This window comes from Sciurus carolinensis, chromosome 10 (assembly GCF_902686445.1).
Source record: "Sciurus carolinensis chromosome 10, mSciCar1.2, whole genome shotgun sequence".
Classification (NCBI taxonomy): Eukaryota; Metazoa; Chordata; class Mammalia; order Rodentia; family Sciuridae; genus Sciurus; species Sciurus carolinensis.
The window spans coordinates 44,712,298-44,784,386 of record NC_062222.1 but is presented as its reverse complement, the minus strand read 5'-3'; positions in this window follow the sequence as shown (position 1 = coordinate 44,784,386).

Below are 72,089 nucleotides of genomic sequence, written 5' to 3'. Positions count from 1 at the left end.
CAAAGCCAGTGCTACAGAATATTCTCAGCAATATATTCCATGAGGAAGCGATGAAAAACAACGATGTAATCAGCAAAAGGAGGAACTATCCTAAAGGAACAGCCAAATAAAGGAGAAACCAAGTCGTGTCAAAAAAACAAAAATGAGCCAAATGACTGGGAATACAAATCATATCTCAATAATAACCCTGAATGTTAATGGCCTGAACTCATCAATCAAAAGACATACACTGGCAGATTGGATTACAAAGAAATATCCAACAATATGCTGCCTGCAAGAGACTCAACTCATAGGAAGAGATACCCACAGACTAAAGGTGAAAGGATAGGAAAAAACATACCATACACATGGACTCAGCAAAAAAGCTGGAGTATCCATCCTCATATCAGATAATGTTAAGACTTAAGCCAAAGTTAGTCAGAAGGGATAAAGAAGGACATTTCATACTGCTTCAAGGAAGCATAAATCAGCGAGACATAACAATCATAAATATCTATGCCCCAAACAGTGGCTCATCCATGTACATCAAATAAATCCTTCTCAATTCCAGAAATCAAATAGACCACGACACAATAATACTAGGTGATTATAACACACCTCTCTCACTACTGGACAGATCCTCCAAACAAAAATTGAACAAAGAAACCATAGATCTCATTAACACAATCAATATTTTACACTTAACGGACATATATCGAATACACCATCCAACAAAGAGCAAATACACTTTCTTCTCAGCAATACATGAATCCTTCTCTAAAATAGGCCATGTTTTATGCCACAAAGCTAATGTTAGCAAATACAAAAAGATAGAGATACTACCCTGTATTCTATCAGATCATAATAGATTGAAATTAGAAATAAATGACAGAGTAAAAAACAGAAACTTCTCCAACACCTGGAGATTAAATAATAGGCTATTATATGATGAATGGATAACAGAAGACATCAGGAGGGAAATAAAAAGATTCTAAGAGGTAAACAAGAACAAAGATACATCATATCAAAATCTCTGGGACACTATGAAAGCAGTACTTAGAGGAAAATTTATTTCATGGAGCACATTCAATAAAAGAAGAAAAAATCAACAAATAAATGACCTAAAACTACAGTTCAAAGCCCTAGAAAAAGAAGAACAGAGCAATACTAAATTTAGTAGAAGACAGGAAATAGTTAAAATCAGAGATGAAATCAATGAAATTGAAACAAAAGAAAAAATAGAAAAAATTGACAAAATAAATAGTTGATTCTTTGTGAAAAAATAAACAAAATTGATAAACCCTTAGCCACACTAACAAAGAGAAGGAGAGAGAAAACTCACATTACTAAAATTCAGAATGAACAAGGAAATATCACAACAGACACGACTGAAATACAAAACATAATTAGAAACTATTTTGAAAATCTATACTCCAACAAAATAGAAAATCTCAACGACATCAACAGTTTTCTAGAGATATATGAATTACCTAAACTGAATCAGGAGGACATACAAAATTTAAATAGATCAATGTCAAGTAATGAAATAGAAGAAGTCATCAAAAGCCTACCAACAAAGAAAAGTCCAGGACCAGATGGGTTCTCAGCCGAGTTCTACAAAACCTTTAAAGAAGAGCTCATTCCAATACTTCTCAAAGTATTCCATGAAATAGAAGAGGAGGGAACCCTCCCAAACTCATTCTATGAAGCCAATATCACCCTGATACCAAACCAGACAGAGACACATCAAGGAAAGAAAATTTCAGACCAATATCCTTAATGAACATCGACGCAAAAATTTTCAACAAAATTTTAGCAAATCGCATACAAAAATATATTAAAAAGATAATGCACCACAATCAAGTGGGTTTTATTCCAGGGATGCAAGGTTGGTTCAACATCCAGAAATCAATAAATGTAATTCGCCATATCAATAGACTTAAAGTCTAGAATCACATGATTATTTCAATAGATAATCACATGATTATTTCAGCACTTGATAAAATACAGCATCCCTTCATGCTGAAAACACTAGAAAAAAAATAGGGATAGTAGGAACATTCCTTAACATTGTAAAGGCCACCTATGCTAAGCCCATGGCCAATATCATTCTAAATTGTGAAAAACTGAAAGCATTCCCCCTAAAAACTGGAACAAGGCAGGGATGCCCCCTTTCACCACTTCTATTCAACATTGTCCTTGAAACTCTAGTCAGAGCAATTAGACAGACCAAGGAAATTAAAGGGATACAAATAGGAAAAGAAGAACTCCAACTATCCCTATTTGCTGATGACATCATTATATATTTAGAGGAACCTGGAAATTCCACCAGAAAACTTTTAGAATTCATAAGTGAATTCAGTAAAGTAGCAGGATATAAGATCAATGCTCATAAATCTAATGCATTTTTATACATAATTGATGAATTCTCAGAAAGAGAAATAAGGAAAACTACCCCATTCACAATTGCCTCGAAAAAGATAAAATACTTGGGAATCAATGTAACAAATGAGGTGAAAGACCTCTACAATGAGAACTACAGAACACTAAAGAAAGAAATTAAGAAAACCTTAGAGGATGGAAAGATCTCCCATGTTCTTGGATAGGCAGAATTAATATTGTCAAAATGGCCATACTACCAAAAGTGCTATACAGATTCAATGCAATTCCAATTAAAATCCCAATGACATACCTCACAGAAATAGAGCAAGCAAACATGAAATTAATCTGGAAACCCAGAATAGCTAAAGCAATTCTTAGCTGGAAGAGTGAAGTAGGGGTTATCACAATACCAGACCTTCAACTATACTACAAAGCAATAGTAACAAAAACGGCATGGTATTGGCACCAAAATAGACAGGTAGATCAATGGTACAGGAAATAGGACAGAGACACAAACCCAAATAAATTCAATTTTCTCATACTAGACAAAGGTGCCAAAAATATGCAATGGAGAAAAGATAGCCTGTTCAACAAATGGTGCTGGGAAAACTGGAAATCCATATACAACAGAATGAAACTAAACCCCTATCTCTCACCCTGCACAAAACTCAACTCAAAATGGATCAAGGACCTTGGAATCAGACCAGAGACCCTTCATCTTATAGAAGAAAAAGTAGGTCCAAATCTTCAACATGTCAGCTTAGGATCAGACTTCCTTAAAAGGACTCCCACAGAACAAGAAATCAATAACTGGGATAGATTCAAATGAAAAAGTTTTTTTCTCAGCAAAGGAAACTATCAGCAATCTGAAGAGAGAGTTTACAGAGTGGGAGAAAATCTTTGCCACTCATACTTCAGATAGAGTACTAATCTCCAGAATATATAAAGAACTCAAAAAACTCAATACCAAGAATACAAATGATCTAATCAACAAATGGGCTAAGGAAACTTGACAGAAGAAGATCTACAAGCCATCAAAAGCTATATGAAAAAATGTTCAACATCTCTAGTAATAAGAGAAATGCAAATCAAAACTACCCTAAGATTCCATCTCACCCCAATTAGAATACAAGTAACAATAGGTGTTGGCGAGGATGTGGGGAAAAAGGTATGCTCATACATTGCTGGTGAGGTTGCAAATTAGGGCAGCCACTCTGGAAAGCAGTGTGGAGTATCCTTAGAAAACTTGGAATGGAACCACCATTTGACCCAGATGTCCTACTCCTTGGCCTATACCCAAAGGACTTAAAATCAGCATACTACAGAGATACAGCCACATCAATGTTCATTGCTGCTCAATTCACCATAGCCAGATTGTGGAACCAACCTAGATGCCCTTCAATTGATGAATGGATAAAGAAACTGTGGTATATATATACAATGGAATATTACTCAGCCATAAAGAATAATAAAATTATGGCATTTGCAGGCAAATGGATGAAACTGGAGAATATCATGCTAAGTGAGATAAGCCAATCTCAAGAAACCAAAGGTCAAATGATCTCGCTGGTAAGCGGAGGATGACACAAAATGGGGGATAGGAAGGGGGCAAGAATTGAGGAAGGAGGGATTGTATAGAGGGAAAAGAGGGGTGGGAGGGGTGGGGGAAGGAAAAAATTAACAGACTGAATCAAAAACTATTACCCTATTTAAATGTATGATTACAGAAATGGTATGCCTCTACTTCATGTACAAACAGAGAAACAAGATGTATCCCATTTGTTTACAATAAAAATAAATTTTAAAAAAAGAACACATCTCATAAAGGGATATTATCTAAGACATACAAATAACTTTTAAAAGTTAACAATAAGGAAACAAACAGCACAATTTAAAAATGGGGGCAATCCAAGATGGCGGCCTAGAGGGAGACTGCACCCCCAGTCGCTCCAGAACCCAGGAGTTAAGAAGGGGAGGCACTGAGAGACTCGGACTGAAGTGGAGCCACGGGTGAGTCTGTCCACTGGGTAAAGCTCGGCCCGGGTGGCAGGCCCAGATAGAGGTGGCTTATCGGAGCCGGGCAGGGCAGCTAGAGTCATCCACAGGCAGTCCTGCGCACTCCGGCGGTGGGCCCCGCCCACACAGCCAGCTTCTCCAGGTTCTCGGAACGGAACTGGCCCGCTAGTGAGAGCCTGTCTGAACAGAGCAGGCTCCGAGTCCCAGAGCCGCTGCAGTGCAGTGTACTCCTGCAAAGAACCAGCGGAGAGTCTCGATCTGCAATCAGCCTCAGGGATAAGGGCAGGGCAGCCGGAGACCTCTTCAGGCGGCTCTGCCCACTCCGGCTGCGGGCTCTCTCCACGGGGCGATCCAAGATGGCGGCCTAGAGGGAGACTGCACCCCCAGTCGCTCCAGAACCCAGGAGTTAAGAAGGGGAGGCACCGAGAGACTCGGACTGAAGTGGAGCCACAGGTGAGTCTGCCCACTGGGTAAAGCTCGGCCCGGGTGGCAGGCCCAGATAGAGGTGGCTTATCGGAGCCGGGCAGGGCAGCTAGAGTCATCCACAGGCAGTCCTGCGCACTCCAGCGGTGGGCCCTGCCCACACAGCCAGCTTCTCCAGGTTCTCGGAACGGAACTGGCCCGCTAGTGAGAGCCTGTCTGAACAGAGCAGGCTCCGAGTCCCGGAGCCGCTGCAGTGCAGTGTACTCCTGCAAAGAACCAGCGGAGTGCTTCGATCTGCAATCAGCCTCAGGGATAAGGGCTCTGCCCACTCCGGCTGCGGGCTCTCTTCACGGGGCGATCCAAGATGGCGGCCTAGAGGGAGACTGCACTTCCAGTCGCTCCACAACCCAGGAGTTAAGAAGGGGAGGCATTGAGAGACTCGGACTGAAGTGGAGCCACGGGTGAGTCTGCCCACTGGGTAAAGCTCAGCCCGGGTGGCAGGCCCAGATAGAGGTGGCTTAGCAGAGCCGGGCAGGGCAGCTTGAGTCTTCCCAAGGTAGTCTTCCACACTCCGGCAGTGGGCTCTTCCCACACGGCCAGCTGCACGGTGCAGGCCCACAGTGAGAGCATTTCCGCACAGAGCCAGTTCCAAAACGTGGAACCAGTAGGGGGCTAGGGGCACTATTCTTCGAATGAGCTGCTTTATCAGATTCCTCCAAGACATCAGGCTACTGAAGGCTGGGAGGTGATACACTGGAAATCTACTGGGACACTATAAGCCAATAGTGGAAAACTGCAATATCTCAGGGTCCCACTGACAACTGACCATTATGAGAAAACAAGGGAAGAAAATGTCCCAAACAAACCTAGATACTACATCAATAAAACCCAATGACAGCAGAGCAGAAGAAATGTCAGAAAGGGAGTTCAGAATGTACGTAATTAAAACGATCAGGGAAGCTAATGAGGAGATGAAAGAGCAAATGCAGGCATTGAAGGAGGAGATGAAAGAGCAAATGCAGGCATTAAATGATCGCACCAATCAACAGTTAAAAGACCAAATACGGGAAGCAAGAGATCATTTCAATAAAGAGTTAGAGATACTGAAAAAAAACCAAACTGAAATCCTTGAAATGAAGGAAACAATAAACCAAGTTAAAAACTCCATAGAAAGCATAACCAATAGGATAGAACACCTGGAAGACAGAACCTCAGACATTGAAGACAAAATATTTAACCTTGAAAACAAAGTTGAACAAACAGAGAAGATGGTAAGAAATCATGAACAGAATCTCCAAGAACTATGGGATATCATGAAAAGGCCAAATTTGAGAATTATTGGGATTGAGGAAGGCTTAGAGAAACAAACCAAAGGAATGAACAATCTATTCAATGAAATAATAACAGAAAATTTCCCAAATCTGAAGAACGAAATGGAAAATCAAGTACAAGAGGCTTATAGAACTCCAAACATACAAAATTACAACAGACCCACACCAAGGCACATTATTATGAAAATACCTAACATACAAAATAAAGACAGAATTTTAAAGGCCGCGAGAGAAAAGAATCAAATTACATTCAGAGGGAAACCAATAAGAATATCAGCAGATTTTTCAATCCAGACCCTAAAAGCTAGAAGGGCCTGGAACAACATATACCAAGCCCTGAAAGAAAATGGATGCCAACCAAGAATCTTATACCCAGCAAAACTTACCTTCAAATTTGACAATGAAATAAGATCCTTCCAAGATAAACAAAAGCTAAAGGAATTTACAAAAAGAAAGCCAGCATTATAGAACATTCTCAGCAAAATATTCCATGAGGAAGAGATGAAAAACAACGATGCAAATCAGCAACAGGAGGCGCTAGCCTAAAGGAATAGCCAAATAAAGGAGAAACCAAATCATGTCAAAAACAAATATGAGTCAATTGACTGGGAATACAAATCATATCACAATAATAACCCTGAATGTTAATGGCCTGAATTCATCAATCAAAAGACACAGACTGGCAGATTGGATTAAAAAGAAAAATCCAACAATATGCTGCCTGCAAGAGACTCATCTCATAGAAAGAGACACCCATAGACTAAAGGTGAAAGGATGGGGACAAACATACCATGCACACGGACACAGCAAAAAAGCTGGAGTATCCATCCTCATCTCAGATAATGTGGACTTCAAACCAAAACTAGTCAGAAGGGATAAAGAAGGACATTACATGCTGCTTAAGGGAAGCATAAATCAGCAAGACATAACAATCATAAATATCTATGCCCCGAACATTGGCTCATCCACGTACGTCAAACAAATCCTTCTCAATTCCAGAAATCAAATAGACCACAACACAATAATACTAGGCGATTTTAACACACCTCTCTCACCACTGGATAGATCGTCCAAACAAAAATTGAATAAAGAAACTATAGATCTCAACAACACAATCAGCAATTTAGACTTAACGGACATATATAGAATATACCATCCAACAAAGAATGAATACACTTTCTTCTCAGCAGCACATGGATCCTTCTCTAAAATAGACCATATTTTATGCCACAAAGCTACTGTTAGTAAATACAAGAAGATAGAGATACTACCTTGTACTCTATCAGATCATAATGGATTGAAACTAGAAATAAATGACAGAATAAAAAACAGAAACTTCTCCAATACCTGGAGACTAAATAATACACTATTATATGATGAATGGATAACAGAAGACATCAGGAGGGAAATAAAAAAATTCTTAGAAGTAAACGAGAACAAAGACACATCATATCAAAATCTCTGGGACACTATGAAAGCAGTACTTAGAGGAAGATTTATTTCATGGGGTGCATTCAAAAAAAGAAGTAGAAATCAACAAATAAACGAGTTAACACTACAGCTCAAAGCACTAGAAAAAGAAGAGCAGACCAATACCAAAAGTAGTAGAAGACAGGAAATAGTTAAAATCAGAGCCGAAATCAACGAAATCGAAACAAAAGAAACAATCGGAAAAATTAATAAAATAAATAGTTGGTTCTTTGAAAAAATAAATAAAATTGATAAACCCTTAGCCACACTAACAAAGAGAAAGAGGGAGAAAACTCAAATTACTAAAATTCGGAATGAACAAGGAAACATCACAACAGACACGAGTGAAATACAAAACATAATTAGAAGCTATTTCGAAAATCTATACTCCAACAAAACAGAAAACCTTGAAGACATCAACAAATTTCTAGAGACATATGAACTACCTAAACTGAACGAGGAGGACATACACAACTTAAATAAACCAATTTCAAGCAATGAAATAGAAGAGGTCATCAAAAGCCTACCAACAAAGAAAAGTCCAGGACCAGATGGGTTCTCAGCCGAGTTCTACAAAACCTTTAAAGAAGAGCTCATTCCAATACTCCTCAAACTATTCCATGAAATAGAAGAGGAGGGAACCCTACCAAACTCGTTCTATGAAGCCAATATCACCCTGATACCTAAACCAGACAGAGACACATCAAGGAAAGAAAATTTCAGACCAATATCCTTAATGAACATCGATGCAAAAATTCTCAACAAAATTTTAGCAAATCGCATACAAATATATATTAAAAAGATAGTGCACCACGATCAAGTGGGTTTTATCCCAGGGATGCAAGGTTGGTTCAACATTCGGAAATCAATAAATGTCATTCACCATATCAACAGACTTAAAGTTAAGAATCACATGATTATTTCAATAGATGCAGAAAAAGCATTTGATAAAATACAGCATCCCTTCATGCTCAAAACACTAGAAAAAATTGGGGTAATGGGAACATTCCTAAACATTATAAAGGCCATCTACGCTAAGCCCATGGCTAATATCATTCTAAATGGTGAAAAACTGAAAGCGTTCCCCCTAAAAACTGGAACAAGGCAGGGATGCCCTCTTTCACCGCTTCTATTCAACATCGTCCTTGAGACTCTAGCCAGAGCAATCAGACAAACCAAAGAAATTAAAGGGATACGAATAGGAAAAGAAGAACTCAAACTATCCCTGTTCGCTGATGACATGATTATATATTTAGAGGAACCTGGAAATTCCACCAGAAAACTTTTAGAACTCATAAGTGAATTCAGTAAAGTAGCAGGTTACAAGATCAATGCTCATAAATCCAATGCATTTTTATACATAAGTGATGAATCTTCAGAAAGAGAAATTAGGAAAACTACCCCATTCACAATAGCATCGAAAAAAATAAAATACTTGGGAATCAATCTCACAAAAGAGGTGAAAGACCTCTACAATGAGAACTACAGAACACTAAAGAAAGAAATTCAAGAAAACCTTAGAAGATGGAAAGATCTCCCATGTTCCTGGATAGGCAGAATTAATATCATCAAAATGGCTATACTACCTAAAGTTCTATACAGATTCAATGCAATTCCAATTAAAATCCCAATGATGTACCTCGCAGAAATAGAGCAAGCAATTATGAAATTCATCTGGAAGAATAAAAAACCTAGAATAGCTAAAGCAATCCTCAGTAGCAAGAGTGAAGCAGGGGGTATTGCAATACCAGATCTTCAACTCTACTACAAAGCAATAGTAACAAAAACGGCATGGTATTGGTACCAAAATAGACAGGTAGATCAATGGTACAGAATAGAGGACATGGACACAAACCCAAATAAATACAATTTTCTCATACTAGACAAAGGTTCCAACAATATGCAATGGAGAAAAGATAGCCTCTTCAACAAATGGTGCTGGGAAAACTGGAAAACTATATGCAATAGAATGAAACTAAACCCCTATCTCTCACCCTACACAAAACTCAACTCAAAATGGATCAAGGACCTCGGAATCAGACCAGAGACCCTGCATCTTATAGAAGAAAAAGTAGGTCCAAATCTTCAACTTGTTGGCTCAGGATCAGATTTCCTTAACAGGACTCCCATAGCACAAGAAATAAAAGCAAGAATAAACAACTGGGATAGATTCAAACTAAAAAGCTTTCTGTCAGCAAAGGAAACTATCAGAAATGTGAAGAGAGAGCCTACAGAGTGGAAGAATATCTTTGCCAACCATACCTCAGATAGAGCGCTAATTTCCAGAATCTATAAAGAACTCAAAAAACTCTACACGAAGAATACAAATAATCCAATCAACAAATGGGCTAAGGAAATGAACAGACACTTCACAGAAGAAGATATACAAGTAATCACCAGATATATGAAAAAATGTTCAACATCCCTAGTAATAAGGGAAATGCAAATCAAAACTACCCTAAGATTTCATCTCACCCCAATTAGAATGGCGATTACCAAGAATACAAGCAACAATAGGTGTTGGCGAGGATGTGGTGAAAAAGGAACACTCATACATTGCTGGTGGGGTTGCAAATTAGTGCAACCACTCTGGAAAGCAGTGTGGAGATTCCTCAGAAAGCTTGGAATGGAAACACCATTTGACCCAGCTATCCCACTCCTTGGTCTATACCCAAAGGACTTAAAATCAGCATACTACAGAGATACAGCCACATCAATGTTCATTGCTGCTCAATTCACCATAGCCAGATTGTGGAACCAACCTAGATGCCCTTCAGTTGATGAATGGATAAAGAAACTGTGGCATATTTATACAATGGAATATTACTCCGCAATGAAGAATGATAAAATTATGGCATTTGTAGGCAAATGGTCGAAATTGGAGAATATCATGCTAAGTGAGATAAGCCAATCTCAAAAAACTAAAGGACGAATGATCTCGCTGATAAGCGGATGAGGACATATAATGGGGGGTGGGACGGGCTAGCATTAGGTTTAGGGTTAGGTTTAGAGTTAGGCTAAGGAGAGCAGTAAGAATGAAGGAAAGAAGGACTGTGTAGAGGGAAAAGAGGGGTGGGAGGGGTGGGGGGGAGGGGAAAAAATATAATAAACATCATTACCCTATGTAAACGTAAAAAAAATAAATAAATTAAAAAAAATATTAATAATAGCAAAAAAAAAAAAAAAAAAAAAAAATGGGCCAAAGATCTTAACTGATACTTCACCTCAGAAAATTCAGAGAAAGAAATAAAGCATAGATGCTTCATATCACATGTCAGCAGATTAAAAAAAACAATGCAAATTAAAACAAGATACCGCTACACATTGTTTATAAAAATCAAAATCCAAAAATTTGACACATCCAAATGCCGTTAAGTATGTAGATCAGTGGGAACTCTCATTCCTTGCTGGTGGGGATTCAAAATAGCACAGCCACTTAGGAAGACCATTTGGTGAAGTTTTTCAAAACTAAACATAATCTTATCATATGATCCAGCAATCCCACTCCATGGTATCAACCCAAAGGGAATGAAAACTGATTTGCACACAAAAACTTGCACACAGATGTTTATAGCAGTTTTATTTGCAATTGCCCAATCTTGGAAGAAATCTAGTAGACATCCATTAGTAGGTGAATGGACAAACTATGGCATATACAGACAATGTGGAATATTATTCATTGATAAAAAGAAATGACCTATTAGCATGAGAAAACATGAAGTAGCATTAAATGCATATAATTCAGTTAAAGAAGCCAATCTGAAAAGGCTGCTAACTATATGATTTTATGGCATTCTATAAAAGGCAAAACTATGGAAAGAGTAAAAAATCTGTGGTTACCAGGTGTAGAAGGTAGGGGGAAAGGTGAATAGGCAGAGCACAGAAGATTTTTAGGGCAGTGAAAATTGTATGATGCTTTATTGGTGGATACATGTCATTGTACATTTGTTCAAGTGCATAAAATACATAGCACCAAGAATGAACCCAAGGTAAGTTATGGACTTTGGGTGATTTTGATGTGTCAATGTAGATTCATTGATTGTAACAAATGTTCCACTCTGATGGGGGATGTTGTCCATGGTAGACATGCCACCAAATGAAAAATACAGCTGAAAATATTGCTTAAAATATAAATTTATAATGTTAAAAAAGAACAATGCATAGGTATGACAAATTTATAAATTAATTTTTAAAACCTACTTTTAAAAATGTTAAAAAATGATTGCCTTTTGGAGAAAAATTTACTGTGAAGAGGCAGGTAAGATTCATTTTCAAATCTATGTAAGTCTTTTTGTTTGAACTTGTGTAATGAAATTACATTCATATTTTACATCCTAGAAAAACAGTAATCTTCAGAACCATTCACCCTATTCTCATATAGGACCTCAGAGTCCTGTAAATGTGTCTTTTCACTGTGGCAAGATGGCCTCATGCAAACGCATCCACAAATCCTACAGCACCAATAAAGTGACAATCTTATTAGTCTTAAAATTCTGTCATTAGCCTTTGGGACCACTCCAGCACCCTCCATGTCAGTCAGCTGTGCTGTTGTTTGCATAACCACAGTATCCCTTCTACCCACTACTCTGCCCTTTCTCATTCTACCTGCACATTCCTCCATCTCTGCTGGTCCCATAAAGCCAATGGACTTGCATTTGAATCTCAGGTCTGCTACCATGTACTTGACATTGACAAATTACTTAAATGCTCCGAAGTCCAGTTTCTTCAACTGCAAAACTACGAAGCTCACACCTGCCTTCCAGTGTTATTGAGAGGGCACTGCATGTGAAGCCTGGTGTGAAACTATATGTAAAGCTCAAGAAATAATAGCTACTATTATAATCTTTATTTCTCTGATTAAGCCAGTGTTTTCCCGTATTCAGGGACCCTGTGATCTGTCAATTGCAGAGTTCCTAAGCACTTCATGCCCACTCCTTAGGAATTCTACAGGCCCCATCCATGGGAAATAATGATGATGACTTTCTACAGGGTCTACATTTCTCAGCCTTAACTACCACCTTCTGGGACAGCAATATCATTCCACCCAACGTGTTTCAGAAAGTGAAAGATAAAAAATTTATATCCTTATAATCGAAATCACCTTGGATGGTAAGTGTGTCTTGTTTTCATCCTGAATAACAGGAGACAGCCCTGCAGAGGAGAGAGCGATAGGTAAACAACGCCTCTCTTATAAGCATAAAGAAATGACTTTAGGGTAAAGTATTAAGAAAAGATTTGCGAGGATAAAACAAGTTTTCTCTGGATCACTTCATATAAAGACTTACACCATTCTTCTTTTTAAAAGACTATTGACTTAAAACCATACTACATGTATGATTACCACTTTCCATGACAGTTCTTATGACCCACAGAAGCACTTTGAATTTGATTCTGTAAAGCATGTAATTTATACTCTGGCACAACATTCTGAGTGGGCCCATAAAATCGATGCTGTGGAGTCTAATGTGCAGGTGAAATCATGTTATGGTGAAATTCTTTGAATTATTCAGGTAGTTTTACTCCAAACCATGCTATGCTTACTATAATATTAAAGTGCTATTATGTAGTGAAATGCTGATTCTTACTGCTTTTTGTTGTTTTCCTTGTAAATAAATTCAAGGAATATATAAATGATATGAACCAGTACATTTTAAGGCTTTATTTATTTAAAATAATTTATTTTAAAATGTATGTTTAAAGTCAAATTGACTTGGTTGCTGCCACCGTAAAATTTTTAAAAACGACAGAAGAGATCACATCTTCTAATGAGAACAGCATGATTCATAAACATCTTAAAGACATATCAGTAGCATCGAACCAAACATGAATCCTGGGGACCAAGTGCAAGGGTCCCCAGTTGAGGCAGATGCCACCCCTCACATGTCTGCTCTCTGTGCTGGCATCCTTTACAGCGCTCCTGTGGGAGTTCTTATCAGTCAGACACATCCTTTGAAGCTTCCTTCCAGAAACCATATCCTATTTAATCAACTGATATAAAACTCTTTATTCAGTTAACCACATTGGATTTTATTTATCCTGAATAAGTTTCTCATAGAAATCTGAATCAGAAGTATTTCACCCTGGTAAGGATATATAAAAATGAAATGATCTTTTATTTTATTCCTTTGCATTTCCCCTTACCCCTCGTAGGTATAATAACCTATTTCTGAAGTAATACGTATAATTCTGTGACAAATCCACTTCAGCCTTGGTAATGCCCTTCGTTTTGACTTCAAAACATTCACTGGCTCTCGTGGATTTGTACTATTTAACACCCAGATAAAGGTAAGCTGCCTTTTTTAATAACGATGGATTACATTTTCTCGTTACACGTTCTTATTCAATTGGATTTTTCAATTTAAGCACATCTATTCTAGGAGAAAAATGTAATGTCAGTCTGAGAATAATTGTAGTTATTAGAAAAGTAAACATGACGAAACACAAGTAACATAAACTAAAATTATCTGACTAAATTACTATAAAAGACTAATGGTTTTCATGGAAAAGGAATTATCTTTGTACTCTATATTTTATCTCTCCTATTTTTGTTATAGGACAATGTTATAATTTGCAGTCTCTCATGAAAAAATACATATGGAGTATATGGGGATATTTGAAGTAAAAATGTAAGTTTGAACCATATCAAATTAAAGAGATATGATGGCACTTTATGTGTAGAATGTTTGAAACAGTCCCTAGGCTAGTGAATGTAATCCATTTTTACAGATGTTCTTCCTGAATACCAGATCCAGATTAAGCCTTATTTATTATATATTTTATAAAGAACCAAAAGATAAGAGTTCAAAGTATCTGATACAAAGAAATAATAAACATTTAAGAAGGAAATGCTAATTGCCTTGATTCAATTAACACATTGTTTACTCAAATCAAGTTGCACTCCATACATATGTACAATTATCATGTCATTAATTTTTTTAATTGTAAAAAGTCCTAAGATTCTCAAATGCTCTAGTCTTAATTTTATGATAAATGGCTAAATCCATTAAATTTATTGTGATCATGTAAAACTATAGGAATGCAAATAAAATAAAATGACCTCTCCTATTCAGTTTGAAACCATGGAAAATGTGTGCCCGTATTACTGAGACAGAAACGTGTTGAATTGCTCACTTAAAAATAATTGTATTATTGGCCAGGAGTGGTGGTGCATGACTATAATCCCAGCAACTTGGGAGACTGAGGCAGAAAGATCACAAGTTCAAAGTCAGCTTCAACAACTTAGCTAGGCCCTAAGCAACTTAGCAAAACCCTGTCTCAAAATTAAAAAATAAAAATAAAAAGGGCTGGGGAGGTGGCTCAGTGGGTAAGCACTCCTGGGTTCAATCCCTGGTACCAAAAGAATATAAACCATTTTTAAAAATTCTATTGTTCAGTTTCTTAAAAATGGAATAGATCAGTACCATTCATAATAGTAAAATTAGCTGTGTTGTTTTCAGCATCAATATGTCATACACAGAAATCATTTTTTCTAGTTTTTCCTAGACCTCCTAAGCATTCTACAAGGTAAATATACTGACCCCTTTTCCAGATGGGGTCACCAAGTCTCAGAGATATAAAGGGTCTTACCCCAGACTGCTGAACTAACTAGTGTTAAGCAGTACTTGAACTGTGGTAAACCTGATTCAAAAGTGTATGAGCATTCCAGAGCACTACTGAACCTCTCACATTCCTGGCACCCAATCTGAGACTTGAACCCAGTCTTTACTCCTGTTCACAACTTAGCAGCATCTGATAGCTAGCATGTGCTTAGTACATGTTCAATGAATGAAATATTAGATTTGGTAATGGGCAGGACATACGGCACAAATTTGAAATGTATATCAGCTTCATAAAGTCCACATACAGAAATCATAAAAAGTAATCATGAAATGGTATAATTTCATTAAAGTCACATTCATAACAGCTTATTTCTATTTGAAAATTGATGTGAATTACCTACACTGTAACATAGCCGAGCATGAGTCTCTGAAGAATTAAGCATATTGATGCCTTCCACTGTTATCACTCAAGTTCAAACTTCATTATGAGTTATGAATGGAACATTCTCTTTTGCTTTGTCCAAATTAAAACTGTATTTCACATACATCATTTTTCCAGAGATTCCAATGTTTGAATCTGGTATTTGGGTTTTAAATCCTGTTTTTTGGCAGAAACTCCTTTGGAGGTAAGAATACAATATTCAACATTTCCAGACATGATGCACTCTTGTTGAACAGATCCTGCAGCAATGTTAGACAGGATGGCAAAGTCAGAATTCAGAAGAGACAAAAGCCAAAACAGAGTACAGAAGGAAACAGAGAGAGAGAGAGAAAGAGAGAGAGAGAGAGAGAGAGAGAGAGAGAGAGAGAGAGAGAGAGAGAGAGAGAGAGAGAAAGGAGGAGGAGGAGACAGAGGGTGGGAGGGAAAAAAGAGAGAGATCTATTTGTTTTACTACCTAATAACAGCAATATAGAATGGCATAATCCTGTTTTTGTAGGACTATTTTGTTAAAATAAGAATATTATGTTTTTCTTCCTTAAAACATTTCATAAGAGTCCACCAAAAGAAAGATATAGACGCCCTCCTGTTTCATTTCCTGCCTCCGTAGAATGTTGTGTTACTAAAATATTTTTATTACAGCAGAACCTGAAGCAATATAAAATGTTTGCTTGAGGATTATTTTTAGTCCCTTTAAGCTGAACTTCTGTAATGAAATCTATTTACAGACATTCCACAGTGCCCTATGGTTACTAGCTTATGCAAATGAAGTATGACCCTGGGAATAAACCTCTTGCCCCCTCATCATCCTCCCTAGCTTCAAAGGTCTCCAGGCAATCACTTTTTTAAGTGAAAAGATTTTTAAGCTGAATTGAAATAGAAAGACAGGGAGCATAACTTGATACCCAATACTCATATGGCCCACCCATTTGTTGTCTTCTGTTTTCCCATAAATATTTAGACACTAATTTATAAATCCATTTGGGATAAATGTGTTAGTACATAACGATTTTTTTTCAACCTCTACTTTTACTTTGAATCCTAGAAACTAGAGTCCAATATTAATCAATAGTCATTTACTCTAACTTCATTTCTTACTTCTTTCTTAAAGTAAGGGTCACTAAATGGGGACAGAATTGGTTCAGTGATAATAAAAGCTTCTCTGCTGATTATATTCTCACTGAAAATATGTTTGTGCTGAGCACCAGAATAATCGAAGTGATCAGGAAGATTTATATAATTCCACGAGAAGGATAACTAGATATATGTTCAATATATTACTTGAATCTATTAGTATTAGTATTGGAATATAGTATTTATAAGCAATTGAAGAGAAAATGTGGATCTAATTTTTAAGAGAAGAATAATGATGTTGAATTACTGACTGCATTTTCAGAAGTATTAGTAAGAAAAAGCTGTTTAAAAATGTTTGAATGACAGGCATCTTATAAACTCCATAATTTTAGTATGTATGTTCTTACGCGATGATACTATGAAAAATTGAAACTTTTTGTTTGTTTGTTTTGCTGGACAAATTATTTAAAAGTGAACCAGTTTCAAATAACCAGAAGTTTAACATCACTCATAGAGACCCCAGGGATCTGAAGGTTAAAGTACCATCTCAGGATATGGCTAAAATTAGAAAATAATGCAGGATGATTCTGGAAGCCAAAAGCTTTTTTATACAATATTTTCAAAGGTTGGGAAACCACAGATGAGTGACTTTTTAACCAGACCAAGTAGCATGATGTCAGAGTGCAAGAGGATGTTGGCACTTCCCTGTAAATACTAATTTTTTTTTAATTCCCTAGTTGAGGCTGCTGAAGTTACAATTTTCATTCAAACACAGAGCTTTATTAAAATTAAAGTAAGGATTATCATTTAAACTTTTATATACATTCATCTTTTTGTAAATGATCATCAAATTTATGGCATGGGTTTATTTTAAGTGATTTATGTCGAATAGTCGGTATCTGCATAGGTGACTGCTTAAGTTTGAAATGCATAAGGCTCTGACAAACCCTTACCTTCAAAGGAGTAGAACTTCAGCGCACAATCACCTGCCCAGAAAAATCTATATAGGCTTCAGAATGTGGTAAACAGTCCTGAACATGTGGTCAGTAAGAAGTGACCAAAAGGCAGAGCACTAACAAATAATGTAGCCCAAATACAAGACAGAATTAGTCGCTAAAATGATAAATCAGAGCAAGAAATAACCCAAAATAAGTTGTTGCTTTTGTGAATGCTGCAGAGTTAAGTAGAAAACATGCATGGAACCATTAAAAGAAAAAGAAAGAAAAGAAAAGAAAACATGCAACAGAATCAGTAATTTCAAAGAAACTTCAGCATAATAAGCCAAATTATAGCTGAAGTGCACTTAAGAATTGTAATGCTACAGAAACCAAGAGCCCAATAAAAAGAAATCAAAGAACCCAAACCTGTGAAAAATAGGAAATCCAGAGGAAAATATTTAGTAATTGAAAGAAATTCTTCTGAAAAAAAAAAATAATTCCAGCTTAGTATCCATGCAAACCCAAGAGGATTTCTTTCAGAAACATTTCTCCAAAATGATACTTAACTGGCAAGTTTGTAAACCTCAACTACTAAGAAATATTTGAGAATAGTTTCAGTTACAGATGCTGCTCCTCAGACTAAGGAAATGGAAGGAAGCCCAAAGATAAAGAGCTAGTTCTATAATCACAGCATGCGTGTAAATTGACCTTCAAACATTGATACCAATTATTCATTGTTCATTCATTCCATCAACAAAAATTAAATGGCATTTTTCTATGACAATCACTGCATTTACCTGCCACATATGAGGTAGTGAGCAAGAGGAAATCCATCTCTGCTCTTCAGCACATATGCAAGGGTAGAAGGCAAATACTACAAATAAAACACACAAAAAAGCAATTGTGGACTTTGAAAAATGATAAAGGAGCAAGAAAGGGGCAGAGTGAGAGAATAATTGGGGGAAACTCTAATCTAGATGGGAGTTCATAGAATACCTTTGTGAGAAGAGTTCTTTAGAAAAACCTACCACCTAAAGAGTAAGGAGAAGTTGGCCAGATAACCAGGAGGGGAAAGAATCTGATAGACAGAAGGATCAACATTATAGGAAAACTTGAGTTAAGAATGAACTGAATATATTTGAGGAACTGAAAGAAGGTCTGAAAAAAAGCTGTCCTCAGATAAATCTGCAGCACCCCACTTATGCAAGGAACAGACATCCATGGGAAGAAATTTAGAGGGCTTTATATAAGCCACTAGAGGGTCTAAGGCAGATTTACCAAGAAGCTCATGGAACTTCAACTTCAGCCCACTCAGAGCCTTTCCAAAATCTGAGAAGGGGCCCTAGCAAAGTATTCACAGGGTCATGTGTAAAATTATGTATACATGTTGGCTCCCTTCACCTTAAGTATGTGCCCTATGAGAGGAGACACAGACCCATTTGTACACTGTGATGCAGCAAAGACAAGAATACCTGGTATATAATAGATGGTCAATTAATATTTGTTTAGTGAATGATTTATCATCAGCGTTCATGATATCTTTCCTTGACAATGGTATAAGCCTCCAAATTGACTCTCCACTCCTCTGGTACTTCCTAACATAACTTATATGTAAAAATGAATCATATATAAACCTGATCATATCAGTATCCTTCTAGCCTAATACTTTTCAGTGCCTCCCCACTACCTATAAGGATAAAGCCTTGGCAAATTTGAAGAGCATAATCAATAGAATTAGTCAGATAGATCTAGGTTTAAGTTCCAGATCCTCAACCTGTTAGAGCACGTGGATAAATTACTTAATATCCTAGGCTTCTCACTTTTTCCATGAGGTCATATTTTATATTAGACGAGACAATGTTACTATTTCTTGCAAATATAAAAGGCAATAACATCTCATATTCTCAATAAAAAATGCATAAGCACAAAGATCTGTAAATGTGAGTTTTCTTTCTTCTTTTTCTCTATTTTTTATTCTCTCACATTGACTTTGGCTAATTCCTCTCTCTTTCCATCACTACTACCACTATAACAATGGTGCTTAGCCTTTAGAATAAGTGCCGGTCACACAGATCACAAAGAAACCAAGAAAGTGGAGAACAGAATAAGGAATGATAATATCCTTTGGGAAAAAAAAGTCCAAGTCCCGGTTCCTGGAATGGTCATGGTCTCAAGACCACTGAGGAGAAACACAATCCTAGAAGCAAAGGAGAGGGAGGCAAAGAGCCCCTCTGGGGTCTTGTTAGTCATGAGGCACATGTGTCTATGGCACATCCTATGCTGGGGAGAAGATGACATTTTATAGGATTCGAACATTCTTTTTTTTTAAAAGTTCCTTTTCCTTTAACAGAGAATTTGAAAAGAAATCATATTTTCTAAATTTTTACAAGATATTGAATTACAACATAAGGTTTTGCATATATGAACTTGAAGCTGTTCTGATGCCTACTTATGGAATTGGCTTGCTCCTTCACTAAAGAAAATTGTCACAGATATACAGTTCCTTGAACTAGGTAGGATTTGCATGCCAGGTCATGAGCTTCACTCCATTAAGTGATAAATAACTGTATCACCCGCATTTGACATCTGACTCCTCTCTCCCACCAAGAGCATGTGCCTCCTCTGTACTTATGCTTCCCACCAAGATCAGACTTGTCCGTAACTTATGAAGTAACCTGAGCTGTTCATATTTTTAAAGACCAGACCAGTAGAGGAGACAGCAATGATTGTGTCTTTAAAATTATGCCCAGTGGTCTGACATCATAGATATTTCCTCAGGCTCATTTCAACTTTTAACCAATTCTTCCCATTGAGGCATGCTGAAACAAAATACATTATCTCAATAATTACTATCTTCCACAACCTAAAATTAAACGTATTATCACAACTCTATGGTACAATGGGAAAGAAATACATTCCTTTGAAGAAATTGAAGAGATACTACCACTAGGAGAGTTATAACATGCAAGCAGAAGTAAGTTTTAGAAAAAAGAATTTGTAAATTGCAGAAAAAAAGTTCCATCATACCTCATGAAAAAATAAAATCCCTTTTTATGCCTTTTCTAACAAAATAAAAGCCAAACAAAGCCTAACTTTAAATACCATCACTAAAAGTTATGTTTAAATGTTAATTTCTGCCTATTTAGCATTGCATCCATGTTGAAAATGTACCATCATTACTGTCACAAATATGGCATCTCCCTAGAGAGTGACTTTAACAATAAATAGCTTGTTAGAAGTAGCCAATGTTGCTTCATAAACCTAAAACCTTTTAGCAAGTTTACATAAAAACTCTGATAAGGTCTATAAAACATCTGTGATGAAGATCACACAATAGAGTAATACCCAAGGAGAATTGTTGACAGTAGCTTCCACTGGCTGCCAAGTTGATGACTCTTTTTTGAGATTATGGAAGGCTATTCATTTTTGTTTTCATGAACTTAAAGATGACTTAACCAAATCCCCTAACAGTAGTTAATGGTTCTTAATTATATGATGTGACAGAATAGAAGAAAGTCTTATTCATTGAAAGGCAGTAGCATTATTACTAAAATTGTCTAATTTTATCTAACAATAAAATTAAAAGATGACACAGCAGAGAAAGAAAAATACCCCCATGCAGTGGTTAAACAACACCCACATTTTCACTTCTCTGTGCCAAGTTTTACTTCAGAGAATAAGACTTAGTTGCACAAAATTTCAAGGAAGCATAAAATTAAGTTTCTGAAGTCGATTTTAAGGCTGAAGAATTGATCTAAAAATGGTTCTTTTATTAATTTATGAATAACATTTTTCATCATTGCTTGAATCTGCTAGTACTTCTATGATGAAAATTTTGACTTCAAAGTTGAATAGCAGTATTCTCTATTTTGAGCCAGCTCCATTGTTATCGTATAATATTTTGAACAAGAATAAAGAACAAACACCCAACCTTTGTGGATGCTATAGGACTTAGAACATGAATATCATAAGCACACCTGATATTGTCTACACCACTAATTTGTGAACAAGAACTCTATTTCCTTCAAACTCACGTAAACACACTGGATATCAAGAGTTTCCAACCCTCTTTGGTCTTTGAAACTTATGTACTTGGGACTAAGTATATATCTCACCTATTTTTTTATTTGATATAAGAGACATTGTATGAAATTGATGTTCTAACACCCACACTACATACATGAAGAATCTGAGCCAGAGAGAGATAAAATTGTATGCTAAAACCACATAGATTTTGAAGAATAGAGAAACTGAAATCCCTGATGTGTTCAACAGGGATGCATTCAAATGCAGGTCTAATTCCAAAACTTAGGTGCTACCCACTACACAATGCTGTTTTCCTTAGATCCAGCTCTCCATTTAGCTGTTCCATGTAAAGCTAAGGTGGCCATATATTCCACATAATTTTCATATTGCTTAATTATTCATAGTATACTTCATTCACAAAAGTTTCCCAAAAGAATACCAATTTATATGCTTGCCCCACCCTGAAGCCATTCATATAAAACTGAATATCTTTCCTACAAACTCTCAAATTCATCCTAATTTATGATATCCACTACTACTGTGAATGGTACCACATGCCCATTCAACTTCAAAAGTCCAAAAACAGGGACAGTTCCCATATCCAATAAGTCATTATGTGTTATTCTTTATCCACTTTATATCTTTCAGATTCAGCCTTTCTCCAGCTACATTTCCACTACCTTAGTTCTTTCTTTCATAACTTCTTTCCTAGAATGTTGTAAAAGTTGTCAACTGATGTTTGTACTTCCAGTCATACCTATCTCTAATCAAGCGTCCATATCGCAATCTGAATGAGCTTTCAAAAGGACACAGTTGATCACACAAGTCAACATTTAAAAGCTTAATGGGTTTCTTAGATTCTTCTGGCTAAAATCCAAAGCCTTCTCAAGACCCTGAGTTCCCTTCACTGTCTCTTGCTTCTTCTCCATCCTTACCTCTTACTACCCCACACAGACTATATCCCACTTGATCTGGTTAATTGTCTCATTCATCTTTTAATTGTAACATCAAAACTAGATCTATAACAAGGTGCATATAAAAGAGATTCATAGTGCTAATAATAATATATTTATTGAGTAGGAATAAATGATAGATAAAGGTGATGTTGCTGATCATAGGTAATATGTAAGGTTTAATGTACTTCAGATTTTTAACACACACTTGAAAAACTCTGAGAACCACAGACAACCTATGTAATACTACAGGTTTCCTTTCTCTTTTAAACTATGATATGCAACCTCGATTTATAATAATATCCATTAAAATTATAGAGCCAGAATTTCAGAGCAAGAAGGAACCATAGAAGCTAGTCTAGGAATTTTCAATCCATTATTTAGCAATAGATCAAAATCATATTAACAGTACATATAATATTTTATTCTCCAGCTATTCCCTGAGAGTTAAAGAGGATAGGAACTGCCAGGGTATGCAGGGCCCTGGCCCTTCTGTTTATCTATGCTCCTCTTATTGGGCTTCAGGAGAGTCTAAGTTTCTGAATAGTACACTGGAACAAACTCAAACCTAATCCAAATCTGTAACTAATAAAGAAAAGAAACTTAAGTCTCCAGGATATTGTGATTTTCCCAAAAGCATCAAGTGACAAAAGATGGGGCCTGAATCTCTTGACTCCTAGGCCTGTGTTCTAAATACTGCTTCTAACAGGAAAAGAGCTTAGCTCTGGGATCCCTAGAAAAATGGTCCTATTCCTAAATAAGAAGGATAATAGCAATACTTGGTTCAGAGAGTTGATAAAAAAAAATAATAGTAATAATTTGATAGAATCCTATGAATGTATATCTTCTCCTAATTAGCAGCACTTGGGGAAAGAAGTCAGGAGCAGTGGGAAACATCTTCTTTTAAACTGGAAATAACTTGTATTGGATCTTGTTAGGGGTTGTATTCTATTCTTCAAAAATTGATATACTGAAGTCCTAACTCCTGGTACCTCAGAATATGACCTTATTTGGAAACAGGGCCACTGCAGATATAGTTAAGATGAGCTCATACAGAGTAGGATGGGCCCCCAGAGAGATATGGCTGGTGTCCTCATAGAAGGGGGAAATTTGGAGAAAAGCACACACAGGGAGAATGCTCTGTAGAAAAGGGAGTATGTTGCCACAAGTCATGGAACTACCAGAGCTAGGAGAGATTTCTGGAAAAGATCCTCTCTACTGCCTTCAGAGGGAGCATTCTTTGATTGACACCTTGATCTCAGACTCCCAGTCTCCACAACTGTAAGGCAAGACATGTTTATTGTTTAAGCCACTCAGTTTGTGGCACTTTGTTATGGCAGCCCAAATGCACTGAGACAATTCTAGATCTTCAATTGCTCTTGGAGGGAAGTTTTCTTCAATCATCTCCAAAATTAGGTATCTTTACTTAAATCTTTCAGTACCTACAACTTAACCCACAACAAACAAATAAAGCAGCATTACAAACAGGTAATATCTGCATATAGAGAATAAAACAAATACAGAATCACAAAAATATTGACAATTCAAGGTGCTACAAAAACCAGTTATATCTATCACCTTGGCATGTTTTTTTCTATAATGATAAACTTTGTATTCCTGGGTACAGATCCCTATGGCTATCACATGCTTCTTTTGCCTCATTTTATCATTGTCAGATTGCAACATTTTAAAACTCTATTTCCATATAGGGGAATGAACTACATTATCATACACGAATATAGAAATGTTCCAACATAAGTTTTCCATCATCTTCACTCCTGTTTATATATACCAGTTTATACATTCTTAGGTAAAATTTCATATAAAAAATGGGGGACCACAATAAGCCTTACCAAAAAATTACTAATATAAACATGTTCAATATTTTTGAAGGTTTATTTTAAGTAGCGATTTCAAAGGTAAACTAATTTCTACAAATTTGGCTGTTCTTCAATAGGTTACTGCCAACTAAATGTTGAAACACAATCAAACTCACATTTTATGATTTAGCAGGTCATAAAACTATGCAATAGAATTCTATCAATGTTAAATCAGTTTTCTGAAAACTATTAAATACACTTTAACCAGCAATTTCTACCTTCTTTCAAAATAAACATTGCTTATTTTATAAACTCATATATACTCTCTAGAAATATTTGTTTTAATTAAACAATAAAATTGGCTCTTGCATAAACACAAACAGCATTTGAGTGTTACCTTTTCTTTCTCATACAAATATAAGAACCAAGAAAAAGGACTAGCGTATTTCTAAATATTGTATGGAAGCTGACTGCCTTTTTTTCCAAGAGATGTATTCCTTCCCTTTTTGACTTCTGTCTTGTGTTATAAAGGGAGTCAGTGTCATTGCCTTCATTTGTACCAGGAGAAGATGCCCAACATGGTAGCCAGTCAGGTGACTACCCTGCCAATTCTTTCACACAGGAGTCCACCTCAGCCACACAGGGATTCAGAAGTCACCCAATTATTATACCATCCATTCACAATGGGAACTGCGTGAGTATTGGCAAATCATTTCATTTAGTCCAGTCCAACAAATGTGTATTTTTGAGTGCCTACCATACACCACCACTGGGCTAAATGTAGAGTAACAGAAATGGAAGAAAACTTTTAAGTAATTTACAATCTAGTGATGGAGAGAGATAAGAAGAAGATATTAACCTAATGTGGTACCAGAATGCTAGGAAACCCCTTGATCTGTCCAAGAGCTGTTCACAAATTTCCTGGGAGTGCAGACTTGATATAATTTTAGGAAAGATGGATAGGTCTGATTAGTGGGGAGGATGAAAAGATTCTCCCAGGCAATGAAGTAAAGTGAGATAAAATAAAGAAGTGTCGTCACAATTTGACAGAAGTGTCATCATGATTTGGAGCCTCTGAAGTGGACACTAAGTGGGAGATATTTATGAGGATCAATGCCTGGGGCAGGAAGTGGGAGGGGGAGGTCTGGGCAGAGAAGAAGTTGAGCTGTAATACTGGTGGTCCCAGCATCTGCCAGCACCATGGGAAGTATAGAAACCAGGAATTATTTCCCTTCCTGGCTCTTTCACTAGATTCAGGAACCTGAGAAAGTGTGACACTGGGAGAGAAACACTCTGAAACTGAGGCGATCTGAAGAGAACACACTAAGAGCTGGAGGCAGTTAGGCAACAGGTCCTTCCTTGAAGGGGTCCAGGTTGGTGCAGGTCTGTGTCCAACACAAGTGTAAATCTATCTCCAGTGTTGAGACTTTAAATTTCTACCTATAGAATGATAGGAAAAGAAGCCAAAAACATCATTTTCAAAGACATGATCTCATGATGATTTTGGGGCTCTGCTGGAGAGAGCCAACTGCATGAATTGCTTCCCAATTCCATGTCTGTGACATCACTGTGTGTCTTCAAATCATCCTGGGTGGAAGTATTTGCAACACAGAAATTGGAAAAAGTTAAAAATCAAGGTTTGACTTTTCTAAGAGCCAAAACAGCACAAAACTTCATCCTTCTCCTGCCTACATCTATAAACTCAGATTTGAATCATGATGAATAAGAGATCCTGGCAAGAAACCACCCTACAACCTGCTGGCCATAGACCAGTAAGGCCCATTTCTTTATGCTGAGAGAAACAAGGACTCTTCCATCTCCTAATCCTTCCACTAACATCACTTTTGCCTTAGCAAATTAGAGTCTAAAACAAAAATTCATTAATTGCAAGCATTATTTTTGCAGGTAATTCAAGAATACGTATTATAGTCCTACTGTGTGCCAGGAACTTAACTGGGTGCTGCGAATGTAATGATGAGCAAACAGACTTCATTTCTGTACTTGGAATTTATAGTTGAGTGGGAGATATAAATATTACTTAAATCATAAAATGATTTATAATCACAAAGTGTGATAAATACTCTGAAGAAAAGATAAAGAATGAATGAAAAATAATTACATTAAATAATATCTTTAATATTTTAAGCTTCTGGATCACTTACAGTAACAAAAAATAAGACATCATTGTCACTAGATGCAATAAATTGAAGCTTGTGATGATATATAGTTTCATAGAAAGCCCATTATAACTATTTTAAGATATACTCTACTGGTTTTGGGGCTATAACTCAGTTGGTAGAGTGTTGATTTGCAAGCACAAGGCCCTGGGTTCAATCCCCAGACCTGGAAAAAAAAAAAAGATATATATATATATATATATATATATATATATATATATATATATACATACTCTTATCGATTGCCAGAAAACCCCAATTAAATATTGATGTATTTTTTGAAGAATGTCTCTGTATGCACTTTGGCAATCACAGGACCTCAGTTTTTCATTTATTATGTCATTATTGTATCTCTTACCATATCACTGCATTCCTCTACTATACATTACAATGGTACGTAGGAAAATTGGAATAGTATAAAATTGTAATTTTTCTCATCAGTTTGCCATGTGACAATGTGAAGAATATCTCATGTAAGAATCATGAAATTGTATTAAAATAGACTCTCAGCTACCGTATTCCATTAATTCTAAATAATTATCTTGAAGATTGTCAGCTAAAATCCTCTGGTTAGGACAAAATATTTGACAAAGAGAATATAGCATGTCACCATCAAATTCACATTCCTAACCTGATTATGAGACAATAAAATAAGGCTGAATTTCATTTATTAACATTATATTAGGAAAAAATAATACTTCTTCCTTGGAAAAGGTTGAGACTCATGCCAGACCTAGAGCTAACAATACATGAAAAAAGAAATTTGACCTTATTCCTGATATCACATTCCTATGACAGATGATAAGCATATAGTTGAAGCACATAACAAATCCTCAGTTTTCTCTGTTTGAGAGGATTTGAAAAGCAACAGTTTCTATTTGTGACATGACAATTTTCAGTTTGTGAATTCCTATCAGATCAAAATTAATTAATCCAGGGCAATTAGCCTCCACTTCTTATGGTCAAGTTTTTGATTAACAAGATTCTGCCAGTATTAATATCTATGATCTTTGCCACAAAGTCATTACAAAATACATCTGTAGAATGATATAAAAATGTAAAAGGGTTTCCACTGTGGATTGCACCAAAGAGTTAACCTTCAACACATTATACATATATTCATACATGGGGCCAAAGGGATACCTTTCTCATTTTTCATCATCAAGGCATTCATAAGACTTCTATCTTCTTTTGCTTTTGTGACCTCTAGCCAGAAAGGCCAAAGTAAATAAAGGTCAAGATAGATGTCAAATCAAGCAATTACTAAACAGGGAACTTGACTGTGACCCTCAGATTAGAAATGGTGACCTGTCACAGCAACAGGGGAAAACCTTCCTGTAACTCCTCTCCCATCTCATGAAATACAATCGAGATTTGCAGCCCAGACTGGAAAAAATTGATATCTATCATTTGCCTTTTAATCTTTTCTACCCTTCATATTGGGGTTGTCCTCCCATTTTCTCCTTCGCCATAGACTCTGAATTGTAGATATTTGAGAGTAAAAATTAGTGGGAACTAGAATTGGGGAGGCAAAGCACAACTATCATGAGAAATGAGAATGAGCCAGCTCATCACAAAATGCTGTATTATTAGTTTTGCTCACATAACTATGTGAACTCCATAAAAATTAGACAATTTGTGTAATGGTATAATCTCAATCAATAAGGTCCCTTTTCTTCTTCTGCAGTTGACTACATACAGGAAAATTTTTAAAAACTATTCTTCATAGAAAGTGACAAAAATTCAAAAATTCATTTACATACATCATTCCTGGGACTGTTCTTATAGAATTTCTAGAATCTCATTTTTCCTCTTTGCCCCCAGAAAATTGCCACTCTTCACCCCAGATGCTATTGAAAATATTGAATTTATTACTCATGTCTAATACCACTCCCCAAATTTTCACTCCTTAATTCTTCCACCTCCTTAAGCCTTTTATCATTTAAAAGACATGTAGTCTTTTTATAGAAAGCAAGAAAGATTGAAAGATTTAATTATGAATTTTGAGTTGGTACAGAAACAAAAAAGTGAATTTTGTCACACTTATAGTTTGATAGTGGAGTCTTGCAAATAAGTTGTTTGTTTTTACTTTTCCTATTTGTTATAATTCATAAGGGAATATTAGCAACTATGTCATTAAATTCAGTTGAATTAATGGTTTTGACTATTTAACATAATTATTTCTGGTAAAATCAATTAAGTTAAAAAAATTACATATGGAAATCTGATTTTTGAAATAGCTGATAGAACAACTATGAGGTGGGGGGGCAAAAATTAATTAAAAAATAAACCAGAAAATGACGACTATCTGTCAATTATTGTACCATACACCTGGAAATCCACTGAAGAATTACCGAGTGGGGGATTTTGAAAATTTAATTGTTACTTTTAAAAAATTCTCACATTACAAAACTTTAAATGTCTTTGTTATTTGTTGTTTTTAAGTATATAAGACAGTACAGTGTATTTTGACATATTATGCATACATGGAGTATAACTTATTCTAATTAAGATCCTATTCTTGTTGTACATAACAAAACTTGAAATATTGATCCTAAAGAAGGAAGATAAACTGGGCACAGAGGCACAGGCCTGTAATCCCAGCTACTCAGGAGGCTGAGGGGCAGGAGGATTACAAGTTTGCAGTTAGGTTGGGCAACTTAGTGAGACCCTGTCTCAAAATGAAAAATGGAAAGGGCTGGGGATGTAATTCAGTGGTAGAGCATCCTGGGTTCAATCCTCAGTACCACAAATTAAAAAATATATACATACATGTATGTATATGTATATGTGTATATATATATATATACATACATATCAATACACATTACTATAATGTCATTTTCATTTCAAATTCCATTCCAGCCCAAGTCTTCATTGAAAAAAAAAAAGAAATAATTTGAAGACTCTCTTAGCTATTCACTTCACAGAAATGAAATAAAAGGAAAATTACCCATATTGAGATCACAACCCATGTGCTTTAACTTCTGGGTAGACCACATCTTTTAAGCCAAATTGTTTTCTCCTGCCATGCTCACTGTTCCCCCTTCTTCGTTCAAGGATTGTACCAGAGATCCTAGTGGTAAGTTTAACTTACTGTTATAATTATTATAATTAGTTCTTCTAGTTACCAGAGACACTGACATTGCCCTTGGACTTTGAATGGTCAGCTTGAAAAGCTTCATAGTTCCCGAGAGTTCCTTCACACATTACATTAATTTTGGAAAATTATTTCTTCCAAAAACATCAACACAGAGAGATGGCTGCAGGGTGAACTCTTGGAAATCCCAAGCTGTTTCTTTGGGGGGAAAAAAATCATCTTGGTCTTGACAACACACATTCTTATTTACGAAATTCCCAGAGCTGAGGCTACACAGAAGGACTCAACTAACAACAACCTTGATTACTACATCTTATTTCTTCATTGTGTCTGCGGCTAACGAAACTGTGAATGAATAAGATTTGAAAATACAACCTGTGATGGCTTGACGCATTTTGTGTTTTCCCAAGAGGTGTGGCCAGATTTTTTTAAAATAACCCTGTGTACTAAAAAATAATTGTCTAGAGGTGTGAACCTGACATTTAAATAGGAGTGGATTCCCTCTAAATTTCACCCCAGTGGTTCCATCTCTGATTCACAGCAAATGGGCAACTCCCTCTGGCCACTATTCCTATTCCTTCTGCTTCCTTTCAATAATGCCTGTTAGCCTGGGTGGGGCCAGGTGGAGGTAACCTTACATACCAGACCATTTTAGTAATAGCTTTTCCCTGTAGACAGGGGTCTGTGGGCTTCAGGGAACTAAAAATAGAATAAGACAGTTTAAGGATGGGAATAGTTAAACTTCAAAATAAGAAAAATATTTACATTTTACTAATTAGTGTTCACTCTTGAGATTTTCTTTATTCTTTTTGACTACTTGGAAATAACTCAAGAAGGCCTAAAAAGTTTCTCTGGAATTATCACTAAGCACCAGGAATGCCACAAGTTTGTTAACATGTTTGCTATAAATTGTAATCCTTTCCTTAAGTGTAATTTTCCAGGAACCAAAGAAAGGACAAATGCATTACCTATGGAAATGAGTCAACAAGACTGAATTTCTTCATAATCATTCATTTTAGTGTTGTATTAAGGAAATGAATTTATTAAATAAAACCTGTAATCAAAAACTTTTTATATATCATTACTTGTCCAAAAATCTATAAGCACCCCACAAATCAATGGCTATCCTTTGCCAAAATATTCTAACAATCAATCATTAAATATGCACTGAAGATATGTACTTGTAGCTAAATATACAATGAAAATTTATCCTGAACCATTTCTAAGGTACATTCCATTTGATCCTCCAACAACCTCAAGAAGAAGAAAAGGTTGGTAATTTCCCCATTTTCAAAACAAGAAAATTGAGATTTAGAATGATCATGTCCATGTTCTCATTCTAATTATTGGAAGAGTGGGTTAGAGTTTAAAGCCTCCCGGATTCCCAGATAACACTTCACTTTCACCTTCTCAACATGCACTTCAGAGTCTCAATTTTTTATTATCACTTTTTTCTTTAGGAATTCAGAGAAAGCACAAGTAAGTGGGCTAAGGCTCCATGGAAGAAGTGAATGCCAGGAGAAGAAAGACAATACTTAGAGTAAAACTACTGATGACATTTATGAAGCATGTGATATTGTCAGACACTGTACTGAGAACATAACCTGCACCATCTCTTTCACTTGTCACAACACACAATAAGTTTAACACTTCCTATTAGGAAACTAAGGCTTAGGAAGCTAAGTAATTTGCTCTGGATCACAGAGCTCGCAACGGACCAAAGCAAGAGCTAGATTCCATTCCTTTATTTTCTACTGCTTCCAGAGCAAAAAAAAAAAAAAAAAAAGAACAACCAGGTCACATGTTAAGATAGCCTGACAGAAGAAGAGTTCCTGTTGAAAGTGGAGAAAAACAAAGTTGGATAGACAAATCTGGACCAAGTTACAGAGTGGCTGAAAACTCAAGAAAATTAGATTTGATGTAAAAAATGGAAATTCTTTGTAGATTTCTGAATGGGAAGAAAGATGATAAAAGGAAGTATTCAAAGGATGTTTTCTTTATAAACAGGAAGACATGGAAGTAGTCAAAGATGACAATAGGGGAACTGGTTAAGAAACTAACCTAATAGTTCACATAAGAAATGAAGGAGACTTAATCCAGAGTGGTCAACATGATCATGAATCAGAAGAAAAGGATACAGAAAATAAATAGAAGGAAGAAGCAAGATAATTTCATGACTAATTAGATGCCAGGGCTCAAGCAGAGGATGAGTCAAAGATGACTGGATAGTTTCAAGCTTAAGAAACTGAGGAGACGGCGCCATGAAGAGATAAAATGAGGGCAGAACGTGTGCTGAGAGCATGAGTTTGTGCTTAGACATGTAAGAGTTCAGTGGTTGCTGAGGAAGGACCTGGGCAGGGGGACTGGTTTTCAGGTATCAGAGTAGAATGCACAGTCATTACCAACAGGGTGCTGTGAGTTATGAAAGTTGCAAATATATCTGAATTTGCCACTAAAGAACATGGGAAGAGAAAGTAGAGTTGAGAATATAGGTTGAACAGTTTCCATAAATAAGGAGGCTTGAGAAGAATGAGGAGGTATTCTGAACATAAAGACCAGTCAGTGTTTTCTATTTATGGGATCATCAGCATGCACAAAGTAACATTATCACCTCCACCCCCACCATCATTATCATTTAATATAATATATAATCACATATTATCATATATTATATAGTCATATAATATATATTATCCTATTTATATATTATGTGATATATATAGCCCTAAGGAAATGCATTTGTTAAATAACAAAATAAGTAAATTTTTATACACAGTTACTTTATAGATAATCCATGCCTAACCTTTACCAAAATATCCTAACCTTTACCAAAATATCCTAACAGTCAATCATTAAATATGCACCGAAAATATATACTACATACATTTAGTTAAATATGCAATGAAAATCTATCTTGAACAATTTCTGAGATAAATTAATTTGCTCTTCCAACAACCTTATGAAGTAGAAAAAGCATTTATATATATTAAATATATATAAACTATTGTATATATTTAATATATATAATTCCTTTTATGTAGAGGAATATATTTATATATATATTTATATATATATATTTAATTATATATATATATATGCTCTCTATGCATGTAATTTATGTATATAATTCCTCCACTGAATATAAACTCCATAACAAAAACCATTACCTAAAACAGAACTTAGCATATTTTATGATTTTGATCTATATCTATTAAATAAATGTATCCATTATTGACCCCCATGTCTCAGCAACTAGCACAGGGCCAGGCAAATAGCTGGTGCTCAACAGAGCTTACTGAACAGAATGGAACTGATAATTCCATCTTTATTCCTAAAGAGACCCCATCTTTAACATTATTGATTATTATAATCCAAACAAGTTAATTAAAAATTCTAAAGAGAAACGATTTTTAGCTTATAGAGAAAAAAATTCTGGAAAAAATATTTTTAAAAATTCTGGAAAAAATATTTAAACTGAACTATATGAAATGAAAATAATAATCTAAATTTTTTTAGATAGGGAAGGGGCCAAGAAAAGCAATAGTTACTAAGGCACAGAGGAAGAAAGAAATTTGATATATCTGTTTATCAGTTAATTTCTTTCTTTACATGAATGAAGGATATGAATCAGGGAACTACCAGTGTGGATAGGTGGTCTCCAAATGTCCATATGCCAAAGCCTTGGTTCTCAGGATTATGCTATCAGGACGTGCTATATACATTTAAGAGGTGGGACCTTAGATTATTAGGCCCATACCCTCAGGAAGGATTACAAAATCTCGTCTCCTCCTCTTTCTCTCACTTTTGCTTCTTGGCTAATGAGGTGAGAAGTTTTCTGTACCACATACTCCTACTATGCTGTGTGCTGCTTTGCCAAAGTCTCAGAGATGAAGCCACTCAATTACGACCTTAAACCCTCAAAATCATGAGCAGAAATAAACCTTTTCTCTTTGTAAGTTATTTGTCTCAGATATTTTATCACAGTGATGGAAAGCGAACTATAATAGGACCCATGGGAAACCTCATTGCTTATGTTGTCATGCTTAGTATCCAAGAAGCATGCCACACACCTTCATTATTGGCTACAGGTAGTAAGAGTAAGAAATGAGTTAATGACCATGCCAAGGTTTGTGACCTGAGCAATTATAAGAATGAAGAAACTGGGAGCACAAGTGGAATAGAAGATGTGTTTGATTTTAAATATTTATGACTCAAAGTCTCAGGCATCATTTGGATGAAATTTATTCACACCACTGGGAATGGTGGCATATACCTGTAATCCCAGCTACTTGGGAGGCTGATGCAGGACTGCCAGTTTCAGCCCAGCCTCAGTAACTTAGTGAGACCCTGTCACAAAATAAAAAACAAAAAAGCTAAAACAAAAGTTTTTAAAAAGAGATAAATTCACTCGAACCAACTCAAATGAAAATGGGACTGATTAAAGGTACTATACAAAATTTTGTAGACCTCCCAGAAAAGGAAAAAAGTATAGGTTGACCAAATGGAGGGTTCCACCTGTAAAGTAAGGGGAAAAACTAATGATAAGTTCCTCTGTCAGTCATTATAGCATGGCATTTCAGTTCTGAGTCTCTGGGTCTCTGGCCCATTTTCCAGTTTCTCCCTGTAGACCAGCTTCCTCCACTTTTTCACTGTATTTCTAGTCCTTTAGAACTTGAGCGTGGACATGACTTTGGTTTGCTAAGATGCCAAATCTATGTGAATGTTCAATTTTTATGCTTTCGTTCTAAAAACCATATGAAATAAAAAATTAGCCAGGTAAGAAAATTCATTTTTTGTTTACTACCAACTTTAAGCATATATATATCGGTTAATAAGTCCTTCACTTTTATATTGATTCATTTATTGTCTAAGACCAACTACTTATGTTACATATTAACTAATATCAGAACCAACAGGTATCATTGTCTTATTAATAGTAATAACTTAAAATTTATTAGAATAATATATAATCATTGAAATCCATTCAAAAGAAATGAGGGAAAATGATCAAACTGATTATGTCCAATATCAGAACATCAGATATAAAATAACCCAGAATTTGGTTAAGTAAGAATAGCACAATAGTACTGAAGACTAAATAATCTCCTCCCTTTTATTTTAGGTGGATTTATTTTATATCTGTCTAATAAATGAATCTAAATATTCTCCCAAGGTGGTTAAGATCCAATGGACTCTGAAAAAACCTGAGTGAATATTTCTAAACCTACCCAACAGCAACTAGAATTTAATATCCCATGATGCATGGCTGACCTTAGCTGATGTCTACATTTGCTTTTTTGTATTTGGTTAGCTGTTAGAATATTTCACAAAGACCCAAAAGATTGGAATATCCCTCAGATTTGAAATGAGCTCATTTTATAATGTAACAAGTACTATACTAAAAGATTGGTTAAGAGGAAAAGAAAGAAAGGGGGTATGTTAATGCAGAACTGTCTGGAGTGAATCACCTGTTCCTGATATCTCTCTTCTTCATTAACTTTAATAATGCTTGAAATATGTTAGTAGATGTTCTACTGAATATAAAGCAACAACCTAATCTGAGTCACATCAAGGCATGAGTGGGTAACTCAGAGACTATATAAAAAGTATACATATGAAGCACTTGTATCATTGGAAATGGGTTTTCTCACATGTACTACAATTTTCTGACCCTAGGTATAAAGATCATTTTTTAAGATCTAGCTTTATTTTATAAAAGGTAAATATGATGGCCCTCTTTTGTACAGTACACAGCACCACACAGATGAGAAGGATAGTACAATTTCTATCAAATGAAGAGCTAAGAAAATATCCATAAAAGCTCTACCCAACTAGGCAGAGCTACTCAATCCTTTCTTGATGGGATTCCATGGCTCCAGGAAAGAGGCGAGGCCTCCACCCACACACATTCTCTCCCTTGTGAGCCAATTGTCTGAAACCATTATCAGAGTTTTATCCTTTTGGTTGACAACTTTGATCCTTAAGAAAGCATTTATTCTTCTGTTGGAGATAATTCTCCTTGTTCCCAGAGACAAATACTGACTATTTCTGCATTTTACTATGTCCTGCTTTGCCCATGTACTAAATCTGACATGGTCGGGTCCAGCAAATACTTCAAGATAAAGGTCAAAAATATCAGTCAACTGTACACTAGAAAAACAAAATATATTAAATATTAATCTGAAATAATTTCTTGCAATTTATATTTATAAATACTTCACAAAGACTAGTCCAGAAAATTTTAGATTTATTAAGCCACAAACTGTGAAATAGTGTTTTGTGTTATTCTGTAATTTGGTGTACACAGGCCATTGAACCAAATTTTAGACTAAAAGAAAAAAATAAGAGCTCCCTCTAAAATGTAATACTAATAAAATTTTGTTAAAAGGTAGAAGATACTACAAATGTCTAATCTTCCTTCAAATAACAATCTTTTTTCATTCTTCAAATGGGTACAATGACCTATAAAGGGGAAATGACACAAAGTCACACTGATGTCTCTTGGACATGGAAAAAATAAAGTAAAATTGAAATCAGCATATCTATCATCATCCACAGTCTGAATATATATAAAATAGGCATATCCAGGTTAGACATGTTTTGTTTTCTTGCAAGAAGTTCAAGTTCATAAAGATTATCAATGCCTAGATGACTTGTATCTTCTAGTTAATTCACTGATCCTCCTATTTACCCCTCAACAATTTTAAGAACCCATCTTTAAAGTGTTAAAAGTTTTTCTAAAGATAAATTTTTTTCTGGTTCAATTTAATCTTTTAGAATAGAAACTATTTTGTTCATTGTTTCTTCCAATTTCAACAGTAAGAAGTCCAGGTATGCATTCCTATTTCTGTATAGATAAGTGTTCAAATAAGTATTTAGAAGATCTTTGATATAAAACAGTGAAGTGTAAAAACAGAGATTAGATCTCCATTCTCCACCAATATTCAGGTATCATTGATGGTTTTAAGGTACCTACTCAATGTAAAAATCAATTACATTGTCTGAAATTATTTGAATTTTGAAGGATCCTTGAGTAAAGTAGCTCCAGAAGGCAAATGTGTATTGGTTTGATGAATTCATTCTGTTTTGAATAAAATTTGACCATGTTTGTAGGATATGAATTATAGTCTATTCTATGTCTTCAATTCCATAAGTATGGCTATGAAAATTTTTATAAAATCCTTGCATTTCTAGGTTGCAGAACCTGGAAAAGTCATAGGGTTTTTCTGACCTTCACTTTTTTCATCTGTTCATTGCAGAAAATAAATCACAGAATTTTTATGAGGGTTCAATTAAATCAGATATTAAAGTGCTTGGTTTGTAATAGGATTTTAGTAAATGTCTCCCTTTATTATTAACTAGAATTTCAGGGGAAGAAGAAAAGTAGTACTTTTGAATCCATGCCCTGAAATCATAAGTGTTCTTGTACTGTCTTCTTTTTCCTTCCTTTGCACCACCAGGGATCCTTGTAAATCTAACAATTTTACTTATACTCACATCTCCATAAGCTTAGGATATGGACCAGGGGATCCATTGGATTTCTGGCTTTTTAATTATGAATTTGATTCCACAGACAGATAACAAACTAGAAGATATCAGGATTAAACACATGAGCAAAGTTTATAACTTTTCTTCATTTCAATTTGGAGAATGTAATTACTAAATTTATTAGTTGTGCTAAGCTATTAAACCTTAGATAGATGGTGATTATTTTCCTTTGACTCTAGGATTGCTAGGAAGAATTACTGATTCTATTTCAATATTCTTTCCCAGTTTATTCCCCATTTATATGGAAAAATAAATAACTATTTTCTTCTCCCTCTTCTCTTTCTGATATAATGCTGGATGCACCCTACTCATATACTCTCTCCTGCATTCACACCCTACCAATGAAATTCAAGCACTTACTACAAAACTTGCTGTATTTAAGTAAATTGAAGACTTCACTTTGAGGGATCCTCCTCTTCCCACTCCTTCCCCTGGGCATCCTCATTGATGTGTTCCATTATCCAAGTCAGGACCTGAATGGTACCCAGAATGGCGATACTGACCAGTATGATTCTGTATTTATGGACAACCATATGAGAACCATGTAGGCCAGTATTAACCTTCATAATCAAAAAACACCCCCCCAAAAAAAATCTGTAATCATAATACAGAGAATCTTAATAAAACTCAAATAAGTTGAAGATGAGAATAATTCGCACCCCTTGATATTTACTATGAGTACTAAGCTCTAACAGAAAATGTTTCTTATTGTATATCTTGGACAAACTTAGAATAAATAAAAGGAAATGTTAAATTCAATGTCCCCACAAGACTTAATTACCATCAATGGATTTTTGGTAGGCCAGAGTCTTAACGTAATTAACCCATCTTTCATGAACTTGTTGCACAAATGGGACCTGGCCAACCACCTCTGCATGTGTTCAGTTGCCTGGACATGCTTGCTTTTGTGGTTGAAACTCAGATCCTTCCTCCCACACAGTGAAATAGAAAATACTTTCATTTCCTTGAAAAAGTAAAATCTTTGCAAAATTTCAAGTTTGGCATTATGTTTTCCTTTTTTATAAGATCTATATTTATGTATTTAGTAGAATAATTTTCTATTCTATCCAAATCAAAAGTTTACATTTATGTAATTTATATCCCTGTTTGCAGAGTATCAATTATATATTATGCAGTTATTCATCTACACAGAGTCTCTGACTTTTGTCTAAATTTTCTAAATAGTTATGAAAATAAAAAAAAAAACCTTTAAGTAATCTATGCTTTGTGATTTTTAGATGCAGTCTAATATACACTTTGGGAAATATTCCTTTGGTGAGAATATTTAAGTTTATGTCTTCATACCACATATAGAGAAAGAGGCATCACTTTAACACTTATATTGAGTCTCAGCATAAGGAGAATTTTAGTAGATTTATAAATATTTAAACAATCTAATGACATAACAACAACAAACACAATCACACATTACATGACAGACAGTGTTCTAAGAATTCTGCATGCATTATTTGATTTAATTCTCATAACAACCTTATGAATGTGATCGGTTGTTATCCTCATTTGTTACAGTTGAGAAACTGAGTCTTCGGCTAAGTTCCCAAGTCCAAAATTGAGGAGCATTTGTGTTGGGATTTGAACCCTGATTGTCTGACCCTAAATCCACACTCTTGCCACTAAGGACAGAGGAAAAAAATAAAAAAGGAAACCAGAGTTAAAGTCAGCCTAAGAAATGTGCATTGAAAATTTTGTCTAATAGCAAAAAGTGAATCATAAATTTGCTTTTGATTTTCAGGGAAAGAAAGAGAGAATGACGAAAGAAGGAAGGAGGGAAGGAAGGAAGGAAGGAAGGAAGGAAGGAAGGAAGGAAGGAAGGAAGGAAGGAAGGAAGGAAGGAAGGAAGGAAAAGCAAAGGAAAAGAAAGGAAAAATAATCAGAAACAAAATTCTCAATACCTATAAAGGAAAAGACCAACAACTCAGAATATGCATAATTTCTAGTTCTAAAGTCTAGTGGACATTGTGAGAAAGAGGAAGGAGCATTCTAAAAGCAAGACAAAAACAACCAACTAAAACAGAGAGTTTTCTCCTATTGCCCAAATGCATACTGCATCAATAACTCCAGAACCTAGCTCAGAAGAAGACCATTTTTAATGTTCCAAAGAAATATTATCCAAATATGTATGCCCAGTGATGAAGCTTAATCACTAAAACTTAGACTGTTTCCAAGAATGTATACATGGTACATCTTTTATGGGCAATCTTCCCTTGTGTAACAATGTGATATCTCAGAAGTTACTAAACTTTCCATAATGGTTAAGAAGAAGGCAATAATATTATATTTGCTGGTAGGATCCTGAGGTGGACCTATTTTATCCTGCTGACTTACATCATAGCTGTCTAATTCTTCATAAAGTAAAAGGCACAAAGGATGCAAATCACTTAACCATGCTGAGCTTCAGCCTTCTCAACCATTAAATAAGGATAATAATAGTACTTCCTTTCTTATGCTCCGGTGCAGATTAAGTAAGGTTTTGCATAAGAGACTCTTACAACAGTGTCTGGTACTATACACTGATTAAAATGTTGACTGTTATCAATAATAGGACCATCCCTAAATTCATATTTAGAAGTTCTAAGGTGACCCTTCAAAACTTTATAAAATCTAGCAAATTGAAACTGAATATTATGGCTTAAGGAATTAAAAGTTAAATCTTCATATTGTCCTAGAAGTCAATTACTAGACAAGGCAGGATCCAACTCTAAAAACTGTATATTCTGTGATTTCCGTTATTTTCTCAAAATGTTTTAAATTTGGGGGGAAAATATTTTTTCTTTAATTTAGCTATCTAGTCAAAATAAAATCTTTGCACCTATTAACAAAGAGAGGATATATTTTTGTCCCCCAAACTGGGATATTACTAGGAGTGAAAGAAGATGCTGAAATAATTAAGAAACATTAATTGATCTATAAGCAACCAGAAAATTCCAGCTAATCTGGGATATAGGTTTACCCTACTTATGTATCTATAATAAAAAATTAATGTTATATAAGGTTATTTGTTTTCCTTAAAAGGAATTTGCAAAGGCCAGCTAAACTAGTATCTTTGCAAAATCACAATTATGTTTCATTTTAATGGAGTAACCTCCAAAATAATTCAAATATCACAATTGTAATTATATTCAAATATATCTTAACACTTAATGCAAAAGATGAGATAATAAATTCTAATAGATTATGATGTTAATTTGTTTGAAATCATAACTCATCAGTTAATAGTATTCAGACTTATTTTGGCATATGTTTTCTCTTTTTTACTTACAGAATTTAGGAACAAATAAATGCCCAATATATTCCACCAGTTACTGTGTAAATATATATAATAGAATCAAACATGTTCCATTCCTTCTTTTTTTTTTTTTTTTTCTTTTCTTAGGACATGCTCATTTAGAAGAAAAACTACTTCCAGATTTCTTAAGTCAAATATTATTTTCCATCTACAAAGATTTTTGTGTTTTCCTTGCCATCCTCCTAACTTTATTCTTTCTATAGTCTTCAAAATCTTATCTCCTAAATAAACAGGGCAAAAATAACATATAATTATCTAATTTTTCAGATTAATTATTTTTTGCATTTATTCTTTTCATTTTACAGAGTGCTTTTTGATTCATTGTACACAAATGGGGTACAACTTTTCATTTCTATGGTTGTGCACGATGTAGACTCATACCATTTGTGTAATCATTCATGTACATAGGGTAATGTCTGTCTCATTCCACCATCTTTCATACCCCTGCCCTCTCCTCCCTCTCATTTGCCTTTACGTAATCTAAAGTTCTTCCATTCTTCTCTTAACACCCACCCCCCACCCCCATTATGTAATATCATCCATTTATCAGGGAAAACATTTAACCTTTGGTTTTGGGGGATTAGCTTATTTCACTTAGCATGATATTCTCCAAGTCCATCCATTTATCTACAAATGCCTTTGCATTTTTGCATTTTATATTTGTTGCTTATTCTTTTTAGGTATATACAACACCAGGATACACTGTGACATTATCTCAAAAGCATGAAACACGACCCACTCCAGTTCAGTCCCCAGTAGTCCCTTCTCCCCCTCCCTCCACTGCACTGATACTTTTTTAGATTAATGATTTTTTAAAACATCATTATAAAATGAAAATAAATGTAGCGGGACAGCAGAGGACAATGGGGAAATTAAAATATCACATATGAAACTACTGAACCATACTAAAATAATTCCTATGTATCATTTGAAAGTGTAATCCATATTTAACTATTTGGAAGAATATCTTTTTGCAGATGATCAACAATAATAATGAAATAAGTGATTTCCCAATTGAATGAGATTTTACTATGTGTCAACAGAAATCGATAAGAGATTTCTATAGGGCAGAGAAAAAAGAAAGAAATTGATATTTCAAGGAGAAAAAAAGTATCAGAAAAGAGCTAACATGAAGTCATTCCTGCAGACCATGGAGGCCATTCCCCACTCCACTTTGAATATTTGCGCTATAATAATTCAGTGTGTATCTTTTGTAATGTTGATTTTCTCCAAGAAAACTCAAGTTCCTTTGAGGCCAGGGACATTTGTTTACTACACCCTCAGAACATTATTCAGGGACTTACAGTAACTAGGTACTGAACAAACACTTACTGATTGATGAATATAAAACCCAGTTTAGGTTCCACACTTCAGAATTTGAAGTCTATGATAAGAATAACCAATTTTAAAACAATCCTAAGACTTGAGTTAACAGTAGGTTTGTTATGATCCAAAGTATGATGTAACTTCAAAGTCCAATGCAATCTTTTGTTATCTTGGTATAGTTAAACCCAGATTCACAGACTAGTAATTCTGCTGAGTTCTCCAATATTCGGATCACACATTAAAAGAATATCAAAGAAATATGAAAATATATTATTTTGGAGGTAATTGTGCATTTTCAGTAATATGTATTACTTATATAAATGTATAAAAACATGAACATATATATATGTGTGTATTATGTACACACACAGTTTAACCTCACTTCACTTTTCTCTTCCTCCTCTTTTTCTTTTATTTTTTTTTCAGCTTAGGAAAACTAGCTTCCCATTTTATTTTAGATTTTCTTTGATCAGTAGGCTGTGGGAAGGATTCAATTATTGTTGAAAATTTTGGCTAATTAATGAGGATAAATTGTCTCAAACAGAAAACATTCCAAGTACATAATTTAGATTTTGGGAAATATTATCACGATTTAAAATGCTCAAAATTGTCTCAAATTGCTCTTACCACCATGATCTCCCCCTACCAAACTGCCTCTCCTCTTGCCTTGATGTCAAAAGAGCACAGAAAGAATCATGGGCTTTCACGATCTTTCTGTTTTGCTTAAATTATTTGTGTTGCTTTTCTTGGCTGACCACAAAACATCATGAATTAAATATGATGTGAGTTACTCTAAAAATCCCATATTTTGTTCATATGAAAACATATTTACCTTTTTTAATGTTAGTTACATGATACAGCTCTCTCTAGTAAGAGTACTCCCTCAAACTCTGATGCTATCCCACAATTCAATGCAAATATTTTTTCTGTACAATGTCTAAATCCATTTTCTTCATTTTGTATTTTTGCAGTTCATGTTTTATTATGATGCTTCCTCCCATGTAGCCTTAAATCACATCAAAATAAAATGAATATTTTTTGAAAAGAAGAAAATAATATAGTCTTCAAAGACATCATAGCTATCTGGATGGATGGATGGATGGATGGATGGATGGATAGATTTTAAAAATAAAATTTTCTCTCAAACTTTTCAACTAATTGTTTTTCTATTCAGTCTAATTTTTTAGGCCTGGAAATACCCAGTGAGACTCTTTAATCTGCTAGGTTAGTGAGAGAACTATGAATAGTTCTTATTCATCAGTCTCACACAAGATAATTGACCACAGACCCCAAGACAAAAAAGGTTTGGAAGAGGATGTGGCAAGCTGGTAGAGGAAGTCACTTAAAATGTTCACAGGGCTCTTGAATAGTAGCTTTTGAAAGAGGAAGAACACCTTTGTAGGATCCTTGGATAATCTCTTAAACATGCAAATTAGTGACTAAGAGAAAATGAATTTAGCAATAGATGGAGCATTCTTCTATGGCATTTTGGGGTCATGTTAAAACTGGTGAAAATTAAACCTAAAGCTCAAGGGTCTCATCTACAAAGGTAAGAGTAAATGAAAAAGAGACCAAATGATTGAGAGGACTATGGGTTGGAATTTTAATCACTGGCACCATGTAAGATTTCCTCTTGCTTTGTCATGCCATAGGGGGATTAAATAGCTTCTCCGTCTTCTGAATTTCACAGGCCCTGAGTAGATTTTAATGGATTTCAGATGATTTCATTACAGTATTGAGAAAACAATCCACATTTCTGAAAGCATAAAATCAAATAGACAGTTTTACAGTATATTTCCATTCATTCATAAACTACTATGACAGTACTACTCGGCATATCTCTCTGAATCTCAAATAAAAATAATTATTCATGGCAATATTACATTGAGAAATTAATAATACAACAAGACTTTAACCTTTTTAAAACATGAATGATTTCTTATTTGATCAGATTCTAAATGGGATATCAAAGAAATTAAAAAATAGATTATTGTGGATGAAAATACTATCACTTCTAAGTTATCAAATGCCAAATCACAAACATTTTTACTAGTTTCAGAAAAAAACATTAAAGTTTCTAAATTTGCATACATAAATGTAATTTCTAAAGATGGTAGTTGCAAAAGAGATCATCTCATTAATGAACTTGATGTTTCGAAGAAGACTGTATGCAGCCAGAGCCAGACATTATAGAGTCACAATGTATTTATTGATAATATTGGATGCCAACATGTACTACTTGCTGAGTTAGGTTTTTGAATAATATAGGTCATATTCTTGTTCTGTATCTCTTGAGGGAAGGGGGTGATGTCAGTACAGAGTTACAAGAGTTATGGAAGGGCTAAGTGCAAATACCCTGGAGCACACAGAGGACCGAGAAGGGTCAGCTATGGGGAGACATTAGAAGGTCAATAAGGCTTCTGAGGACCCTTCCTGGTAAGTGAAAAAGAGGGACTAGTTATAGAGAGGTTCACATTTTCCACCCTTAATTCGAAGGGTAACTTCAAATTAAATCTAATGGACACAATTTGGATTTAAGATGTTAATTCCAGGTTCACACACTAGGTAAAAATGCTATCATAACCAACATCAGTCATGTTCAGCAAATTTTCATCTTCCTTAAGAGAAAGCAGTGAGCTGATCTTCCCTAAAAGTTCTGCTCATTACAAAGAAAACTATTCATATCTGGCGAAGTTATTACAGTGATACAAGAGCAACAAGTAAAATCTGTTTTAAATAGCCGTTTAAAACCCCATCAAGCTTTGCATGGAGGTGCACACCTGTGATCCCACCAGCTCAGGAGAGTGAGGCAGGAGGATTGAAAGTTTAAAACCAGCATTAGCAACTTAGTGAGACCCTAGGTAACTTAGGGAGACCCTGTCTTAAAATAAAAAATAATTATAAATAAATAAAAAATGGTTGGGGATGTGGTTCAGTAGTTGAAGTCCTCCCAAGTACCAAAAAAAAAAAAAAAAAAGAACAAAGTCAAAAAGAGCTCTATCAAACTGTATAAACCTCATATCTGTATAATATTCAATCATTTGTTTTTCTTTATTAAAAAAGGAAAGTTAACTACTATTATGCATAGCATTTTTATTGTTGTTAATAAACTGTGATCAGACATCAATCATGCATTATACACATTATTGTTGACATGCATTGTTAACTACATATACATGTGCAATTAAAAACATACAAACATAGATAGCAAAGTGATACTTGGCAACAACTCCAAAATATGCCTTATGAGTTTGTATGCATTTTAGTTTTTGTTTTGAAATACTAACACTTTAGGATTTCAGTTTAGTAATTAAAACAAGCGAAGATGATATTCTCTAGTATTTATGCTGTCATTTAAAAACTTTTTTAAAGGTTAATAAGATTAATTCTTACCATAATATCTCTGAAGCTTGATTAAGCATTCTAATTAAGCCAATAACAACGAATTAAGAAATACATAAGACCAAGTGTGTTTTCCCACTTTGCAGACTCTCTCAACTGCAGCTTAGAATGATTCAAAACTTGTAACCAAGAGTTTTATAATTAAAAACATAGCCTTTGTTTAACAGAAATGTGATTATAATTTTTTGTGTTATCTTAAGCAATGCTCAAAGCACACTTGACCAAAACACAAAGAAAGAAGATATTGAAAAAAAGTATTTATTTTAAACAATTTACAATGAATCCTAAATAAATAAGATTCTAACCATCCTAAAATCTTACAGAGCTGTATTTCTTAAAGTGATCCTAGATTTTTAAAGCATGCATATTATAAATGTGGAAAAAAAGGAAATAAAACACCCAAAAGATTTACGACCTGTATATCAAGAAAAATGAGGATAAGAGTGAATTCCTTTCAATAAATACATGAAAGGAAGAGGAAGGAGTAGGGAATGAGAAAGCTCATTCATTTTATAAATAAAACTAGACAACAGATTGACGCTGAAAAAGAGGTTTCCTGTGGATCACAGTCTGAAAGATACATTTCCACATGTGACATCTCATATTTAAACAAAAACAATAGAAACAGGCATGGTGGAGAAGGAAGGATCAAACACAATCCAGGGACAATGTCCACCATGAACATCACAGAATGAACCAGGATCAGCAAGGCCAAAGGTGATGCCAGGTAAAGATGAGAGAAGAAAAACAACAGTGGGGGGGTCCTTTAAGATAGAAACCAAGCTATTATTTTCAAAAACATGACCTTCAGAAATCATAACTTTTGTAACTTTTTTATTGGCATTTTAAAAACACAGTGCCTAAGTTTACATTTCCAGTAGATTATAAAACCAAGTCTTGGGGAAAAGGTAAAATTTTAAAAGACTGTAAACAGGCACCTTATCCAGATACTGGCATCAGATTCGACATCAAAACTTTGCCAAGAGCTCCATCTTCAGGCCTTTCCTCATGCGCTGCGCTCAGCATAAAAGTGCTCCCATTCTCCACTCAAACACTGTAGTGCTTCTTCAGGACCTTGTTCAAACCCTTTAGGCCCAAGACCCCAGCAATGGGAGAACAGTAATCCCATGATGATTTCCTGGGACTCGTGAAGGTAGGAGAGCAAAAGGAGAAAGGTCTCTCTGTTTCCTAAGTTTAAAAGCAATGATATCATTTTATTTTTCTCATTTTCCAATTGCATAAATTCCTTCTTAGAGTGAAGTTCACAAGTACACATTTACAAGCTTCTGACTGAAGCAAAACAGAGGGGACTTAAGCAAGATTCCCCCTTCCCTCTGGTAGATCATGTTCATTTCTTTCTCCACTTCTCTCCCCACTCTTACTAAAGTTAGACAGTGAGCATGTAAAAGAGCCTGGAAGGAATTATATGGAACAAACTAATCCAATATATTCCCAAATCCCAACTTTTTAATCTTTAGACCCTTATGAAAGAGATTTGGCTTCTTATCTCAAGAAAGGAGACACATACCCAGATACATCTGCTTTCAGATCCCCCATGTCTGAAAATTACCATATTTATTCTTAAGCCAAGCAACTCCTGGAAGGGGTATAAAAGAAAGAAGAGGACCCACCAAAGCCCTGTGCTCTAATACCAAAGAGACCAGCATCAAATTATTCAGGCAATCAAACAAATATTTACAAAGTTAAGCTTACAAAACCACTGACCATAAATTTTTACCATGACCATTAAAATTTCAAATAAAGCTTTACAAACGTAATGTAATGACTTCCATGAAGATACTTGCATATCAAGATTACATGGTTAAAACATTCATTCAACTATAAGAATCATACCTGGCATGAAACATTAAATCTTCTCCTCATGCAGAAAATTACAGCAATATTACAATACAGGGTAAGTTTGCAAATTTCTACAACAAAATGTGAAAATAATTGCTCCAAGCCTCAATTCTTCAGAACGACTGACACAAGTCAGAAAAAAAAAAAAAATCCGAATCTCAGGTTTGGAAAGGTCATTAAAGATAATGTAATCCAACTGCATTACTAATGACAGAGCCCCCTTGTCCAGAGGTTATCCAAGCCAGGAGTGGTAGCACATGTTCAGAAACCCAGCTACTCATGACTCTGAGGCAGGAGAATTGTAAATTCAAGGGCAGCCTGGACATTGTTTCAAACAAGACATTGTTTCAAAATAAAAAATAAAAAGATATGGGGATGTAGCTCACTGATAGAGCACTCCTTATTTCAGTCCCCAATACCATACCCACAAAAAGAGAATCTTTTTCTTAGAGCAGATATGAACATTATGAACATAGGGAAATTCATTTTTAGATTTACCCCAAATCCCTCCATTATAACCTCACCTAGTAATTCAATTTCACTTTGGAGGTAACGAAGAATAGGTTTGACTCTCTTTCAGGAAAAAAATCTGAGATAGTTTATAGTTCCCAGACACTCCCCTGATTCTTCCTTCTCCATCCTAAGCAATCACATTCCTGTGAGTCTCCAATATTGAATGGCTTCAAGTTCCTCATTTTCTTGTTCCCTTCCCCCAAGGGAAGTTTAATTTGATATATTCTTGAACCTGTGATACCCAGGACCACATATAATCCTCTAGAAGTGTTTTGTGTAGAGTTAAGTGGAGTGACCTAACATTTATTGCACAGTGGATGATATGTTTTAATTACTAGAAGTAAGTGTTAATTAGGTTAATTTTAATTGGGGGAGGACAGTGGGAAGAGGAGAACACCAAAGGCTTATTGTTTGCTAACTACATGTGCATGTTTCCTATTCTTACTTTTTTTCCCTTTAGTTGACTTTTGTTGCCATGACCAAAATACCTAACAAGAACAACTTAAAGAAGGAAAAGTTTATTTGGTGCTCATGGTTTCAGAGGTCTCAATCCAAAAATGGCTGACTCCATTGCTCTGGGCCCTAGGTGAGGCAGCACATCATGGGGTAAGGGCCCAGTGGAGGATAGTGGTCTGTGAGGTTACAAAGGTAGATGGAGGAGGGAAGATGCATCCTACGAGGTGACACTCCCAATGACCTACCTCCCCCAGCCATGCCCCACCTGCCAACAGTTACCACCCAGTCAGTCCATTCATATTCTAGGATGGATAAGTTACAGCTCTTAATCTCATCATTTCACTTCTTAATAGTACTGCATTAACAGGAGCTTTCAGGGGACACCTCATATCCAAACCATGCCACTTTTCTCTGGCCTTGTTGCTCCTGCAAGGGAACTACAGTCATAATTAGACTCCCTATAAAACTGAATGTTTCAAGACAATAAAAAAAATGTATTATTTAGAAAGACAATTATGTTTTCTTAAGCTACACTAGTAAGTTAGTAAATTTTATGAGGAATTTTCATAGCATTTAATGTAATATATAGGAAATAATAGAATAAAACTTTCTCATTTGTTTAGAAAGTGTTAATGTTTGCTAAAGAATCATATGTAAAATATAACTACAGAAATGAAATAAGTTGGCCTGATTTATCGTTACATCAGTACCATAGAACTAAACTAGAAGAAGTAATGGGGTAATTTTGTTTATTGTTGGGAAGAAAAAAAACCAAATCATTCATTGTTTCTTATTTATCAGCAATAACATAAATCTAACCCAAGTAGATTCTTATAGTAAACATGTCAATAAAATCCATTATATATACATATACACATACACATGTCATATGCATATACATAGATACGTATTATATAAATATGGGTGGAGATACATGTTTATCAGAATATATACATAAATATTTCCCTGTAATATTTTAGAAATAGACTTTCATGGAGGAAAAACACAAAATATAGAAGTGAAAGACTTAGCCAACTTGTATATCTTCTTCTCTTTAGGTATTTTACCTCTTGAACTCCAGAATATTTTCTTTTGTGGGATCTAGATCACAGTTTTGCTATTGTTAAGCTGGCCTCTACATTTGTATTTATAAAAATAGTACTTTCAAGATGTGGTTGATAGTAATTCACTGTCTTCTGACATTAAAAACATGGAAGAAACTAGAATTATCTGTGCCTAAATAGCAGAAAGAACCCAAATGCCCTCTACTGATGGTGAAGTGAACAGATTTCTGGCCTCCACTTCCTGCAGTGCATGTACTACCTGGGCAGCACCTAGTCTTCATGAAGAAGGAGAGGTGGGGAATGGCAGAGCTCCACAGCACGCCACCTACTGGGGCAGAGTTTCCTGAATAACCCAGTCTGCAACCAATCAGGACCCTGCTGCTAGTGAGCAGAGGAAGGACTACCACAGAAAACAAGCAAATGTCATCTTTTATGTAGTCTGAAAATCCTAGGAAACAAATTTTTTGACTAGTATAATCAAGTTGCTGTGATTTTGGCACTGGTCCTCTGAAATTCCCTTATGAACAATTAGAATCCTTCCCAAATTGATGAGAACTGCTTAGCCAAAGCTTTGCACTGAGATCTATTTGACTAGATTCAATACTGTACTTGTGATATTAGGATACAAAAAGATATTATGTATTTATATATATATATATATACAGACATATAGTTCCTTGTAATTTCCTAAGTGATAGGTGTAATTTCCTAAGTGAAAGACCATTTTTTTTGTTATTCATAAGAAACCTTTTCAATCACCTGGGTTTATGTTGATGAGGTGATTTATGGAAAGCCCCTATGGATGGGGGACTGTTGGCCAGGAGAGCCAACCACGTGATTAGAGGATTGGAACATTTAGCACCAAGCCCCAACCTTGATGGAGGGGAGAAAGACTGAACAATGACGTACTCACCAATGGCTAATGATTTAATCACTCATGCCTTGGTGATGTAACTACCATGAAAAACAAAAAGGCCAGGATTAAGAAAGCTTCTACATTGCTTAACACAAGGAGGTCTGAGAAAGGGGTTTGCCTGGAGAGGGTGTGGAAGGTCCTAGTCCTATTCCTTGACCTATGCATCTTTCATCTAACTGTTTTTCGGCTGTATCCTTTATATTAAACTAGTGATTTAGTACGTAAATTGTTTTCCTGAATTCTGTGAGCCATTCTATGAAATGGCCTAACCCAAAAAGGTCATGAGAACCTGGGATTTATAGCTCCTCTGTTGAAAGTACAGGCGATAACCTGGATTTCTACTGTCGTCTGAAGTGGGGGCAGTCCTGTGAGACCAGCTCTCAACCTCTGGGTTCTGACACAATCTCTAAGCTGTGTGAGTGTCCAAATTGGGTTCAATTGTAGGACGTTGAGTGGACTACTTAATTAAACTGTAGAACTGCTTGGTGCAGGGCAGGGGTGGGGAGAACAATATGTGTGATTATAGAGAAAAACAATTGTTGTACTGTTCCATATATATTTAAATATACTGAGACATTTTAAAACTTACAAAACAATTTAAAAAGGCTAACAATTTAAAAAGGCTTTTAAATGAAAATGATGAAAATTATAAACTGATTTACCAAAAACAACCTTTCTTAATTAAGAACTAGTGAATTGTATTTTGTCTGATTTAAGCACTGATTTTTTAATTGGGGGAGAAAATACTTTTTTATATATTAGTGACAATTTATGTACACTACATATAATAATTTAAAGTAATTTGATCAATTATGATACATTCAATTAGCTTATGTAGTATTAAAAAGTCATAAAATTTATGTGATTTGTTAAAATAGAGAATATTGACAGTTGATCAGAGTAAAATAATGGGATTTAGTTGATGCAGCTCATAGATATTTTGATATTCCCCTTGGGAAAAAAAATCACCTTATGAACAAGAATCAAAAGTCAAGAATTAGGGAGAGAAAAACAATATAAATCAGAAAATTAGTAGTTCTTTTTGTCTCAAAACACTAATTACATAGGAGTACCTGAGCAGTTACATTTTTGTAGCCAACAAGAAAACTATCCATATTAATACAATTCTAAACAAACCGATAAAAAGTTTACTACATTTCACTTATAAATAATGTGTTCTTCATTATGAAGCTCAGGCAGAATTGTTGGTTCTCTGAGAAGTAAATATTAAACAAGACAGTACTATTATATATCATTAGCATCATAACAAAAGTAATCACCCTTTTGATTACTTTGTTCTTAGCAATATACCAGGTGCTTTACTAATCTTAGTTTATTGTCACAACAAATATCATGTATGTTTTATTATATCCATTTTTCAGATGAGAAAGCCATAGCTAAGCTGCTATAGTATCTCAAGGTTGAGCTCTCTGATCCAAAGCTGATTCTCAATCCTTCCTCCCTGACTTAAAAACATCACTTTTTAAAAAAATTGCCCTATTCTTATATAAGCATAATGACATAGGTGCCCTAACATTTGAAATTAATTTTTGTAACTCATACACATAACTCATGATAAAACTAAAAATACTTCATATTTTTATCTCATAGGATCATACATCATTGTTATCAATAATAACTAATGAAAATTAATATAAACAAAATTCAATCAAATATTAATAGTTTTGGTTTTTTAATTGCCACATTGGATCATTATATTTAGAATTGTGGAATTAGATTATACAAATAAGCCAAACTTTAAGAACATCAAAGCTGTGTCTAAGTAATGAGCCCAAGAAGAAGTAAAAGAATTTCCTAAGTTAAAAAAAAAGTAAGTGTCAAGGCAAAATTAATCTGAAGAGACAACAGTCACTTCCTTCTACAACAGGTTATAATGATAATATTTATTCCCCACATGCCAATGTACCCACATACATAAACCCACTCAATATAAATACTCAGAAAGAACCCAATGCAATAATGCTAGGTGATTTCAAAACACTTCTCTAACCAATAAATAGGTAATCCAGACAAAAATTAAATAGAGACTCCTCAGACCCAAACAATACTAATCAAATAGACCTAATAACATCTATAGAATATTTCACCCAACAACCAAGTTCACTTTCTTCTCAACTGCACTGGAAACTTCTCCAAAATAGAGTACATTTTAGGACACAAAACAAATCTTAACAAATACAAATTTAAAAATCAAGATAATTCCTTGTATTTTTAAGATCATATGGAATAAAATTAGAAATTAATTATTAATGAGATAAAAATACAAATTATTTTAACACTTGCAGACTGGATAATGTAATTCTGAATGAGGAATGAATGATCTAAGACATTAGGAGAGAAAAAAATTCTTAGAAACAAATGAGAACAGAGATACAATGTATCAAAATCTCTAGAACACTGAAGACTAGCAAGTTTTCAGCAATGAATACCTACATTAAAAGAGAGAGAGAGATCTCAAATAAACAATATGTTACATCTCAAGGCCCCTGAAAAACAAACTAGCTCCAAAATTTGAAGACAGAAAATAAATTAGAACAGAGTCAAAATTAATGAACATGAATATAAAAAATAATACAAAGGATAAATGACATAAAGAGTTGTTTCTTAAAAAATGATTGATGAACACTTAGCCAAAGTAAACAAAAGAATAAAGAACCTAAATCAAATGAAATTATAGACGAAAAATGAAATATCAACATTGACATTTCTTTTTTTTATTGTAAACAAATGGGGTACAACTTGTTTCTCTGGTTGTACATGAAGTAGACGCCTACCATTTCTGTAATCATACATTTACATAGGGTAATGGTGTATGATTCATTCTGTTATTCTTTCCTTCCCCCCACCCCTCCCACCCCTTTTTTCCCTCTATGCAGTCCCTCCTTTCTCCATTCTTGCCTCCCTCCAACTCCCCATTATGTATCATCATCTACTTATCAGCAAGATCATTTGTCCTTTTGTTTTTTGAGATTGGCTTATCTCACTTAGCATGATATTCTTCAGTTTCATCCATTTGCTGCAAATGCCATAATTTTATTATTCTTTATGGCTGAGTAATATTCCATTTTATATATATACCACAGTTTCTTTATCCATTCATCAATTGAAGGGCATCTAGGTTGGTTCCACAATCTGGCTATTGTGAATTGAGCACCAATGAACCTTGATGTGGCTGCATCACTGTAGTATGCTGATTTTTAAGTACTTTGGGTATAAGCCAAGGAGTGGGATAGCTGGGTCAAATGGTGGTTCCATTCCAAGTTTTTTAGGGAATCTCCACACTGCTTTCCAGAGTGCCTGCACTAATTTGCAACCCCACCAACACTGAATGAGTGTACCTTTTTCCCCACATCCTTGCCAACATCTATTATTGTTTGTATTCTTGATAATCATCATTCTAATTGGAGTGAGATGGAATCTTAGGGTAGTTTTGATTTGCATTACTCTTATTACTAGAGATGTTGAACATTTTTTCATATAGCTGTTGATTGCTTGTAGATCTTCTTCTGTGAAGTGTCTGTTCATTTCCTTAGCCCATTTGTTGATTGGGTTATTCATATTCTTGGAGTAGTGTTTTATGAGTTCTTTATATATTCTGGAGATTAGAACTCTATCTGAAGAATGAGTGGCAAAGATTTTCTCCCACTCTGTAGGCTCTCTCTTCACATTGCTGATAGTTTCCTTTGCTGAGAAAAAGCTTTTTAGTTTGAATCTATCCCAGTTATTGATTCTTGCTTTTATTTCTTATGCTATGGAAGTCATGTTAAGGAGGTCTGATCCTAAGCCGACATGTTGAAGATTTGGACCTACTTTTTCTTCTATAAGATGAAGGGTCTCTGGTCTGATTTTGAGGTCCTTGATCCATTTTGAGTTGAGTTTTGTGCAGGGTGAGAGATAGGGGTTTAGTTTCATTCTGTTGCATATGGTTTTCCAGTTTTCCCAGCACCATTTTTTGAATAAGCTGTCTTTTATCCATTGCATGTTTTTGGCACCTTTATCTAGTTTGAGAAACTGTATTTATTTGGGTTTGTGTCTGTGTCCTCTATTCTGTACCATTGATCTTCCTATCTGTTTTGGTGCTGATACCATGCCATTTTTGTTACTATTGATTTATAGTATAGCCGAAGTTCTGGTATTGCAATACCCCCTTGCTTCACTCTTCCTGCTAAGGATTGCTTTAGCTATTCTGGGTTTCTTATTCTTCCAGATGAATTTCATGATTGCTTGCTCTTTTTCTGTGAGATACGTCATTGGGATTTTAATTGGAATTGCATTGAATCTGTATAGCACTTTTGGTAGTATGACCATTTTGACAATATTAATTCTGCCTATTCAAAAACATGGAAGATCTTTCCATTTTCTAAGATTTTCTTTAATTTCTTTCTTTAGTGTTCTGTAGTTCTCATTATAGAGGTCTTTTACCTCTTTTGTGAGATTGATTCCCAAGTATTTTTTTTTTTGAGGCTATTGTGCATGGGGTAGTTTTCCTAACCTCTCTTTCTGAGAATTCATCACTTATGTATAAAAGTGCATTAGATGTATGAGCATTGATATTATACCCTGCTACTTTACTGAATTCACTTATGAGTTCTAAAAGTTTTCTGGTGGAATTTCTCAGTTCCTCTAAATACATAATGATGTCATCAGCAAATAGGGATATTTGAGTTCTTCTTTTCCTATTTGTATCCCTTTAATTTCTTTGGTCTAATTACTCTGGCTAGAGTTTCAAGGACGATATTGAGTAGAAGTGGTGAAAGAGGGCATCCCTGCCTTGTTCCAGTTTTTAAGGAGAATGCTTTCAGTTTTTCACAATTTAAATGATATTGGCCATAGGCTTAGCATAGATGGCCTTTACAATGTTAAGGAATGTTCCTACTATCCCTATTTTTTTTCTAGTGTTTTGATCATGAAGGGATGCTGTATTTTATCAAATGTTTTTTCTGTATCTATCACAATAATCATGTGATTCTTGACTTTAAGTCTATTGATGGTGAATCACATTTATTGATTTCCAGATATTGAATCAACCTTGCATCCCTGGGATAAAACCCACTTGATTGTGGTGCATTATCTTTTTAATATATTTTTGTATGTGATTTGCTAAAATTTTGTTGAGAATTTTTGTGTCAATGTTCATTAAGGATATTGGTCTGAAATTTTCTTTCCTCGATGTGTCTCTGTCTGGTTTAAGTATCAAGGTGATTTTGGCGTCATAGAATGAGTTTAGGAGGGTTCCCTCCTCTTCTATTTCATGGAATACTTTGAGAAGTATTGGAATGAGCTCTTCTTTAAAGGTTTTGTAGAACTTGGCTGAGAACCCATCTGGTCCCGAACTTTTCTTTGTTGGTAGGCTTTTGATGACTTTTTCTATTTTATTACTTGAAATTGATCTATTTAAATTGTGTATGTCCTCTTAGCTCAGTTTAGGTAATTCATATGTCTCTAGAAACCTGTTGATGTCTTTGAGATTTTCTATTTTGTTGGAGTATAGATTTTCAAAATAGCTTCTAATTATGTTTTGTATTTCAATTGTGTCTGTTTTCATATTTCCTTGTTCATTCCGAATTTTAGTAATTGGAGTTTTCTCTCTCATTCTCTTTGTTAGTATGGCTAAGGGTTTATCAATTTTTTTTTAATTTTTTCAAGGAACCAACTATTTATTTTGTCAATTTTTTTGATTGTTACTTTTGTTTCAATTTCATTGATTTCTGCTCTGATTTTAACTATTTCCTCTCTTCTACTACTTTTGATGTTGCTCTGTTCTTCTTTTTCTAGGACTCTGAGCTATAGTGTTAGGTGGTTTATTTGTTGATTGTTTCTTCTTTTATTGAATGTGGCCCATGAAATAAATTTTCCTCTAAGTACTGCTTTCATAGTGTCCCAGAGATTTTGATAAGATCTATCTTTGTTCTCGTTTACCTGTAAGAATTTTTTTATTCCCCCCCCCCCGATGTCTTCTGTTTCCATTCATCATTCAGTAGTGTATTATTTAATCTCCAGGTGTTGCAGTAGTTTCTGGTTTTTATTCTGTCATTTATTTCTAATTTCAGTCCATTTTGATCTGATAGAATACAAGGTAGTATCTCTATCTTCTTGTATTTGCTAACATTAGCTTTGTGGCATAAAACATGGTCTATTTTAGAGAAGGATCCATGTACTGCTGAGAAGAAAGTGTATTCGCTCTTCATTGGATGGTATATTCTATATATGTCTGTTAAGTCTAAATTATTGATTGTGTTATTGAGATCTATGGTTTCTTTGTTCAATTTTTGTTTGGAAGATCTGTCCAGTGGTGAGAGAGGTGTGTTAAAATCACCTAGTATTATTGTGTTGTGGTCTATTTGATTCCTGGAATTGAGAAGGATTTGTTTGACATACATGGATGAGCCACTGTTTGGGGCATAGATATTTATGATTGTTATGTCTTGCTGATTTATACTTCCCTTAAGCAGTATAAAATATTCTTCTTTATCCCTTCTGACTAACTTTGGCTTGAAGTTCACATTATCTGACATGAGGATGGATACTCCAGCTTTTTTGCTGAGTCCATGTGCATGGTATGTTTTTTCCCATCTTTTCACCTTTAGTCTGTGGGCATCTCTCCCTATGATATGAGTCTCTTGCAGGCAGCATATTGCTGGATTTTTCTTTTTAATCCAATCTGCAAGTCTACATCTTTTGATTGATGAGTTCAGGCCATTAACATTCAGGGTTATTACTGAGATATGATTTGTATTCCCAGTCATTTGGCTCATTTTTGTTTTTTTGATATGACTTGGTTTCTCCTTTATTTGGCTATTCCTTTAGGGTAGTTCCTCCCTTTGCTGATTTACATCATTGTTTTTCATCACTTCCTCATGGAATATTTTGCTGAGAATATTCTGTAGCACTGGCTTTGTTTTTGTAAATTCTTTTAGCTTTTGTTTATCATGGAAGGATCTTATTTCGTCGTCAAATCTGAAGGTAATTTTTGCTGGGTATAAGATTCTTGGTTGTCCTCCACTTTCTTTCAGGGCTTGAAAAATGTTGTTCCAGGCCCTTCTAGCTTTTAGGGTCTGGGTTGAAATTCTGCTGATATCCATATTGGTTTCCCCCTGAGTGTAATTTGATTGTTTTCTCTCACAGCCTTTAAAATTCTGTCTTTATTTTGTATGTTAGGTATTTTCATTATAATGTGCCTTGGTGTGGGTCTGTTGTAATTTTGTATATTTGGAGTCCTATAAACCTCTTGTACTTGATTTTCCATTTGATTCTTCAGATCTGGGAAATTTTCTGATATTATTTCATTAAGTAGATTGTTCATTCCTTTAGTTTGTTTCTCTGTGCCTTCCTCAATCCCAATAATTCTCAAATTTGGCCTTTTCATGTTATCCCATAATTCTTGGAGATTCTGTTTCATGATTTCTTACCATCTTCTCTGTTTGTTCAATTTTGTTTTCAAGGTTAAATATTTTTTCTTCAATATCTGATGTCCTGTCTTCCAGGTGTTCTATCCTATTGGTTATGCTTTCTATGGAGTTTTTAATTTGGTTTATTGTTTCCTTCATTTCAAGGATATCTGATTTTTTTTCAGAATCTCTAACTCGTTATTGAAATGATCTTTTGCTTCCTGCATTTGCTCTTTTAACTGTTGATTGGTACGATCATTCAAAGCCTGCATTTGCTCTTTCATCTCATCGTTTGCTTCTCTGATCATTTTAATTATGTACATTCTGAACTCCCTTTCTGACATTTCTTCTGCCATGCCGTCATTGGGTTTTATTGCTGTAGCATCTAGGTTTTTTTGGGACATTTTCTTTCCTTGTTTTCTCACATTCGTCAGAAATCTTCCCCTCTAGTAGTGAAACTCTGAGATATTGCAGATTTCCCCTATTGACTTATAGTTCCCTGTAGATTTCCAATAACTCACCTGCTAGCCTTCTGTAGCCTGAAGTCTTGGAGGAACTTGATCATACAGTGCTCCACAAGAAAGCTGCCCCTCTAAGGGTGGTGGCCTTCAGGTGAGGTATATTCCCTGCTGGTGGGCAGAGGCTCCTCCACTTGTTGTCCGATTGTCAGTCAAAGGGGGACTATACTGCGAGCTGGGGCATGGCTGGTCTGGGCCTGTGTCTCTGGTTCTACTGCCTCCGTGAGAAAGCCTCGCCCAACGGGGAAGACTCACCAGGTGGGGAAGTCTCACTGGGCAGCTCTCCTCCAAGAAGTTCCCTGCTGTCCGGATCTACCGCCTGGGCCAGGAAGCCTCGCCCTGTGAGTGAGTCTCTCGATGGGCAGCCCTCCTCTGCAACGCACCTGGCTCTCTGGGTTCACTGCTCCAGCAAGGGGGTCTTGCTGGGCAAATCTTCTCCACGAAGTTCCCTGCATCTGGGACTATCGCCCTGTCCGGGGAGCCTCGCCCAATGGGAGAGACTCTTCCGGCAGCTCTGAGTTGGTCCCGAGTCTCTCAATACCTCCTCTTCTTGAATCCTGAGTCCTTTAGTATTCAGGGGCAAAAACTCTCAAGAACCCTCTTTCTCCCCCACTCCCACCTTACGAGCAGGTTAAATACTGGACTACATTATCTGCAATCCTAGGAGGGGGAGTGGAAGTGCCCAACATAGACATTTCTGAAATCCAGGAGATAATTAGGAACTCTTCCAAAAACTTATATTCAAATACATTGGAAAAATCTAGAAGGTATTGACAAATTTCTAGACACATATGACCTACCCAAGTTGAACTAAGAGGACAAAGAAAACCTAAAAGGACCAATAGAAGGAATGAGATTGAACAAGCAGTTACAAGCCTTCTAACAAAGAAAAACCCAGGAGTAGATGGATTCTCAGCTGAATTTTATCAAACCTTTAAAAAAAAACTAATGCCAATCTTCTTCAAATTATTACATAAACCATAGCTTATAGAGAAGAAAGAACAAAGCATACTGGGAAAACTGAGTATCCACACATAGAAGAATGAAACGAGACCCCTGACTCTCACCCTGCACAAAAGTCAACTCAAAGTAAATCAAAGAGCTAGGAATTAGGCCAGAAACTTTGCAACTGCTAGAACAAAACATGGGATCAACACTACAGCATATTTCACAGTACTAATTGCCTTAATGAGACTCCTAATACTCAAGAAATGAAACCAAGAATCAATAAGTGGGATGGATTCAAATTTAAAAGCTTCTGCAGAGCAAAGGAAACAAAAGCATGAAGAGAGAGACAACAGAATAGGAAAATAAGCTTTGCCAGTTCTTTCCAATAGGAGATTAATCTTCCAACAGAAGATTTATACCCAGAATATATAAAAAACTCAAAAAACTTAACACCAAAAAAAAAAAAAAACAAAAACAACTCAATAATAAATAGGCAAAAGAACTCAACAAATATTCTCAAAAGAAGAAATACAAATAGCCAACAAATATATAAACAAATTTTTCAACATCCCTAGCAATCAGGAAAATGCAAATCCAAACTACTTTGAGATTTTATCTCATTTCACTTAGAAAAGCAATGATCAAGAATACAAATACCAATAAATTCTGGTGTGGATGTGAGTAAAAAGATACACTCATACACTGAACTACAAATGAACACAACCATATTGGAAAACAGTATGGAGATTCCTCAAAAGACTATGAATGGAAACACCATTTGACCCAGCTATCCCACTTCTTGGTATTTATACAAAAGAACTAAAATCAGTATACTATAGTGATACATGCATACCAATGTTCATAGCAGCACAATTCACAATAGCCAAGTTATGAAACCACCCTAGATCTCCCTCAATAGATGAATGGATGAAGAAAATGTGGTTTATATACACAATGAAGTTGTACTCAGTCAAAAAGGAGAATGAAATTATGGCATTTGCTGATAAATGGATGGAACTGGAGAACATCATACTAAGTGAAATAAGCAAAACTCAAAGTCAAAAGTCAGATGTTTTCTCTCATATGCAGACACTAGAGAGAAGTAAGAGTTTTTTAAAAGGAAAGTTTTGTGAAAATAAAAGGGATAATTAAGTAGAGGAAGGGGATTGAGGGGGAGGGAGGAAAGACGAGAAAGGGGAGAAATTGCAGATCAAAATTGACAAAACTGCTATGTGCATATGTGAATATATCACAATGAATTCCAATTTTATGTATAACTATAATATGCCAATTTAAAAATTAATTAAGTAACAGAAAGAAGACCAATAGAGCAGAGGAAAAGGATTGGAAGAGGGAGGAGGGAAGAAAAGGCCATAGTACTAGGGATGAAAATGGAGCAAATTATGTTATATGCATTTATAACCATGTCAAAATGAACCCCATTGTTATATATAACCATAAAGCACTATTAAAAAAATGTATCACACACAGAAAAAAAGGTTGAAAATTTTCCAAGAAGTAGAAATATCCTGAACTACAATTAATTATTGCATAAAAATCTATTTTGCATATAATTCTTTGGGAAAAAATATAATGAAAGATAGGGAAGAATTTCTAAAAATATATATTCTAATTTTCTTAGTTTTCCAAGTGTGCATAAGTACTTGAATTCAAATGGTTTAAAAATAGAAAAAAGTTAATCTAGAACATAGTATTATTATACTCTGTATTAAAATAGTAATTTTGATAACAGAGATGTAGTTAACCATATAATTATCTTTTCATAAATATTGAAAAATTATAAAGTTTTAACTTTCTAGAATATAATTTCAGTGATACTAAAACCAGACAGAGACACATCAAGGAAAGAAAACTTCAGACTAATACCCCTAAAGAACATAGATGCAAAAATTGTCAATAAAATTCTGGCAAATCATATACAAAAATATATTAAAAAGATAGTGTACCACAATCAAGTGGGGTTCATCCCAGGGATGCAAGGTTGATTCAACATATGGAAATTAATAAATGTAATACATCACATCGATAGACTTAAAGTTAAGAATCATATGATCATCTCAATAGATGTGGAAAAAGCATTTGACCATATACAGCACCTCTTCATGTTCAAAACACTAGAAAACCTAGGGATGGTAAGAGCATTCCTCAACATTGTAAAATCTATCTATGCTAAGCCCACAGCCAACATCACTCTAAATGGAGAAAAACTGAAAACATTCCCTCTAAAAACTGGAACAAGACAGGGATGTTCTCTTTTACCACTTCTATTCAACATTGTCCTTGAAACTCTAGCCAGAGGAATCAGACAGACCAAAGAAATTAAAGGAATATGAATAGGAAAAGAACTCAAGCTATCACTATTTGCTGACCACATGATCTTATATTTAGAAGATCCAAAAATTCCACCAGAAAACTTCTAGAACTTACAAATAAATTGAGAAAGGTAACAGGATGTAAAATCAATACCCATAAATCAAATACATTTCTATACGTAAGTGATGAATCCACTTCAAAAGAAATTAGGGAAACTACCCCATTCACAATAGCCTCAGAAAAAATAAAATAAAATACTTGGAAGTCAATCTAACAAAAGAGGTGAAAGTCCTCTACAATGAAAACTACAGAACACTAAAGAAATAAATCAAAGAATTCCTTAGAAGATGGGAAGTTCTCCCAAGTTCTTAGACAGACAGAATTAATATTTTCAAAATGGCCATACTACCAAAAGTGTTATACAGATTCAATGCAATTCCTGTTAAAATCCCAATGACATTCTTCACAGAACTAGAAAAAGCGATCTTGAAATTCATTTGAAAAAATAGAAGACCCAGAATAGCCAAAGCAATTCTTAACAAGTAGAGTGAAGCAGGAAGCATCACAATGCCAGACCTTAAACTATACTACAGAGCAATAGTAATAAAAATGGCATGGTATTGGCACAAAAATAGACAGGCAGACCAATGGTACAGAATAGACACAGAGACAAAACCACAAAAATACAGTCACCTCAAACTAGACAAAGGCACCAAAAATATACACTGGAGAAAAGATAACCACTTCAACAAATTGTGCTGAGAAAACTGGAAATCCATATATAACAGAATGAAATTAAACCTCTATCTCTCACCCTGCACAAAAATCAACTCAAAATGGATCAAAGAGGCACTAGACCAGAGACCCTGCACCTAATAGAAGAAAGAATAGGCCCAAATCTCCACCACATCAGCTTAGGACCTAACTTCCTTAACAAGACTTCTAAAATGCAAGAAGTAAAATCGAGAATCAATTAACGGGATGGATTCAAACTAAAAAGCTTCTTCTCAGCAAAAGAAACAATCAATAATGTGAAGAGAGAGCCTACGGAATGGGAGAAAATCTTTACCACATGCACCTCAGATAGAGCACTATTCTCCAGGATATATAAAGAACCAAAAAAACTAATATCCACATCAATAAATGGGCTAAGGAACTAACAGACACTTCACAGAAGAAGAAATGTAATTGATCAACAAATATAGGAAAAAAATGTTCATCATCTCTTGCAATTAGAGAAATGCAAATCAAAACTAAGATTTCATCTCATTCCAGTCAGAATGGCAATTATCAAGAATATAGGCAACAATAAGTGTTGGCAAGGATTTGGGGAAAAAGGTACACTCATACATTGCTAGTGGAAATGCAAATTGGTGCAACCACTATGGAAAACAGTATAGAGATTTCCTCAGAAAACTTGTAATGGAACCACCATTTGACCCAGCTGTCTCACTCCTCGGTTTATACCCAAAGGACTTAAAATCAGCATACTACAGTGATGCAGCCCCATTAATGTTTATAGCAGCTCAATTCACAATACCTAAACTATGGAACCAACCTAGATGCCCTTCAACAGGTGAATGAATAGAGAAAATATGGTATACATACACAATGGAATATTACTCAGCCTTAAAGAAGAATGAAATTAAGGCACTTGTAGGTAAATGGATGGAGCTGGAGAACATCATGCTAAGTGAAATAAGCCAATCTCAAAAAATCAAAGCCCAAATATTTTCTCTGATAAGCAGATGCTCTTCTATAATGGGGGGAGGGAGTAGGGAAGAATGAAGGAACTTTGGATTATGCAGAGGGGAGTGAGGGAAGGGGTGGGGCAGTGGGGATGGGAAGGACAGTAGAATGAGACAGATGTTATTATTCTATATACATGTATAAAAAAAATAAATAAAATTTATTTTTAAAAAAGAGTATAAATTCAAGCCAGGTACATGTCACAGGTCTATAATCCCAGTGGCTCCAGAGATGGAAGCAGGAGGATTGAGAGTTCAAAGCCGACTTCAGCAAAAGTGAGGTGCTATGCAACTCAGTGAGAACCTGCCTCTAAATAAAACACGAAATAGGGCTGGGGATGTGACTCAGTGGTCGAGTACCCCTGAGTCAATCCCCAATATGCCCCCCTCAAAAAAGAATATAAGCTTAAAAAGAAAGTTAATAAATTTCACTTTTTTATTGTTCTAATGAGTTACACATGACAGTAGAATGCATTTTGACACATTTTACACAAATGGAGCATTACTTATTCCTCTGGCTGTACCTGGTGCAGAGTCACACTGGTAGTGTGCTCATACATGTGCATAATAATGTCCATTTTATTCTACTCCTAATAGGTGCAGGGTCTGTGTTCTAGTGCCTTTGTCTTTGATCCCCAATAAAGTGCACTTTTAAATTTTAATTTTCTCTTTGATTTCTTAATCATTTAACCATTAGCTCATATTTTGGAATCTATCTATAACTCTATCTATGTAAAATAATAATTCCTTTGAAAATAAAAAATTTCTCTCTGAAGGTGCACACAGCAAGGTAGACTGTTTTTTGCAGCTGACGGAATTGGCCTGTCTTTAAGGAAAGTTGTTAGGAAGGCCCTGAGTACCATATTTGGAAAATGCATTAGCCTTAAATGTCCCTAACTTGAAAAAAAAATAAAATAAACCTGACCCATTTGCAATTGCCACTAGGTGGAAGTCAAACCACTCTCTTGACACAGGCTCTTGCTCTGTCCTAAGCTGGCCTTGCCAGCCTTTCACTGGAGTGTGAAAAGGAGGGTCCATGTCTGACTCGCTGCCATGTGAGGGTCCCGTGCCATCTCAGATGCCCACAAAGATGCTGATAGCTGCACAGAGCCTCAACCTGCCACCTCTCTGAATTTGAACCTCAGCCAGGAATGTAAAAGAAAAGAGTGAGCATCTTATACCCACAGCCAAGCTCGTGACGGCTTGATCGTGCCAAAACCTCTAAATCATTCTGAAGACTATCCACATAATCAGTTTTGCAGATAAGTTTTCCTTCCTAATCTTTTCTGCCAACATATTCAAACAGCTCAACAGCTCCTGCTATTTCTCCTCATTCTAATCGCCCCTCCTCATACTTCAGATATCAGGGGTTTGTTCGAGAGCCACCAAAGTTATATTTCTGTCCAAACAGAAGTAGACACAATATCCAGGAGGTGGGCCCTGTAGAGGGCCACTTACTGCAGTCATCTGAGGGAAGCCAATCATCATGAAGTTTCTATGCAGTGCACAGTCTTCAGATCGCACACCAGGCATCATCGTGAAAAGGGTGAAGCTTGGTTGACTGATGACATTCAGCATCTACATCCTGCCCATCATGGTCCAGACAAGATCTGCTCAGTCCAGATGAGCAACTCAAGGCACAGTTACTCAAAGCATTCTTGAATTCAGGCTTCAGGAAGAAAATAAAGAGAATTAGTCATTATTAAGTCTACAGTATTAAATGAGATCTGTTTGCAATTGCATATAGTGATAAAAATGACTTACACATAATTATACATATATACCAAAACTATGTACAGTAAGGTTCCAAGATAAATTTCCCACTATCTCCTCCATAGGAATTGGTGACAATTCTTAGGAATAATGTGGTCTCTATTCTGGTGCAGTTTTCCTCGTCTCCTTTCATTACCCAAGTTTTTGGATATTCCTACACTTCAGTTCTTTTCATCCCATATGAAAGAAAAACAAGAATCTTCTTTTTATATTAGTACCATCCTTCAGTTCTCTGAGTATCTGGCTGATGAATGTGCATTCCTAGATCCTCATGGGGCAAGCCCTCTCCTAGTATTATTCTAGTATAATACGGTCTTCTAAAGAATAATACTAGACACCATTCATTCTGTTAACATGGCTCTGAGACTCAATACCTGCCATTCTGAGAGCTTTGCTCCAAGCACTTGTAACTTGCTTAGTCTGTTTGGCACACAGGACAGTGATGCAGTTAGGTGCAGACCCTGAGGCCAAGCTCCTCAGATCTGGGTCCTGGCCCTGTGAATAACTAGCTCTATGACTTAAAAGATGCATTAAGTTTTCCTCTGCTTCAAGTTCCCCTGATTGGGGATAATTAGACCTTACTCCTAGTGTTCTATGAGGATTACCTAATTCAAGGTACTCAGAATTGATTATGGCATATGGTGAGCATTTGACACATGTCATCTACTTTATTCTGTCCAATTGGCCTTGCTATTCAAATAATTTGAGACCAAATATCTGAATGTGAGACCCAAGTGGTGGCCCCAAATCCTTTTATAGGAAAAGTTAAGTTGTTGCATCATAGAGAAGACATAAAGAAGACATAACCAAATTCCAATTTCATGCATATATTTGCCAGTTTTGAGAGGCTACAAAGCTCAAGCATTAGGCTAAATCACTGCATAATGTCCACAGAGGTCTTCATTAAACTGTGGTCACAGTGCTAAATTGTTTCTAACTAGTGAACTTAAGGATGGAATTTAGTTATATTTTGACCCATCCCAAGTATAGAGACACTGCCAAATCATGTCCTTAAATCCTGGTGGACAACCAAGAACCCTGTGAAGACTTTTACAGAAGTGCTTACTTGATTAAAATATGGAGTATCTACTGTTAGCAATACAGGAAAGATATAAGGGAAAAATATGACTTCCTCTGGGAATTAGAAGATCTAGATATTCTTGGGCTGGGGTTGTAGCTCAGTGGCAGCACGCTTGCCTAATATGTGTGAGGCATTGGGTTCAAGATCCTTAGTACCATGTTAAAAAATAAATGAATAAAATAAAGGCATTCTGTCCCCTACAACTACAAAATTGTTTTTAAAAAAAGAACTATATGTTCTTATTTAGGATAAATCAATTGGTGATTAAACTTAGGATTCCTCTGCATGACTGTCTCTCAGATTAATAATGACTTACAAAGTGTCAGTACTTGGCCTCATGTGATGGTTAATTTAATGTGTCAACCTGGCAAGGCCACAGTACCCATTCATTAGGTCAAACATATCAGGATGTTGCTGTGAAGGTATTTTTAAAAATGAGTTTAACATTTAAATCTGTTGACTGAGTAAAACCAATTACTGTCCATAATGTGGATGGGCCTCATTCAATCGTTGAAAACCTTAAGACCTACCTCCTCTGAGGAAGAGGAAACTCAGTCAGCAGACTACTTTGGACTTGAACTGTAATATCAACTCTTCCCTGCAGCTGTGGTCTGCCAGCCTACCTTGCAGATTTGTTTCTTGCCAGCTTCCATAATCACATAAACCAATTCTTCAAAATAAATGTATCTTCAGACATGTAGATATAGATGCTTATACATGTGAATGTACATGTATATAAAACAACTATATTAAGTATATATGCATATACATATATACACACATTCTACTGGTCTGTTTCTCTGGAGAACCTTAATAGATCTCATTTCTGAAGGTAGATATCTAAATACTAACCACCTAAACCAGGTCCAGAGTGTGAGATGTCCATGTCTTCCTGTGGTTTCATGTCACATCATACATGCTTTATAACTACCTTCATAAATGACCAGGGACAGGCCCAGCTGGTAGGTTCCATCAAGTGAGAACTCGTTCAGAATCAATAACATTTTGCTGAATTTACACAAAAAAGCACTGTTTGCAAAACATTCAAAGAGGTATTTTTTTGTGCCTCCTGTGAGTTCTTAGTGTGCTAACTTTATGGATAGGAGAAACTTCTAGAATTCCTTTGGTAAATTTTTTTTTTCTTCAAAGAAACACTTTGAACTTTGAATAAGAATTCACTTTACTAACAAAGAAGAAGGAATTCTTGGTCAGCCTCAAACAATGGTATTGGGCAATGTCAGCTCTCACTCTCCACATTGCCTCTGACCTCTTCCTACTACCTAACTTCTCCCAAATCTCCAGCTTTCCTGGTCTTATACTTAAAAACAACTATGTGGAACATTTAAAATTGTTCTTCAGGTTTTTTTAAATTTTTTAAAAAATATGTAAGTCCTAAAAATTATTTTTTCCCTACAAACCAACAACTGCCTACAAATAAATGCTCTTCTACTATTGTTATACTGTTCCCCACAAAGGTTTCCACCTCCATGCAATGACAGAGCCCACTTGATCAACTCCTTTGCTATTTTCACTACAAGTCAAAATACATTTATATATTGATAAAGTATCAGCATGTGAAATAAAAGAAAAAAAAAGCAAAAAAAAAAAAATACACAAAAGTTTTAGTGCAACAGTAATGGCAAAAAGACCAGTTAACCAGACAACACTAGATATATTTTAGTTTCAGATGTTTTCTTGAATTTTTAAGCTTCCTGGTATGCTTTCCATCTTCACAATCAGAGTCAGACATGGAAACACCAATAGATATTTTTCTTTCTAAGAGTAGCATCTACCCAGAGGAAGCTAAATTTCAGAAAATGTTGATTTGACCTCAGATAAGTGTTCCTGAAAGAATAAAAGAAAAACAACACACAAATACCCAAGGGACAGCAGATATTCTGGCTGAGTAGCCAAACCAGTTTATTATTTCTCAAACTATGTGCATCATAGTTTGAAGAGTTGGAATATTTTTCATTTATTACCAGATTAATCTCTAGCCTAGTATAATCAATGGTCTACAATGTCTCCCAGCAGTAGAAAGGTATATCACCTGAAGAGAAACCCAGGCAGACTTAGCTTACCAGATTTACCAAACTCAATTACACATTCCTTTGGTACCTGTGTGCTTAATCTGTTTTTAATTGAGATCCATTGTTTCATATAATAGTAAACAAATGAGCATAGATGCAAACATCACGAATGTTTATAGCGTAAATATTATGCAGCTTGTAGGGGTTCTAGAAGACCCATTGGCAATCCTTAAAGTTCAGTGTTCAAAGCGCAGACATATTCTTTTCTTTAAACTTTTCTTCTTGATTTCTTTATTTTCTAAATATCACAAATACAGTTGTTTACTCACATGACATTGCAGGCGAATGGACATACCATAAAAGTTCTGATAAACACAGATTCCCTCTGGCTCTTATTTATTTCCCAAATAAACAAAAGGTCATTTCATAATTGCAAAGACAAAAAGAAAAAAGCCTTTGATTACTTTGCTGGGCACATTTCTTTATTATTCTAGTGGCAAACAACAACTCAATTGTCTCTTCATACTCAAGTCTATTCTATCTTTCTTCCACATAAAGAGAGATCACAAGAAAAACAAATAAAACTACCATAACTGTTTTTCAAGTTGTTAACAATGTATAAATTTTTAAAATAAGAATTCTAAACAGTGAGATATCTGCTTTTCCTTCCAATTCTATAATTATTGAATCAATGCCCTTAAGAAAAAATGACTGTAGTTAGATTTAAAATTGTCCCCCCAAATTTTTTTTTAATATTTTTTGTTGATGGACCTTTTATTTTATTTATTTATTTATTTATTTATTTATTTATTTATTTATATGCAGTGCTGACAATTGAACCCAGTGTCTCATGCATGCTAAGGCAAGCTCCCTTCCACTGAGCCACCACCCCAGCCCAAAAATTGACCCCCCAAATCTTAAGTCCCCCAGAAAGAGAAGAAACTATCTATACATACAAAGCACACTCTTTAGTCTATCATTCTCAAATGGACTGGAAACATAGCCAAACTCAAGAATAGTCAGAACTAGTTGCTTTATAAGCAAAATAAATTAAATATTGAAGGTTAAAAAAAAATCTTAAGGCTTAAAAGGGTGGGCAAGTTTATTACTCCTTTAAATTTCTTTTTCCAGAATAATATAGAGTTCCTTGATAACTCTAGCCTTGTAAATAATTTATTAGTTCTCAAAAATTTCAAAATTCCTTTTCATTCTGCTAAATTTCACTGACCGTACTTTGGTGTATCCATAACATGATACAACAGGACTGGAGGTTATTAGAGCTGAATGACTTTAAGAGTTGGCTATTGAACATATGTCACAGGGCAAAGCAGTGTCTCTAACACTCTGCTGCTAGATGTCTCAAGAGACCTGCTCAAGGTCACACAGCTGGCTAGTGACCAAAGCAGGACCAGCCCCAGCTTCCAGGATCCTGGTTTGGTGGCAGATGTTTCTCATTTCCTGCCACTCTCCAGGGCTGGGGAAGAGAGGTGTCAATTGTCTTCACCCCACTGCTGAGGACAAGACGCTGCGTCACTTAATCAGAATGCAGTCCTTCCTTCAGCAAAATCTCAAAGTGACATCTAGTGGAATACCTAGTCTCTGTGGAGAAATTTAATTAAACTGCAGTCCCTTTATACTAGCACAAATATTGTGAGGGAAAACAACTCAACTCCTCTGACATTTTTGCAAATAGGTTTAGTGGAATCCATTCTGTTTACTCTTACTGACATTTGTTTTTCAGTCAATTATCCCCCATGGTTATTTTTTTCCTCTCATAATTTATTGCCAGCAATTTATCTATAAGAATAAATACAAGTAATTCCTTTCTTTTGTCCAAGCACCAGAGCTTATGTTAATAATAACTGAAGAAAATAAACACTCATTTTACCCCATATCCTCCTTGTCCTGATAATTCTAGTTTGCTTATAAATCAGATGGGTGGCAAGCCCAGAATCCTCATAGAAAGAAATAAATACATAGGCATCAGGGGTTTCTCCTCACATAGCCCTAAAACTTTGGAAAATAACAGACATTACTGGATCAGCCATCTGCCAGATAACGGAATTCAACAAGCGTTTCCCCTTGTACTCAGCTGCCTTCAATTTGTACACACCCTGCTTTTGAAAATTTGGAAAGTCTTGAAAAGTGCAGAAAGCCTTCACCCACCAAAGTTCTACTCCTTTGTAATCCCATGAATCCTATTGAGTGTATGCAGAAAAATTAATTTTCACAGGTTGAAAAGGATAGAGTATAAAGCAGCATTTCCCAAACTGTTATATGCATGTGAATCACTTGAACATTGTGTTAAAACACAGATTCAAATTGAAAAGTTCTGAGGTGGAGCCTGAGATTCTACATTCCTGACAGGTTCTCCTGTGATACCTAGCCACGAGACCACGGCAGACAGCACCTTGAATAGAAAGGTGTAGAAGAAAGGGCATTTCCTTTGGAACCAGGGAGACCTGGATTGAAACTGGACTCCACTAATTACAGGCAGTGTGAATCTGAGAGAGCCCAGCCCCCACCATAACCTTCCCCTCTCCCCCTGCAATACTCGACCTCTCTTCCACCACCTGCCTTGGATGCTGTGGGACTCATCTCATCATTCCCTCTCTCCGTCTCCATGTCAAGTAACACCCAGACGCCCAGCCTGATTCTCAGCTGCCACAGACTTTAAAATTCTTCCATCCCATGCTTCTACCCCTTCCACGTTCTGAAAACCTTCCACACTGTCCTCTGAAACTCAGTCAACCATCAGCAAAATCCCATAATTCTTCACCATTATCTGAGTGCTCTTTTCTCCTTCTTGCTTTAGGGGAAACTTGATTTGACACCAACAAAACTGCCACCCTGACTCCCTCTGTAGTGGAGTTGATCTTGTCTCCCCGGCTTCTTATACTGCCTTGAAGTATAGAACATATCCTCCTTATTTCTTATTGTAGCTTTTCATTCTACATCCCAATCCTCCCTTATTCCCAAAAGCCACTCATTTTGAATGTGTCATAGATTATGTCACCCACAACTCTTCATTGTGGTGGTCATCAAAATCTCAGGGATCTTCTTCATTTCCTCTATACATTCAAGCCACTCCCTCCTATGGTTATTACTCTAGACCTTGTAATGATCAACAACTGTATCTTATCTTTAGTGTTAATTACATGGATCTCACTCTTTCCAGCAATCCCTATCATTTTATCTTATTTTCTCTATATTCTATATCCCACAATTCTTCTATCCCCTGAAGTCATTGATCCCACTATCTTTTCACCATTCCTAATCCCCTCAATGTCCTCATTTCTCTCCTTACCCAACATAAATTCCATTGTCAATGTTTATTGATTCTCTTGTCCCTCTACCATTTTGTTGTTCTTGGTTGGCAAAACTATAATCCTATTTAAATCCAGTTTTCTGCCTACTCTAAGCCTGCCCCAGTTAATCTAAAGCATGATGAAGAAAAATACAAATCAGAGTGACTGGTCATGTTCTCTATGTATGACAAACTTTAAGTAGGCACCTCACTCAACACTTTATGTCTAGTTCATCCACTCTTTTTCTCCTTAGATTGTGATTTTATACCTTCTCCTTTCAAATTTTCTTTTTACCCCATTATACTCAGCTGTTAAAGTTACTTCCTGTTTTACCAAAAAAAGGGAAGCAAATAAAAAAAATGATTCCCCATATTCCCACCTTCACATCTACTCACATGCCTACAATCAGCAAATATCTTTGCTTTCTTGTCATCATTGTTAAATCATCCACTGCTATTGACAACAACCAGTCTTTACATATATGAACCAGATCTTTTCCCCTCTCACTAAAGACATCATTCCATCAATTCTTTTTCTCAAGTCATAATTTTTTCACTCTCCATTGACTTATTCTCTTCATGAAGTCATTTATCCTAACTTAAAAAATAAATCCTTGCCCTTTACTTTACTTTGCACCAAGTTCCATCTGATTTCTTTGCTTTCCTTTAAGCAAAACTCAGAAAAATCCTCTAATCTCACGTGCTCCTGTTCCACCTAACTCATCCTATCTTTAACCCTACTCCATTCTGGTTTTCACTTCTATGACAGTTCTAAAGTTCTTTTCTAAGGTCACTAATGATCTCTACAGATTGCTAAATCTCAGTCCCTAACTAGGAATTGATTTGTCAACAGCATTTGACA